At 34.3% G+C, this 69,864-nt stretch overlaps 3 protein-coding genes across 3 annotated transcripts; 1 reads left to right on the forward strand and 2 right to left on the reverse strand.

Moving 5' to 3' along the window:
* Positions 1 to 2,322: 2,322 nt before the first annotated feature.
* LOC134280374 (3-oxo-5-alpha-steroid 4-dehydrogenase 2-like) lies at positions 2,323 to 5,992 on the reverse strand. Its single transcript, XM_062762781.1, has 5 exons — positions 5,918 to 5,992; positions 5,604 to 5,799; positions 5,021 to 5,113; positions 2,594 to 2,753; positions 2,323 to 2,422 (listed from the first exon to the last, which is right to left on the reverse strand). The coding sequence occupies exons 1-5, from the start codon at positions 5,990 to 5,992 to the stop codon at positions 2,356 to 2,358; spliced, it is 591 nt and encodes a 196-aa protein (XP_062618765.1). The 3' UTR covers positions 2,323 to 2,355.
* A 22,655-nt stretch (positions 5,993 to 28,647) lies between these two features.
* On the forward strand, positions 28,648 to 33,772 carry LOC134280375 (uncharacterized). The gene is made up of 3 exons (XM_062762782.1): positions 28,648 to 28,694; positions 31,747 to 32,477; positions 32,718 to 33,772. The coding sequence occupies exons 1-3, from the start codon at positions 28,648 to 28,650 to the stop codon at positions 33,770 to 33,772; spliced, it is 1,833 nt and encodes a 610-aa protein (XP_062618766.1).
* A 27,970-nt stretch (positions 33,773 to 61,742) lies between these two features.
* On the reverse strand, positions 61,743 to 62,552 carry LOC134280366 (3-oxo-5-alpha-steroid 4-dehydrogenase 2-like; the record flags this gene model as incomplete). The annotated part of the gene is made up of 3 exons (XM_062762773.1): positions 61,743 to 61,873; positions 62,045 to 62,195; positions 62,444 to 62,552. Coding segments are annotated over 3 exons (327 nt in total), but the record flags the coding sequence as incomplete, so codon positions are not given.
* Between the last annotated feature and the right edge of the window lie 7,312 nt (positions 62,553 to 69,864).

The following is a 69,864-nucleotide window of genomic DNA, read 5'->3' on the forward strand; positions in this document are numbered from 1 at the left end:
GGGGCCGCCATAAGGCCCCCAGCGGGTAAGGGCAGGGCCCTGGTGGGGGTCCTGGGGGCTCATGCATTTTAAGGATTTTATACATTAGAAAACTACCTTAAAATAGTTCAATTTTTACAAACGCAGTTCTACCATACTACATGTAAATATTTTCAGAAAGCCGAGTTTTGACAATACTTATTACTCCCCAAATTTCCTTTTTCTTTTACATGAAACTATTGGTAAAAGCGATAGTTTAGCTATATGGATATGCAAGCATCACTAGATTGTGTACATTCACATCTGTTCTAATCAGGATTCCAGAGATAGGGAGGGTCACAATGGGTATGATTTTTTTTTCACAAAGGAATGTTTAGGGAAAAATCTTTTTAATAACATCGAAGCCATTGTTATTGATATGGAAGAACGATAAGGAGATAACAAACAGTATTCAATCTCAAAGTCCATAAAACAATACAAAATAAGAGCAGAGCAAACACGGACCCCCATGGAGGAGTGAGCATCCCCTGCCGACCGGTCACATCTCTGTGTGCTCCTTGTTATGATCAGGAAAAACCGGAAAAATATCCGTCGTCAATTCAGTGTATAAATAATGGACTAACAATTGGTATGAAGAACGTCAGTCAGCATTTGACTCAGTGATAAATTGTATTTGCTGACAAGGTCATTGTATCGAATATAGAACTTACGAAATGATGACTTTAAACGAGACTGCTCAGATATTCTTGTTTCATCAGCTTGCTTGTCAATAATTTACCTTGTTTTAGAAACGATTCATATGTAGAGCATACTCTTGGGTATCAAATCAACTGAGATATATATACTCAGTATGCAGGTAATGACGGTAAACTGCTGCATAAGTAAGGGAAGTTGACGATATAAAAGTTAAAGTCATCACGTTTATCATATAGCTTGGTTGTTAGATTACCATTAGTTTTTTTTTCAAGTAAAATATCCAAGTTTGAAGCAGAAGTGTCGGACTCTGTGTTAACTTTACTCTCAAGCTCACCAGGATATATCGTATCGACGTAGGAATGGAAATTACCATTATTAATTGACAATACATCGTCGATATATCTAAATGTCGAGTTGAGTTGAAGGCCACAGAAAGCAATGTTTACTTCTTTTCACGCTTAATATTATGCATAATGTCTGCTTCATATGAATATAAAAATAAGTCTGCTAATAACGGAGCGCAATTTGTACCCATGGGAATTCCAATAGATTGCTGGAATACCTGGTAATTAAAAACCACATAGATATTGTCAATCAGAAACTCAAGCATCTTCTTGATGTCAACTTCAGAGTACTCATGTGTGCAATCAGAATCCATTTTAACAAAATAATTTGGCAAATGACAATGACGAGGTAAGTAAATTTACGGGTTCCATTTTTATTGAAGAAGCAGCTGTCAATGATATCAAAAATTCTGGATTTTAATTTGTTGTGGGGAATTGTTGGGTATAAAGTTGAAAAGTCGTAAGTTTTTATGCTGTTAATTTTTGTAAAGTCTTGTGATTTCAAATTGTCCAAAAGTCCTCTAGAATTTTTTAGTATCCACATCTGATTCACACCACTTCTTGAATAAATAGTTGTACAGTACTCTTGAAGTTGTTTTTTTTCATTACTGTCAATATCTAAGTGAAGAGTAAAGAAAGAGGCTTGGCTGAACATATACTGGAACCTACAATGTGTCTTTGTTTTTAAGGATTCTTATGAAGTTTCGGAATCCAATATATATAAGGTAGTTCAAATTCTTTTTGGCTCTGTGGAATATTAAAAGTATTCAAAACTGAGGGTGATTTTGAAGAATTTCTTCCTTAGAAAGGGAAGTATTAGTATAAGTAGGATTACCATTTGTAGAATTAAGTCCCAGTTCTTCTAAAATGCAATTTATATAATATGAGCCTTACAAACGAAGACAATGTTGTTACCTGCTTTGTCGGCAGGAACCAGCACGTACTGATCGTGTAATCTATCTAATTCTTTATTCACTTCTGGTTTATTGAACACAGAAGAATAGATGGTTTTCAAATTGCCACTCAATCTTTTAATACGTGATTTTAACATGGATCTTGAAATTGCAGTAAATGAAAGTTAATACCAAATTGGTAACTTGTAAATGCACTGCCAACTTGGCGTAAAACACCATGCATACAATTAATCAACCGTGAAAAGTGTTCAGGAAAATAGTTTACCTAATAAATGAAAACACTCTTCAATGAGACAGATCAAATTCGCAGGTATAGTTTTTTTCTCCTTATTTTTTCATAACTTAAGAAATTCATGAAAATATATACAAATGTAAGTATAATTATTGCATGATCCCTGTGATTCTGTAGCTGAAACCCCGTCCTAAAGAAGAAACGGAATCAGGGCCTTTCTTTCTTTTGGATAATCCTCAAATTTCTCCTGATAAAATCTACAAAATAAATGCAATTGAATAAAACAAGCGATCATTGATGTGATAATGATGAAATTGGTACATTGCTTTTATTGCTGAATTAAAAAGTTATAAGTGAGCTCAATGCCATAAAAAATTAAACTTCTATAGTCTTTTTCAAATAGAGTGCATATATACTCGGTAAATTACCTGTGATGATGGACAGCCCTAGGGCCGATATAACACAGAGTGAATACAGCAAATGCCAAAGAGGGGAGATTAAAACACGCCACAGAAAAACCGATCCACTCCACTATTTCTCCCAGGAAGTTAGCACAAGAGACGTTCTCGAATAGAAATCCAAGGGATAAAAATAAAAGTAAAAACCAGAGACGTACTAGAGTACAAATCCTAGGGATAAAAATAAAAGATAGCAACATAGGCGCGTGTTCGATTGGAAATTCTAGGGATGAAAAAATGACATAGAAGCGTGCTCGAATAGAAATGCTAGGGATAAAAATAAAAGTTAACAACCTAGAAGTGTGCTCAATTAGAAATCCTACCGAGAAAATCAAATAAAGTTAGCAACCCTAATTCAAAGAGAAGAAAACTCACATACAATTCTCTTTGCATTTTCCCCTGATTTCTGAATACTATATACATGTATATGTATATGTACCACAGAACGGGAAAAATATGTCTGAATACCTCTTGGAGTTTGATACAGTACCGACCAGACCCAACCTGACACCAAAGCAGTCCCAGAAAGCAGTCCCCGGGACTGCTTTGGGACTGCTGCGGGACTGCTCTGGGACCGCTGTGGGACTGCTCTGGGACCGCTATGGGACTGCTCTGGGACTGCTATGAAAAGCAGTCCCAGCAGTCCCAGCTGCCCATGGGACTGCTTTCTGGGACTGCTTTGTTCACTCATGTGTGAAAAAGGTTCTGAGTGACATGGTAGCTCCGCCCCTTGTGTATTCTGAATTTGCAGGCTCCCTGTTGTTTTGTTTACTTGCAGCAGTGAGGAATTTAAACTGTTAAATAAGCAAGGATTTCTTACATTCTTTTAATAAGTAGAGATTATTATAGTTAATTAATATTTTCAGGGACTGTATACTTACACAAATTAATGGTAGTTTAGATTAGTTAAAAAAAAGTTGATAAATAAGGAATAATTATAATTCATGAGAAAATTTTTATCCCTAAAAATAAACTACAAGTTTGTGAGAAAAAAAAATAGCTACATCTGGGCTTTTTAAAAATTATTTAATGTTAAATTATGTCCTCAAAATTTGCATTGGTACTATTAAAATATCATTTCAGTTATAGATATAAGATTTTTTTAATCAAAAATGCTACACATTTTATAGGGACCACGCGTAAAAAAGAGTATTTCATGTAACCCTCAAATAAAACCCAACAATTTATTAAATGACCATGAAATAAAATTATGCTACCATTCTTCCGTAACATAAACTATGTGAATAATCATTGGGGAATTAATGAATTACCGGTAGCTTTTAATTTATAAATAAGTTATTTAAAGAATATAATTTTTTTTTAATTGAAAATACCGGGAATTGAGATTTATTTCTTTTTTGTGCTAGTGTTTACTTGGCCGATTAATGTTTATAAGATGGTATCAACACCCACTGTTTCAATCGCCTTGGGGCAGAAAAATCGATACATGTTATTTGGATATTTGTATCAGTGTTACACATCATTGAACCTGCTGGTAAACAATTACCCTAATTTTCAGTTTATTTAATGCTAAAAAAAATATGATAAATGAAATGTGTATAAATTTCTTTCGGGATTAATTAATTTTGAACATAATCTGAAGCTTCCATTCTGGTGATTCACAGATCTGATGTACCCTAGCTCTAACATTTACAAAAAATAAACTTAAACCTGAGTTTTATAGAACTAGGCATTAGCGATAATTAAATTGACATGTCAGTAAAAAAATCATGGCTGAAAAATAAAACTTGGCAAAATTAACAAAGAACTTTTTTTAAAAGCCCCGATACTTAAGAAAACTCTAATGTTTAGAGTATCCCGAAAGTCTAAATTGGCCATTAATGATAAGATCTATTTAAAGCTTCTTCTGGTGGAAAATAATTAATTCACAATTAATTTTCTGAATAAAAAATAAATATGGGAACCAGTATCAATCACAGAAGAATTATTAATATAACATTATTAATATAAGAATTGTGATTGAATATTCATATTCAGTGTAATTTATATATGTACATGTAAGTGTGAAAGCCTTCTTCCTCCAATAAATATAATTATTTCAATTTTTATGCGCGTACATGTTCTGTTCATAAATGACCTTCGCCTACATACATGTAGGATTCCTGGTATACTACCCAGAATCAATTTCTACTGCCTTTTATAGTTCCATTGTTTATTGGAAATCTCATTTCTGAGTTAGCTCCGCCCATTAAATTAATAAATCCTGCCCACTAGGACTGCTTTCTGGGACTGCTGGGACTGCTCTCTGGGACCGCTGGGACTGCTGGGACCGCTCTGGGACTGCTCTGGGACCCTTGTGGGACTGCTTTAGCAGTCCCAGAAAGCAGTCCCCGGGACTGCTCTGGGACTGCTTTGTGTCAGGTTGGGTCTGGTCGGTACTGTACGCGCCTTCTTTCTCGTTCCGTAATGACGTCAGCAAACTGTCAGATCGGATGTTCATGTACATTCCCGTACAAAATAACATAATACCTAAAAAAAGAAAATAAAAAGGAACAAAATAATTCAAAACTTTTTCTGTGTACAGATTTTTTCGCATGAAAACTTTTGAAATTGGAAACTACTTCGCTTCCCTCTAGTGTGTCATATGACTTTATAAGCTCAAACAAACACTAAGTTGCGGATAATTCTTTCCATTTTGGTTTTACATTTCGAGACAGTCGCCCACGTGGAACAGCTTGTGATTAGAGCGTCTTTTCTAGAGTCAAGAGTTGATCCGAACGTCGCCGGTTCAGATCTAACTGTGGGAGAGCAGTCTTTCAGAAGAGATCGTATAAACCGAGATTCCATGCCGCAGTAGGTGTTGCCACAAAAAGATTCCCCAATAACCAAAGTACCAAGTTTAGGATAAAATTTGCAGCTCTCTAACGACAAGTTCATGAAGCGGTGACGTCTCCGGGCATTTGAGTGAGAATTTCTCGAGAGGGACGTTTTAAACATACAGAGAAACAAACAAACAGACCAAGACAGAATCTTGCCTTCTGAAACCAGTGGTGGATCTGAGTATTCGATAGGAGTATCCCGTACGTCTGTAGATCACCGTTTACTGAACAGAAGAAAACGGCGGCCATAAAAGGAAATAAAGAAATGGGTTTACCTCCCCTTATCCTCAGCGGAAAAATGAAAGTCCTGAAATCAGGATAAGTTATTTTATCAAACTATTCAACGATTATGCACGAAGCTCAGGTTTTCCGAGATATGAAAATAACCTTAGACACTATAAAAATATATTTAAGCCCCCAGGACATGTACACGTTTTAAAAAATATGAAAATACGACAACCCCATCCCCCACCCCCTGGGAAAAAAACCTTATCCCAGGGGGTGGGGGATGGGGTTGTCGTTTTTTCATATTTTCATATTTTCTGGTAAAGAATAGTTATTTGTACATGTGTTAAAAAATTCCCCAACTTTGATAAGGTTTTCTGGTATTGAAAAGTTGTTTGCGAGTTTTTTTTTTATTCTTGAGTCGGATTTTTAATTTGTTTTATTGTCCCGCTCTCTTTTTTGTTTTTTGGAAAAATAAAGAAATAAAATAATGAAAAAAATAAAACCCTGAAAACTCTTTGGTGTTTGCTTGATCTATGTATATATGTATGTTGTAGTGACGTGCATTGCAATTGCATTACAAATTGTAAATTTTAAATTGCCTCCTGCTGTGACGATGCAGAAATTATTTTAACAATTGACTTTAATGTAGACTTATTCAAAGAACCCCCACAAAGTTGGACATATGCTTTAGAGGAGTTTGGTTTTTCACAATTAATTACAGTACCAAACAGAGTAATTAAAACCTCAAGTACCCTAATAGATCACTTTAGATAACATGTGTGAAGTAAATATACCTTTTATAGCCATCTCTGATCACTACCTAATATGTGCCACTAGAAAAACAAAATGCATGCCGCACAAAAGGAAAACACATAGAAATTCAGTATAGAGACTTCAAAAAGTTTGATGAAAATAAATTCCTCCAAGACTTAAAACATGTAGAATTTAACAATCTCCTCCATATGCATGACCCTTATGAAATACTAACTGAATTCTATGAATTATTTAATAGCATACTTGACCAGCATGCACAGGTTAAAACAAAAAGAGTAAAGAGTGAAATTCGTCCTAAATGGATGACACAAGAAATAAACAATGCTAGACATTTACGGGACTTTTACCACAAAGAAGGAGACATGGAGAACTATAGAATTTATCGAAACAAAGTTAGCATTCTTATAAACAAATCAAAATCTTTTTACTATAAAACAGCGATTGAACAGAGTTGAAATTCCAAAGAAATGTGGAACTATCTTAATCAATTAACATGTAATCATAAGAAAACAACTCCATCTCATGTGTCTTCTAATGGGGAAATTGTTGACAATTAACTAATATATTATGTAATTTTCTTAGGTCTAAGCTTGATGAGGAAACCGTGTTTAGTATTCATCAAATTGAGGAAAGTGATGTTTTTAACATGTTAATTCTCAAATGTCAATAAATCAGCCGGCATTGACTTTATTGGGCCGCGTCTTCTGAAAGTCACATCTAAATATATATGTAAACCTATAACTCATCTTATTAAGGCTAGCATAGTAAGTGGTATTTTCCCGACAAATTTAAAACAAGCCAAAGTAACACCTACTTTTAAGAAAGGCGACAAAGCTGACCCGAATAATTATCGTCCTATTTCTATTCTACCAACTATATCTAAATTGATAGAAAAACATGTAGCTAAGCTAATACAAAATTTCACTAATGAATTTGATCTACTTACACAATCCCAGTCGGGGTTAGGGGAACTCCATTTCTGTCAAACTTTACTAACAAAACTAACAGAAAGTTGGCCTACTGCAAGGGATCGTGGTGAACTGATCGGTATTACATTTATAGATTTTAGTAACGCATTTGATTTATTGAATCATGATATTCTTTTAGAGAAATTAACCCATTACAAATTTGACCAAACAGCTATAAAGTGGTTTAAATCATATCTTTACGATAGGACCCAGTGTGTTAAATTTGGATCATGTGTCTCCAATATTCTACCCGTCACAGCAGGAGTGCCACGAAAGTCAATTTTGGGCCCACTTTCATTTTTATTGTACATAAATGACCTTCCATTACATGTAAACAATTCAAATATTGATATGTTTGCTGATGATGTAACTCTGTATTCTAATAATAAAAATGCAAGATGTTTAGAAAATACACTAAATTCAGATCTTTGTGAGATTGAGAAATGGTTTGCTCAAAATCAAATGGTTTTAAATGTAGATAAAACAAAATGTATGTTAATGGGAACACAGCAAAATTAGATAATCCAAATTTACAACTTTATGCCTCAGACAAAACAATTGAAATGGTTGAAACTGAAAAAAAATGTTCGTGTACATATTGATGATAAGTTACAGTATGCAAATCATATTGATTCGGTTTGTAAAACGATAAATTATAAGTTATTTACTCTTCGAAGGATTAAGAAATATCTCCCTTTACATACCAGAAAACGATATTACAATGCTTATATTTTACCATCTATTAACTATTTTTTGACTATCTGAGGTAATGCCCCCAAGCAGGACATGGACAGACTATTTAAATTACAGAAAAGGGGAGCAAGGATTATATTCTTGACGCAAGTGCAGATTCTTCTTCTAAGCCACTGTTTGAGAAACTTGGATGGTTAACAGTTTATGAGCTAGTTGATCTATACAAATACATATTATTATACAAAATTTTCAGTGGAACGAGGGGTGATAAAAAAGTTCGGAAACTAATTGCATAACTTTAATACAAGAAACAACATTTGGTTTTAATGTTGATTATGTTTTAAATATATCCTCCCCGATTTTAATGCACATCAACCACCGTTCTGTGCATGTGCAAATCACGTGATATTGGCGGTCACCTGACCACCTCCGTAGCATTTTGTCACAAAAGTTAAAAGATTTTTTCCGAGTTTTATATTTCTTTCCATGTGAGTTAATTTTTATGATAAGTTTATTTAGAAATGGTCATATCTCGGCAACAGAATGGGTGGATAATAACATCCTTTCGAAAAATAAGCATGGCGACCATTAAAACACAAATCTTCTGTCTCAGGAGAGATCTTTATTAAAGGTGGATAGAGAATGGGTGCATCCTTTTTATCATATCTAATATGTTTAAAATCTAAAATAAACAATATCTTAGGTTTTTAATACTTATATCATTGTTCAAATATTCAATTATTTTTCAAAGTGCTAATTGGAGGTCTTTGATAGCAAATTGCTTAATTAAAGATACATATCTTTTCAATAAAGTAATTGACGCGGTTAATATAAGTAATACTCTCAATCACAAAAGGGTCCAGTCTTGTATTCCAGCATATTTCAAGTTAAAGACTACACCTTGTATTTCCTACAAATATACATCGACTATTGCTTCCAAACTTGTCAATTACAAAAACACTTTACATGACCTGGATATCAACTATCAGAAAAATAATCCCCCTTCGTGTTCATTTTCTTCTTTGCCCTATAACTATAGTCCTGCTGGACACGTTATTACAGGTGACGTAAATATAGTTCGTAATGAGGACCTTAGATCACTTATTTTAAAAGGTCCTAAATATAGGGAACCCCGATCCTTTAACAGGCGTCGGAATTTGATAAATATTATGGATTCTGTTGAAAATTACGCCAGACGATGGGCCAGATATGAAAAAGAAGACATTGACACCTTGTCAGAATGGATTAAATATATCAGATCCATGTTAAAGTCACGTATTAATAGATTGAGGGGCAAAATGAAAACCATCTATCCTTCTGTGTTCAATAAACCAGAAGTGAAAGAAGAATTAGATATATTACACGATCAATACCTACTGGTTCCTGCCGACAAAGCAGGTAACAACATTGTCTTCGTTTGTTAGGCTCATTATATAAATTGCATTCTAGAATAACTAGGATATAATTCTACAAGTGGTAATCCTACTTATACTCATACTTCTCTGTCTAAGGAAGAAATTCATCAAAGTCACATGTCAGTTTTGAATACTTTTAATATTCCACAGAGCCAAAATGAATTGGAACTATCATATATGTAGTTGATTCCGAAACTTCATAAGAATCCTTACAAACAAAGATTCATTGCAGATTCCAGTAAATGTTCAACCAAGCCTCCTTCGTTACTTCTCACTAAAATATTGACAGTAGAGAAGGAAAAACTTCAAGAGTACTGTACAACTATATATTCAAGGTGTGGTGTTAATCAGATGTGGATACTTAAAAATTCTAGAGAACTTTTGAACAATTTGAAATCACAAGACTTTACAAAAATCAACAGCTTAAAAACTTACGACTTTTCAACTTTATACACAACAATTCCCCACAACAAATTAAAATCCAGGCTTTTTGATATCATTGACAGCTGCTTCTTCAACAAAAATGGAACTCGTAAATTTACTTACCTCGTCATTGGTCATTTGAAAAATTGTTTTGTTAAAACAGATTCTGATTGCACACATACATGTAAGTACTTTGAAGTTTACATCAAGAAGATGCTTGAGTTTCTGATTGACAATATCTATGTGGTTTTTGGAGACCAGGTATTCCAACAATCTATTGGAATTCCCATGGGTACAAATTGCGCTCCGTTATTAGCAGACTTATTTTTATATTCATATGAAGCAGAGTTTATCCAAAATCTTATGCGTGAAAAGAAGAAAACACTTGCTGTGGCCTTCAACTCGACATTTAGATATATCGTGGACGTATTGTCAATTAATAATGATAATTTCCATTCCTACGTTGACACGATATATCCTGCTGAGCTTGAGATAAAAGATACAACAGAGTCCGACACTTCTGCTTCATACTTGGATATTTTACTTGAAAAAGACACTAATGGTAATCTAACAACTAAGCTATATGATAAACGTGATGACTTTAACTTTTCTATCGTCAACTTCCCTTACTTATGCAGCAATATACCTTCATCACCTGCATACGGAGTATATATATTTCAGTTGATTCGATACGCAAGAGTATGCTCTACGTATGAACAATTTCTTCAACGAGGTAGATTATTGACAAGCAATTTGATAAAACAAGAATATCAGCAGTCTCGTTTAAAGTCATCATTTCGTAAATTCTATGGTTGATACAATGACCTTGTCAGCAAATACAATTTATTATTGAGTCCAATGCTGACTGACGTTTTTCATGCCAATTGTTAGTCCATTATTTATACACTGAATTGAAGACGGGTTTTTTTCCGTTATTTCCTGATCATGACAACGAGCACACGGCGAGTGTGACCGGTCGGCAGGGGATGCTCACTCCTCCATGGCACCTGATCCCACCTCTGATGTTTCGGAGTTCCGTTTTGCTCTGCTCTTGTTTTGTATATTTTTTAATGGACGTTGCGATTGAATACTGTTCGTTATATCCATATCCTTCTTTCACTGGGCAAGATGACAAGTATCATTTTTAACCTTCAGCCTTCCTTCACTAAAACGAATCATCCAATCATTAATTGAATTTATAGGAACTCATTTATCTCAATAAACTGTGTACAAATTATTATATGATACTGTAGAGGGATTTCTAAGATATTACAATAAATTATACAGTCGTTTGTTGAACGAGTTCGACTGAGACAATCATTTTTCGTCACAAATGACCTAAATAGTGACGTCATTTTCACATTGTGACGTCACAAACAAGGAGAGAAACCGTATTCAGCCTATGCTTTTTATAGACCTTGTGTATGGCTATGTGTGTACCGAATTTCATTTTAATCTGAATTGTGGTTTTGTACATATAGAGATATAGGAAAAAATCAGGAACACGAAACAATGAGATATTTTACTAAATAAGCAATTTTCAGACAAATCATTGATTACATTATTACTTTTGGACTACATTGATATTGTTTTCAATAAAGTATCAAATATTCCTTACATTCGATGTACCGCCTATTAGAACAATTCGGCCTGGTTTTTTGGCGGACTGCCTCTTAAAAAGAAAACCTTAATAGAGAGGTGACCTTTGGATAGAGGTTCATATTTGTAAAGGAATTTATATACAAAAATGCCAGTTTATTTGTGTTTTTATTTTATGTATTTAACTAGAAATATACAAGGAAATAAGGTATTGGACATTAGTGATCTCACTTTTATTTTTTTTTTTATTCCGCATGAATTTTATGGATGAATTCAAACAAAAAATTCAATGAATCCAAGAAAATTAACTAGATGCTGTCATGAGACAGTAATACCCGCACTATGGTGTTTGCCTCTAAATATACACTCATTCATATTGGATTTTCCAAGGAAGAAGTCAAAATAATTCTATAATTATCACCGTACATGTATTCGTCAAATTGAACATAAAATTTTCAGATGACCATATCAACTCTGAGCCTCACATATGTATTTTAAAATACTTAATTCATAATCAGTCTGAAATAACAGAATTTAATTAATGATTGAAGTAAATTACTTAATTAGATTCAAATAAATAATTTTCCCATAATTTGGAACTTTTTAAATTTACTTTCTCAACGACATAAAATATTATTTTAGTACAAAGCGTTTTTGATGAATTTATCAAAATGTGCAAACTGATTTTAGTATTTGGTCGGGAAAAAAACCCATTGAAAATACAACCCGATTAATTTGTCAATGCCCCCCCCCCACACACTTTCTCTCTCTCACTCACTTTTTTTTTAAAAAACATAGTTTAGTTTATTATGATAGTTTGAAATTTGTTCTTGTACTAAACAGTTTTATTTTTTACATTCACATTGGGTTTGCGTCACCCATTATCATATTTATAGATATCACCTCTCGGCACACCTTGGCCAATTCATACTGGCAACGGAATCAGCAAAGGTTTGTCGAATGAGATTATTTAGCACATGTATGCTGACGATGCAGTGTGGTCAGTTAAAATCATTTGTGTTTTAATTGGATTATATGGATTATATTTCATCAATTCGTTGTCACGACCTATGACATTCGGTAAGTACAAGATTTAGTATAGATTGCATAAAAATAAATAAATGCAAATGGTTAGGTTGAAGTTCAAAAAGGGTCAACATGGTCAAAGATCATCGCATGCCACAGTCGACAAATTTCACATTGTCAAGTTATCTCCCGTTGCGGACATTCAGTATATAACAGACGCAGATCCAGAATTTTTTTTTCAGAAAGGGAGGGGGGGGGTGTCACACCTCAGTCAAAAAAATCAGCCCAAGATTTCCTGAGATGGAAATAAAAAATAATAATAAAAACAATGATGGTGGAGTCCCTGTTTTCTAAGGGGGAGGATGTCCAAAGTCATTTTTATTCTCTACAGTACATATATAGTCTTATTTAAATAACTGCTTATTCCAGGGGGGGGAGGTCTGATCTCCCTAGCCACTGACTCCCTGTACCTGAAATGACAATTGATCTTCTGACTCCATAATAGTAGAAAATTTTTTCATTTGACTATTTATACATATTTTGTTTCCTATGTTGTTATGGGTCAGAATAACCCTAAATGCCAGCAAAGATCAATCACACAGTTTAAACTTAACAATAATTTATTTACAGTAATATACAAATCATTAAGTACAAACTTAGCAAAAATCTAAAAATACATACATCAGAGTGTCCGTTGCTGCACACAATGTCCCAGTGAAATTATATCCCAGTTGTATCTCAATGGTGCTTATGCGACAAAAGTATCTTATATGCATCGAATTGACAGGGTATTTATACAGTAATATAAATCGAGAATATTCTAGAAATTGTTAAAACATGATATTACTGGAACAATCTGGACATACACAAAATTCAGGAATGTTCTAGAAACAATGACCGAACATATTGACCACTCTGGAATGTTCAAGAAACATAATGTTACTAATTATATACATAATGAAACAGTACACATCTCACAACACCTCCCCCCTTAAAAAGTTTGAATGTCAATGAAAACTTATATTATTAAAATAAAAGTTATGTACATTAATACAAAATTTAATATGTTTACGATACTCTTGACAAGGCGTCTGCAATAACATTGTCTTTGCCTTTGATATGCTTAATTGTTATGTTGTATTCTTGTAACAACAAACTCCATCTAGTCAGTCTTTGATTCTTATTTGACAATTTATGCAAAAATGTCAGGGGGTTGTGATCCGTATATACAAGAATTGGATGCAAAGTAACATTCAGATAAACATCAAAATGTTGTAAGGCTAACAACAAAGCAAGGCATTCCTTTTCAATGGTGGAATACTTTTGTTGACATTTTGTAAGTTTCTTTGAAAAATAAGAAACAACTCTATCTACCTTATCACTATGTTCTTGAAACAAAGCTGCCCCGATTCCAACATCACTAGCGTCAACAGTAAGCTTAAATTGCTTAGAAAAATCTGGAGTTGACAGAACTGGGTTGCTCATAAGGACAGATTTGATTTTTTGAAATGATTTTTCACAGTCCTTTGTCCATTCAAAGTTAACCCTCTTCTGCAAAAGATTTGTAAGTGGACTTACAACTGAGGAAAAATTTGGACAAAATTTTCTGTAAAACCCAGCCATGCCCAAAAACCTCATTAACTCTTTCTTGTTTGTAGGAATCGGGAACTTTGCAATAGCTTCCACTTTAGCCATAATTGGTGTAACATAACCTTGACCTACTTTATGACCTAAATACTCTACATAAGCATGACAAAATTCGCTCTTCTCAAGATTCACAGTTAAGTTTCCTTTAGCTAAAATGTCAAATAAAGCACGCATGATTCGAAGATGTTCGTCCCATGTGTCACTGTATATGATGACATCATCAATGTACGCCTCGCATCCCTCAAGGTCTTGAAGAAGGGAGTGAATCATCCTTTGGAATGTAGCTGGTGCGTTTTTCATGCCAAAAGGCATTACTTTATACTGGTAAAGTCCATCTGGTGTAGCAAAAGCAGATATTTCTTTTGCTCTTTCTGTTAACGGTACTTGCCAGTAGCCTTTCAACAGGTCAAATTTACTGACAAATTTGGGGTTTCCAATGCTGTCAATACAGTCATCAATTCTAGGTATTGGATATGAATCAGTTTTGGTAACAGAATTCACCTTTCTAAAGTCTGTACATAATCGGTACGAACCGTCCTGTTTTGGTACAAGAATACACGGTGAGCTCCAATCACTTTTACTAGGTTCAACAATGTCATTGTCCAACATGTACTGCACTTCCCTTCTTAGGTACTGCAATTTTATTGGATTAAGACGGTACGGATGTTGTTTGATAGGCAGAGCGTCACCCACTATGACATCATGATAAGTTGCATTAGTTTTCTTTGGAACATCCGAAAAGATTTGATGATACTCACTCGTCAAGTTTTTAACTTGTTCTTTTTGGTGAATGTTCAAATGTCCAAGTTTAGCATCCAAATTAGCCAAAACTTCTGAGTTTTTCAAACGAACACTCTGATTACAATCTTTCTCATTCATTTCTACACTCATATCACTTTCAATACAATTTTGAACAGTCTTAGCATTGGCTAAAGTGGAAACTGGTTTTACAGAATTTCGGTCACACCTTTCAAAATACTCTTTTAACATGTTAATGTGACAAACCCGTTTCTCTTTACGTCGACCTGGTGTCTTAACCACATAGTTTACATCACTGATCTTGCTTTCAATTTCATAAGGGCCATAAAATCTGGCCTGTAAAGGATGACCAGGAATAGGTAAAAATACAAGAACCTTATCACCTGGCTTAAACACCCTATTTCTGGCATCTTTGTCATACCACATTTTCATTTTCATCTGAGAACTCTTCAAATTTTCTTGTGCTAATTTACAAGCATTGTAAAGTTTTTCTTTGAAATCAGACACATAATCTAAAAGATTAAGATCACTAGTCTCAGTCAGCCACTTTTCCTTCAACAATTTCAAAGGACCTCTAACTGTATGACCGAACACCAATTCAAAAGGACTGAACCCAAGAGACTCCTGGACTGCTTCTCGTGCAGCAAATAGTACAAGATGAACCCCTTCATCCCAGTCTTTCTCATACTGGTAACAATAGGTCTTCAGCATTGTTTTTAGGGTTTGATGAAAACGTTCTAGCGCTCCCTGGGACTCAGGATGATAAGCAGTTGATCGATATTGCCTTATACCCAACTCATGCATGACTTGCTGGAACAACCTCGACATAAAATTTGAGCCTTGATCCGACTGAATTGCCTTGGGTGCTCCTACAAAACTGAAAAACTTGGTTAGGGCCTTAACTATGCTCTTTGCCTTTATATTCCTAAGAGGTATGGCTTCAGGAAATCGAGTGGATGTACACATAATGGTAAGTAAATACTGGTTTCCAGATCTGGTCCTAGGCAAAGGTCCTACACAATCCACCAACACTCGACTAAACGGTTCTTCAAAAGCTGGAATTGGTTGGAGAGGGGCGGATGGTATCTTCTGATTCGGTTTACCTACCATCTGACAGACATGACACGACTTACAAAACTCAGAAACATCCTTCCTTAGCTTAGGCCAATAAAAATGACTCAAAATCCTATTATAAGTCTTATTGATACCTAAATGACCAGCCATAGGTGTATCGTGAGCTAAACTCATGACATCTCGACGATAAGCAGCTGGGACCACTATCTGGTGAACAACACGCCACACTTCATCTGGGGAAGCGTCAGGTGGTCGCCATTTTCGCATAAGGATGCCATCTTTCATATAGAAGCATTCTCCAACTTTAGTAGCCTCTTCTGGTGGAAGTGCCCTCTTACTAAGTTGAATGATATCTGGGTCTTTATGTTGTTCAGAGAGTAAACGTTCTCGGCTGAGGATGTCCTTGCCTTGGCTAACTATTGGATGCAACTCATCATCCTCACCACCAAATTTTGGTATAAGTTCTTTCTTCTCTTGCTTCTTCATATTGTGTGGTTCCATGCTTGTTTGAGTGCCATCAAGGTCAGATAAGAAAGTGTCATGCAAATCAATATCAACAGAGGAATTCGTCTCGTCAAAGGCTTGAGTATGGTCTGCCTCCATTTCTCGTCTTCTGGCCATCGCTCTAGTAACAGCACAGGCTGGATAAATGTCATCATCTTCATCATCGCACATGACATCTGGAGTGATTTTCTCACAAACTATAGGATCTGGTACAGCTTTTCCACCAGCTAAATCGTTGCCTAGCAACAAAGAAATGCCTGGAACGGGAAGAGTAGGTCGAACACCTACGATAACAGGTCCAGTAACTAAATCTGACTTCAAACTAATTCTATGCAGGGGAACATCAATGACGCCTAGCTCCACACCCTGTAATAAAACTGACCCACCAGTAGAAGTCTGCTCAGACAAAGGAAGCACGCCCTCTAACAATAACGTCTGTGCAGCACCAGTATCTCTCAAAATCTGGACAGGTTTTATTTCGCTAGAGTCACCGAGTGAAACAAATCCCTGAGACATAAAGGGCTTATAATCCTCCATAGAATCAATAGAACTGGACTGTGAACCCTGGACATCAGGAGTGTCAGAACAAATTGAACCTAAGGTTTCTCTATCACCTCTAACTGCAGCACAAGCATGTGGCTGAGTTTTATCAAAGTCATTTTTTCTCTTAAGTTTAAAGCATTCACTGATCAGATGACCTTTTTTCTTACAATAACTACAAGTAGGAAGCGACCCTATTCCAGAAGATCCTTCAAAACGTCCTGGACCGGACTTAGAACCACCTTGGGATGGAGACTGGGAACTTGTGAAAGACTGAGACCCTGAACCACTCTTTTTATATGTGTCTGAATTGGTAGAATTACTGCTAGTCTGAGATCTTGATACAAAATTCTTTTTATGAGACAGAGCATAAGTATCAGATATGACTGCTGCCTCTTCAAGAGTTTTCACATTCTTATCTTCTAAATGTGTTTTCAAATCTTGAGGAACACATTCCTTAAACTCTTCTACCAGGATGACTTGGCGCAATTTAGCAAAAGTTTTATCAAGTTTTTTAGATCTAAACCAGTGATCGAATAAATCTTCTTTCTCTCGTGAAAATTCAACAAATGTTTGATTATCAAACTTTCTATACTTTCTGAACTTTTGTCTATACGCTTCAGGTACTAATTCATATGCTTTTAATATTGCTGCTTTGACCTTCTCATAGTCTGAACTCTCAACTACCCCTAGTGCAGAGTATACCTCAGCTGCTTTGCCAACCAGTACACTTTGTAACATTGTTGACCAAACATGTTGTGGCCATTTAAGATTCTCTGCGACTTTTTCAAATTGGGGAAAATATTTGTCTACAGATTTTTCTTGAAATTTTGGAACTAGTCTGATATTTTTTGCTGCATCAAATTCATTCTTGACAAATGATGGTTCTGGTTTCTGCTGTAATCTTAATTTCTCTAACTCAAAGTGCTCTTGTCTTTCTAATTTGTCTAATTCAAATTTCCGTTCACGCTCTCGTTCTTCTCTTTCTCTTTCTCGCTCTTCTCTTTCAAATCGCATTTTCTCTAACTCTAATTGAAACTGATATTCTGTCATTTTATAAGAGCCTATCTCTGATTTAACTGTATATTCTGGAAGATCGTATTTTTCAAAGATGTTTTCTTCTACTAGTTTGTTTGCAACCTTAATTCTAATGTCTTGCTTTCTCTGAGAGGATTTAACATCTAACCCAAAATGCAAACCTAATGCAATCAAGTCATCCTTTTTTAACGTATCAAAAACCTGAACACTTGGTGAACTAAGAAAGTCTGTGACCGAAAACACCATGTTGATTTCTGCTGGCTTATAATTTAATTTAACAGTAATATACAAATCATTAAGTACAAACTTAGCAAAAATCTAAAAATACATACATCAGAGTGTCCGTTGCTGCACACAATGTCCCAGTGAAATTATATCCCAGTTGTATCTCAATGGTGCTTATGCGACAAAAGTATCTTATATGCATCGAATTGACAGGGTATTTATACAGTAATATAAATCGAGAATATTCTAGAAATTGTTAAAACATGATATTACTGGAACAATCTGGACATACACAAAATTCAGGAATGTTCTAGAAACAATGACCGAACATATTGACCACTCTGGAATGTTCAAGAAACATAATGTTACTAATTATATACATAATGAAACAGTACACATCTCACAACAATGTTTATGTATTTTTGTTTGTCCACGGAAACTTTAACCTTGCCCATATTTTTTAAGTGGATTGGGCTATACACATGGCTTCAATATTTCAAAGGTAAATTTCTTTTGGCAAAACCTTTTAATGGGTACCACCAATTTTGACCTCTTGATCTCTTGACCTTGGAGTTTGACCCAATTGTACAAGAAAAATACCTTGAACTTGGCATAAGTTTTGAACAGGTGGTGCTAGGACTTTCATGCTCTAACATGTGTAATCATTGTGAACTTTCAACAGGTATAATTATTTTTGACCTAGACCTTAGAGTTGAATCCAATTTAACTTTAACCTTGGCAATAACTTTTGAACAGGTGAGGAAGTTCTAGGGATTTCTCCCTTTTTTCACATTTGTATTCCTTGTGACAAGACTTTCCCTTTGATACCAACAATTTAGACCCTTTGACCTTGACCTTGGAGTTTGACTTACATTTGAGAAACTTCAACCTTTGCCAAAAGCTGCCATAACAGTTGCTGTCACAACAAACAAACAAATTACTAAAAAAACACAGAATACATGTACATATTTTATATTCAACAGATATACATCTGGTCATATCTCTAGTTCTCCCTTGAATGAGACATGTGATATAAATTTTAAAAAATAATTATAAGAGTTGAAAAGGTTGTGCATATTCATTGAAATATACTAAGCTCTGCGGATGAATTAGATATACCAGTTTAGCTTTATTTTGCTACCCAGAGCACCTTGATTAACTACAGTAAAATTTGTCTAATCCGGACTCTGAGTACTCCGGATTTTTGTCCATTCCGTCTATAAATTTTAGTCCCATGCACTTCTTTAACAAATTCATTAGAAAAAATTCTGTGTAGTCCGGATACTGTCTATTCTGTATTCCGAACGGCCATACTGGTCCCAACTGCTCATAATTAACGGTAATCATTCCCTCTAATCCGGCCACACATAATTACCTGAGTTACTTCAAAGCAATTAACACCTTTCGTGGTGGAGATGTGATAATCCGTGTTTACACTAGCATTAGTGCCATGAGACGAAATCAGTGAAATGCGGCGGTGACACAGCCCGCTTGACAAAATATTATATGATTAAATTACAATTTTAAAAAATATTAACTTTGTTTTAACTCCCTTTACCACGTTATAACATAAACACAAAAATATATATGTACGCGATTTACAAATCAAAATAATAATCGGGATCGAAAATCAAACGCATTTCAAAATGGCGCCATAACACTGTGGGGGAAGACGTAATTTATTTTTTACATAAAAATTAAAAGTATAATCCAATAATTAGCACATCGTAAATAATTGTGCATTACTGTCTATACATTGAATGAACTTTCTGACAAGCGAAATCCGGTCCGCTTGATATATAGTAGGCCTATATTATGCGTGCCTGAATATTTTGATTTGAGTAACATTTCACCCGACTTTCAAACTTCGTGAACAAACAAGAAAATACAGTAAGTCATGTGAGACTATTTAATAATTTCTAGACGCCAAAATGTTGATTGATTTCATCATTTAATCATATTTTATATGTGTATAAAGTACTTGTAAATAAACAACTTAATTTTCAAAAGTAATATTTTCCTGCATTTTTTCTGCACTCCGGATTCTGTCTAAACCGGCCAAATTTTATGGAACCGGCGGTAGCCGGATTGGACAAATTATACTGTATTTATAAGCATACTGTTTTCTGAAATGTACTGATTTCTGTTGTTCATCTGTTTATCTGCAAACTTTTCACATTAACTTCTTAAGAACCACTGGGCTAATTTCAACCAATTTACATTTAAATATGCAGGGTACTTTTTAAGCGCCCGGATCGATAGATCCCGGGCGTAAATTGTTTTTGTCCTGTCTGTTTGTCTGTTTGTCTGTTTATCTGTTTGTCTGTTTGTCAACTTTAACCTTGGCCATAACTTTTGAACAATAAGGGATAAAGACTTCATATTTGGTAAGCATACTCCACTAATAAAGTCCTTTCAAATGACTTCAAGGTCAATGACCTTGTGACCTTGACTAAGACTTATATGCTAAAAATAGCTTTTTCCACTGTTTGTCATAACTTTTGAACCATAAGAGATAGGGACTTCATATTTGGTATGCATACTCCACTAATAGAGTCGTTTTAAATGACATCAAGGTCAATGATCTTGTGACTTTGACTGTGACCTATATGCTAAAAATAGCTTTTTACACTTTTGCCATAACTTTTGAACCATCAGAGATAAGGACTTCATATTTGGTATGCATACTCCACCGATTAAGTTCTTTCAAATGACACCATGGTCAATGACTTTGTGACCTTGACTGTGACCTATATTCTAAAAATAGCTTTTTCCACTGTTTGTCATAACTTTTGAACCATAGGAGATAGGGACTTCATATTTGATATGCATACTCCACCGATAAAGTCCTTTGAAACGACGGCAAGGTCAATGATCTTGTGACCTTGACTGTGACGGATATGCTAAAAATAGCTCTTTACACTTTTTGCCACAACTTTTGAACCATAGGAGATAGGGACTTCATATTTAGTACGCATACTCCACTGATTAAGTTCTTTCGAATGACACCATGGTCAATGACCTTGTGACCTTGACTGTGATCAATATGCTAAAAGAAGATTTTTTTAACTTTGTTGCCGCCGGGCGCGTAGTGTTTCACAAACACATCTTGTTCCCACATAAATCTTCTTCTCAAGAACAGCAAAGACATTTATTGTCCCCATTTTTGCTAAAGGTAGGGTACATTAAATCTCATTTGTTTGTCAATCTGCCCATCTGTCACAATAAATTTAACCTTGGTCATCATGGTCGTATATTTTGAATGAGAAGAGATAGGACTTTTATATTAAACATGTGTATTAGTATTAAATGAGACAATACCATTCTACATACACTATGATTTTCATTACCCATGATCTTGAAGTATGACCTAATTTCCTTAAAAAATTAATTGCTTTGAATTGATCATTTTGAAAGATAAATGAAAGGGCATTCATATTACCTGTGATAAGACCTTCCAAAATGTATCATGACTTTTTGACTCTGTGACCTTGACCTTGAAGTTTAACTTAGTTTTCATTAATATTGTATTTCCTTTTCATTGAGAAGAGATTTGACTTTCACATTTCAAGTGAACATTACCCATAACAAGAGGCTCCCAACATGCTATGATTTTTTACCCCTTGACCTTGATGTTTTAACAAAATTTCAAAAGAGTGAACTCTCCCAAAAGATGATAATACCACTGTTTAAAACAAAAAAAGGAGTTTAGGGAAGACTGTGCTTTTTCCATAAAAAACGTCATTTTTCAACCCTCATTTGACCTCCCGGGCAAAATCAAAATTCCGAAACCTAACTGCACATCTACATGACCCAACCAACCATCTCCCAAAGATAATTAGGATGCTAATTAAAATATAAGAGGAGTTCAGGGAAGATGGGCTTTTTTCCATAAAAACATCATTTTTCGACCCTTATTTGACTCCCCGGGGCAAAATCAAAACTCCGAAACCTACCTGCACATCTGCATGACCCTACCAACCATCTCCTAAAATATGATTAGGCTGCTGAATAAAATGAAAGAGGAGTTCAGGGAAGATGGAGATTTTTGCTTAAAAACGTCATTTTTCGACCCCCATTTGATCCCCCAGGGCAAAATCAAAATTCCGAAAGCTTACTGCACATCTACATGACCCCACCAACCATTTCCCAAAAGCTGGTTAGGCTACTGAGTAAAATGTAGGAGTTCAGGGAAGACGGGGCTTTTTGGACAAAAAACGTCATTTTTCGACCCCCATTTGACCCCCCGGGGCAAAATCGAAAATCCAAAACCTTACTGCACATCTACATGACCCAACCAACCATCTCCCAAAAGATGATTAGGCTACTGAGTAAAATGTAAGAGGAGTTCAGGGAAGACGGAGCTTTTTGCTTAAAAAACGTCATTTTTCGACACCCATTTGACCCCCTGGGGCAAAATCAAAATTCCGAAAGCTTACTGCACATCTACATGACCCCACCAACCATCTCCCAAAAGCTGGTTAGACTACTGAGTAAAATGTAGAAGGAGTTCAGGGAAGACGGAGCTTTTTGGACAAAAAAAGTCATTTTTCGACCCCCATTTGACCCCCCGGGGCAAAATCGAAATTCCAAAACCTTACTGCACATCTACATGACCCCACCAACCATCTCCCAAAAGATGATTAGGCTACTGAGTAAAATGTAAGAGGAGTTCAGAGAAGACGGAGCTTTTTGCTTAAAAAACGTCATTTTTCGACCCCCATTTGACCCCCTGGGGCAAAATCAAAATTCCGAAAGCTTACTGCACATCTACATGACCCCACCAACCATCTCCCAAAAGCTGGTTAGGCTACTGAGTAAAATGTAAAAGGAGTTCAGGGAAGACGGGGCTTTTTGGACAAAAAACGTCATTTTTCGACCCCCATTTGACCCCCCAGGGCAAAATCGAAATTCCAAAACCTTACTGCACATCTACATGACGCCACCAACCATCTCCCAAAAGATGATTAGGCTACTGAGTAAAATGTAAGAGGAGTTCAGGGAAGACGGAGCTTTTTGCTTAAAAAACGTCATTTTTCGACCCCCATTTGACCCCCTGGGGCAAAATCAAAATTCCGAAAGCTTACTGCACATCTACATGAGCCCACCAACCATCTCCCAAAAGCTGGTTAGGCTACTGAGTAAAATGAAAAAGGAATTCAGTGAAGACGGGGCTTTTTGGACAAAAAGCGTCATTTTTCGACCCCCATTTGACCCCCCGGGGCAAAATCGAAATTCCAAAACCTTACTGCACATCTACATGACCCCACCAACCATCTCCCAAAAGCTGGTTAGGCTACTGAGTAAAATGTAAGAGGAGTTCAGGGAAGACGGGGCTTTTTGGACAAAAAACGTCATTTTTCGACCCCCATTTGACCCCCCGGGGCAAAATCAAAACTCCGAAACCTTACTGCACATCTACATGACCCCACCAACCATCTTCCAAAAGATGATTAGGCTACTGAGTAAAATGTAGAAGGAGTTCAGGGAAGACGGAGCTTTTTGCTTAAAAAACGTCATTTTTCGACCCCCATTTGACCCCCCGGGGCAAAATCGAAAATCCAAAACCTTACTGCACATCTACATGACCCCACCAACCATCTCCCAAAAGCTGGTTAGGCTACTGAGTAAAATGTAAGAGGAGTTCAGGGAAGACGGAGCTTTTTGGTTAAAAAACGTCATTTTTCGACCCCCATTTGACCCCCTGGGGCAAAATCAAAATTCCAAAACCTTACTGCACATCTACATGACCCCACCAACCATCTCCCAAAAGCTGGTTAGGCTACTGAGTAAAATGTAGAAGGAGTTCAGGGAAGACGGGGCTTTTTGGACAAAAAACGTCATTTTTCGACCCCCATTTGACCCCCCGGGGCAAAATCGAAATTCCAAAACCTTACTGCACATCTACATGACCCCACAAACCATCTCCCAAAAGATGATTAAGCTACTGTGTAAAATGTAGGAGGAGTTCAGGGAAGAAAAGTGTGACAGACGGACGGACGGACGGACATGAGTAACAACAATATACCCGAACTTTCTTTAGAAAGTGCGTGTATAATTAAATATTTGTATAATTGTATCCTACAAGGAAAAAGCATTATCCCCCATCAAAGCAATCATTTTTTTTTTGTGTAAGGAATGAATATTTTATGCAATGAAGAAAATCAATCACTGAAAAATATTATTTTATCTAAACTTGATTTGTAAAATTAACTTCTGTACATATATTTTTCTTGTTAAATTCATGTACATGCTTTGTTATTAATAAACAGACATGTCACTGTCAGACGCACTCAGTTGTTGTTGGTATACAAAAGAGACTTTTTTTTCAAGATCCCGCACTCCTTGACCAATTATTTACATTAGTAACAAATATTGGATATGTACTTATTAATTTTTGTTCACGATCCCGCACCACTTGACATATTAATTGCATTAGTAAAAAATATTGGGAATCAGCCGACTCTAAATCAGGTCATATAATTATCTGCTGTCAATTCAACATATCAGGAGCAGAACAAGGACTTTCTTCTTAAAAACATCAGAGATGGGATCAGCTGTCATAAATCACTATGTCTTTTTTAAACGAAACATTCTACTGTAAGCTTCTTGCATTAAAGCAGAAATTCATAGCTTTAAGTTTCTTCAACAGCAGGGGTTTGTTAAAATCGTAATTATGACAATGAAACTTTTTCTCAAAATGTGTCCGTGGCTAAAAATTTCACAATTGTAGACTTGTTTATCTTTAAACATTTAGAAACTGCTGATGCCCTGTGCCCACTTTCTAATAATTGTACGATCACGTTTTTAGTTTGGTCTGACATTTCATTGCCATGGTTTCTCACTTGGTAATCAAGGAAGTAGAGTAATAACAAAATCAAACTCACTCAAGAAAATCCGGAAGCGTTACTTCCCTTTGTTCATAAAAAATCAGTACATTACTCATGGAAACTTACACACCTGACAACAAACTAAGTTATAGAGCTGACACTGAAATTAACAGCCAAGTTTGGTTGGATTACAGATATGCTGTACATAGCCATGTATTATTACAAAACACTTAGATACCCGGAAGCTTTATCTATAATAGAGATGATCAAGGTCAAGTTAGCACAGCCATATGTGATGTATACATGTAGGTCAAATTTAAATACAGAGATATACAATGAGGCTCTAGGGGGACAGTCCTGGTCTACAAAAATGAGACAGTCAGACAGATTATCACACTAAACAATAGAATGCATTACATCAGTGAACTGATACCAGAACAACAGTCTGCTGTACAGAGACACAAGTCTTTATTATTTATACCACCCTTGGTACTGTTATACATGCAAGAGATTTTGTGATACAGACATGTCGACACAAGGCGAGCACAACCAGCTCTAGATGATCTACAGGCCCTAGTTCACTATGATCAGGGACAGGTTATACCTTTACTTCTCAGAGACATATCATGACAGATTCTGGGGATCTGTCAACAGGTGACAGGGAACCTCAAGGCTGCTCTGTACTCATACCAACAAACTCTCAGACAAGAATCAACCCACAACATACAAACAGCTACAGAAATGAGAATACAGAGAGTTTACCAATGGATTTCCTTAATGAATTAAATGCCAGATGATATTTATAGGAGTTCACCTGAAAGAGATTCATCATTTACATATCCTCTTTTGATTTCATATTTTCTTTTCTGTCTGTTTGATTTCATATGTTATGAAGCTGAATTACAGTCAAACCTGTATTCTGTTTTTTTTACATGTATTATAAAGCTAATAACTAGTCTATAATAAATGAAAGAGGCACCACATACATACCCTACATTACTTGCATTAAAGAAAACTGCAATATTTTAACAATTTTCAGCCAACCTCTTGAAACACAATCTTATTACATGAACTAATCATCAAAGGAATTTGATTCACAATAAAAACTCAAAATTCAATTTTGATCATATTAATGGAAGATATCCTGTAATTACAGTGTAGCGAATCATTGAGAGACAAGAAACCATGTGGCAAAATTATTTCTTCAACAATTCTCTGCTTTCAAGCAATCAAACACTAAAGCTCTGTTTAAAGGGAGAAAACTCCTACAACCTAAAGCAACAAAAGGTCCATGGACCTTATAGGTAATCTGAGCATCATGCAATAACTTTCAAGTGATTGAATTTGGTTCATGTTTTAAGCTAGATGCTATTGCATTCATAATTTTGAAAGAGGCGCCGTTGCTGATCATAACTATACACTTAGCAATTGCTTACTTTGGTTACTTTATACTGATACACAGGGTAGGGGAACAACAACTGTATTTCAACGTATCAGTTATATTCAGCAATATTCAGTAATGCCCCTACATGTACCACACATGAACCCCCGACCCAGTAGGTCCAAGCATTCCACAATTTTTGAAAAGGCATTCGTGTTTATCAAAAATGTTTGATTAATAACGAGGAGTAGATTTTAAAAAAATAATTCATTTTCAGTATAGAAGTAGGGCTTACCCCCACCCCCTCTATGTTACCCCTGACCCAGAGGCCTTAAAATTCACAATTCTAGAAGAAAGGCGCTTATTCATCATAATTATATAGAAAATTCATCTGCAAAATACCCAGGTGCAGAGATTTTGTGTATTTTCACTAGTATTTAATTAATGAATAGAACCCCTATCCTCAGATTTCCTAATCCTGAAGCCATCAATTCACAATTTTGTGGTACTCTTGCTCATGATTATATACTTAGTAAGTTTATTAAATACCCAGGAGCAGAGAAGAAATTTTTTAAAGATTCAATCTATGTATTTTCACTGTACATGTATATTAATCATAATAGAGCCCTAACACTGGAACCCCTGACCCTGGGGCCATGACATTCACAATTTTGCTAATCATAACTATGTACTAAGTTAGTTTATTAAATACCTAAGAGCAGAGATTTTCAAAGATTTTGTGTATTTTCCCTAGTATATAATTAATCAATAGAACCCCTATCCTCAGATTTCCTAATCCTGGAGCCATCAATTCACAATTTTGAAAGAGGCGCTCTTGCTCATAATTATATACTTAGTTAGTTTATTAAATACCCAGGAGCAGAGAAGAAAATTTTCAAAGATTTAATCAATGTATTTTCACTATACATGTATAATCATAATAGATCCCTGCATGCCCTAACACTAGAACCCCTGACCCTGGGCCCATGATATTCACAATTTTGCTAATCATAACTATGTACTACTAAGTTACTTTATCTAATACCTAGGGGCAGAAAAGATTTTCAAAGAATCAAGGCATTTTCAATATGTAATCAATAGAGCCAAACCCTAACACCAGAATCCCTGAACCTCAGGCCATAAAATTCACAATTTGGGAAGAGACACTATTGCTCATCATAACTATGTACATAGTCAATACCCAGGAGCAGAAAATACTTCCAAAGATTCAATGTATTTTCACTATATGATCAAAAGAGCCCCATTATTTATTATTTTATTTAATACCTAAGAGCAAAGAAGAAAGTTTTCAAAGAATTTATGCATTTGACAATATAATCAATAGAACCCCACCCTAAAACAAAAACCCCTGATCCCGGGGTCAATACATCAAATTGTGATGCACGTCGACGGACAAAAACGGATAGCAATAGGTCACCTGAGTGACTCTCATCAACATCTAACAGTATATGAAGTCTGATGAAAATATATTAGTTTCTTGGAAATTGAGCTGTGAACTGCAAAGTGTGACGGAAGGACAGAAGACGGACATAACAAACACTATATGCCCCCGCCATATTCATTGGGGGGGGGGGGGGGCATAAACACCATTTTAGCAATTAACTATGTTATACCTATCCTGTTATGGTACACTTTTGCTTTATGTTTAAAGACAAAACTAATCACATAGCTGGAAAAATTTTAAGCTAAAGTTCAATTGTTATTAATTTCAGGTATGAATCAGAAAATTTCATCGAAAGCAACAGGATTCCAAAATACATACAGGAAACGATATTGATAACTAGAGTTATATTGGGTAGGTAGGAAATTTAACATTTTGATGGAATTGGATTCAGTAAGGAAATTTCCATATTTCCATCGCAGAGTTACACATCATGATATAAATGAGAAAGGTCTACAATATTATATTCACTTGTCAAATTAAAATGGTCGATGTCTAAGCTCGATCTCAATTTTAATCGTGAGGAAGCTCCTTGTCTGCCCACACTTTGCACCTCAGGTTAAATCTGTTGCTTCACACTAACCTACACATTAGCAGAATGAAATATACGCCACTGAAAATGGACTCTATTAGAAGCTCACAAATGTAAGTTTTAATGCCAAGAATTTATAACTCTTAAAACAATTCCTAAATCATCTGAATCAGTGTAATTAGGGTTATTTGTTAACATCTTTTTTTTTATTTTCGTCTTATTACAAACATATTACAACAAAGTATTTTTTTCCATTCCATTTACTCACACTTTCTCACTCACACTCATTCTTTTTGGTAAGTGGCGTTTATATTCGTTCTTATGTGTAGACAGAAAAAAAGAGATGTAATAATTATATATACATATCAATATATCTGAAAAAAGTGTCATATATTGTAACAGTCTATATCTTAATGAGATTTTCAAATAAACATTTCCAGTTTTGCCAGGTATTATCAAACTTTGGCATTTCCAAGTTTTGGCTTGCAATATATTTTTCAACTCTATATTTATTGTATAAATGAAAGAGAAGTTCCAAGAGGTTTGGCATTTTGTCTTTTTTAAGACAAGAAAAAAAATATTGGTTTGTATACATGATCAAGAATTTTACAATTTTGTTGCCTTTATAGACAATTGAAGTTTACCTAATAAAATGTTAATTACATTAAAACCAATTCTTTTTTAAGTTTTTTGATATATATGCATACTAAGATCACTCCATAGTGAGGAAACCTTTTCACAATTTATAAAAACATGTTGTACATGTATTGTCTCAACATGATGTTCACAAAAAGAACAGCTATCAGATGACATAACATTGATTTTTTTTTTCAAATAATACTTAACAGGTAAAATTCTGTGAAGAATTCTATATTGTAGCCATTGAATTGAAGAGTCTTTGGTAGTCTTAAAACAAGCATTAAAAACATCCTTAACACATAACTCTATACCATTTAGGCCGAGCTCTAAATTCCATTTCTCTACAGAAGTAGGAATAATTATATCTACATTTAACTGTTCATATATAGTTTAAGTACATCTGTTTTGCAAAAGAAAATGTTTATAATACATTGGGATATATGGAGTAGATCTTTTAAGTAAACTTTTGCTTCCAATAGATTTTATGTAGTATGATATTGCACTCATTACACTGTATATTGCATGATGAATACTTGATTATCAAATTTCTGTTGAAAAATAGCATGAGATAAAATATTTCCTTCCTCATCTAAATAATCATCAATAAGTTTCACACCATTTTCATACCAGCTTTTTATAAACAGCGTTTTTGAACCAACTCTTATATTTGAATTGTACCACACAGGAATATTAGGACAATTTTCTATGTAGAATTTTCTATCAAACGATCTAATAACATAAAGCATAGACTTTAAAACTTCTTGCCAAAAACAATTGTTTTGGGGTATAACACATTCAGAAATAAATGCATCACCAAAATCAAGTCTTTAAATTGCTTATGTCGACCTTTTTTTAATCCTCCATGCTGATAATCTTGTGTTAAAACTGCACGTTTAACCCTATCACATTTTGCATTCCAAATAAATTCAAAAATATCTCTGCATAATGATGAAATTATCTACCCTTAAGGGGTTGGGAGTGATAAGAACAAATGATTTAATTTTGGAAAAATAACAGATTTTACAACAGTGACTCGATTTATTGGTGTTAGAATTCTTCTTTTTCAATGTTCTTCTTTTCCAATGTTGTAGATCCGGGTTAGAATAGGTCCTCAGTACCCCCTTGCTTGTCGTAAAAGGCGACTAAATGGGGCAGTCTTTCGGATGAGACCGTATAAACCGAGGCCCCGTGTCACAGCAGATGTGGCACGATAAAGATCCCTCCCTGCTCAAAGGCCAAGTGCCGAGCATAGGCCTAAATTTGCAGCCCTTCACCGGCAATGGTGACGTCTCCATATCAGTGAAATATTCTGGAGAGGGACGTTAAACAGAATACAATCAATCAATCAATCCAGTGTTGTGGCATGTTTTTTATTTTTGGAATCTGTATTCCATAATTTAAATGTGAAATTTGTTCTAAGTCGACTGAAAAGTTAATACTTAAAAAATTAAATGTTGTGGAGCCCCAGCCAAGTTTCCATCTAGGATGATGAAAGACCTGACTTGAAAACTTTTTTGAACCTATCCTTTTATTTTTGTTTTAGAGCTGTTAACTTTTAAACCAGATATTTTTGAGAAAAAATCTAAGGTATCCAAGGTAGCGAATTAAGATTTAGGTGAATCATCAAGAGCAAGAGATGTATCATCAGCGTACTGACTTATTTTATGTTCTTTATCATGTATCATAATGCCCTTTATATCTTTATTTTGTTTGATGAAGGTATCAAGATAGCTAGAATTTCGGCACACAGGAGAAACAAATATGGTGCGATTGGGTCACCCTGTCTACATACTCTCTTTATATTGATTTGTTCAGATAAAAACCCACTTTGTTACACAGAAGCCTTTAATTTGTATTTAGAATCTTGATCCATTCAATTATATATACTCAAAAAAGCAAAAATATTTTAGTACTTTATAAATAAAAGTCCACGAAATGAAGTCGAAAGCTTTTTCAAAATCAATCAACACTAGTAATCCAGGTATATTTTTATGGTCAGTATATTCCATTAAATCATAAATAAATCTTGTATTCTCTCCAATGTATCTTCCTTTTAAAAAATCCGAATGAGTGTCTCAAATAAGATAATCTAAAGTGGATTTAATTCTAAAACTTAGACACCCTGAAATTAATTTGTAAACCACATTTAGTAGAGTAATGGGTGGCCAGTTTCCTTAAAAATTGTCTAGGTTTGTCTCCCTTTGGCAAACATGAAATAAATCCTATTACTTGAGAAACAGGGAGCATCTTATTGACGAAGATACAATTTATTGACTGACATATAATTTGTTTCAGATCCCTCCAGAAACAAATTAAAAATTTGTTAAAATTTTTTTTAATAACTTTTTACACCCCTGAATTTAAAACATAATATATATCCTCCAAACTTTTAGTTATAAATTTCACTATTAAAAAAATGAATGATTTAGTTGAGCTGAAAAATAACTGATTCAGATGAGGAAATATTTTTTTTATTTTATGATTTATGAATGTAAAAATTATCAATTCCACTTTTATCATTTTCAGTACTAGAGCCATACAACGCATATCAGAGTCTGTGTTTGTGGGACTGTGTCGTAAATTGGGTACCTCACGACTGGTGGCCATGAGAAGAGATGTGATGGACATCAGGGATATGGTGGTAAATCATCAAGTGAGAACTAGTGATGAGTACGATAGGATGCTAAGTGGAAGTTACAGAGAAGGACTCAGACTGAAAGGATCAGATATAGACGAAATGTTCTGGCCAAATAATATCCGTGTGATATGGGACTTATCTCAGTCTCAGTATTACAACACACACAGACGCAAACTGATCCTCTCTGACTATTCTGATAGTCCACCAGGATTTACTTTGTTATGTTTTCTCTCGTCAAGTACTGACATATGCAACGGAATAATGTGTGTTAGAATGAATAACAGATGTTATGTATCTAGTTCAAAATTCAGACAGATCTGTTTATCTGAGTCATCACTACCTTGTGTCTCCACTCCACATGGACCTTGTGTCAGTGGAACATTTGGAACACATGATTATGATCATGCCCCCTGTTTTGTCAGTGACTTTTGGCCTCCCTCTGCCTTCCCATGGATAGACAGATGTCACTCATGGCCCCAGCCTCATGTTGTTGATAATATAGTGAAAAATGGATGTCACTTTGTAGCAATTGGACATAGGCTAGGAAATCATGAAGATCATGAATGGAGAATTTCTTTCTCCCGAGCAGAACAAAAACTTGTGTATGTAATGAATCACTGTCAGTTCTTAACTTACGGCTTCCTAAAATTGATCTTAACAGAAATAATTAACTATGGAGTAGGTGATGATGATAAATTACTGTGTTCATATCACATGAAGACAACAGTTTTCTGGGTGATTCAAAAAAATACAATACCTCACTGGTGTCCACAAAATCTCCTTTGGGCATTCTGGGTCTGTTTTAAACTCATCCTCAAATGGGTGTATGAGGGGGTCTGTCCAAACTTTTTCATTCCAGGCAACAACATGTTTCTGAGTAAAATTCATGGTGTCAAACAGCAGCAATTATTTAAAAGACTGTCTGAGTTGTATGAAAAGGGTTTAGCATTCCTGCTACATAGTCCCTCCATTAGGTCTTGTATTATAGATGTCCTCTATAACCCAAGAAACCCCATTTCTATAGATGATCATACTCTTATTTCTGAAGTTGAGTTTGATAGAAATCTATTTGTTGAAATACTACGGCTTTACATAGTAGAAGGCAAATTGGACATACAAATCTGCACTAGATATCTACATACAATAGAACAGATGATAGGTTCACCCCTCCTGACACAGTATCAAGTCGTCAAGCTACAGATCATCACCGCTAGGATCCTTAAGAACACTGCTTTTATATTACACATGGAAACTTACACACCTGACAACAAACTGAGATATAGAGCTGACAAAATCTCCTGTCACATGCTGAAATTAACAGCCAGGTTTGGTTGTATCGCAGACATGCTGTACATTGCCATGTATTATAACAAGACACTCAGATACATGGAAGCTTTATCTATTATACAGATGGTCAAGGTCAATTTAGCACAGCCTAATGTGATGCATGTGGATAATGCAGAGATGTATACTGAGGCTGTAGGGGGACAGTCCTGGTCTACAAAAATGAGACAAACTAAAGCAGGGGTTATCACACTTTACAGTAAAATCCATTACATCAGTGAACTGATACCAGAACAACAGTCTGCTCTTCATAGACACAAATCTTTATTATTTGTACCACCCTTGGTACTGTTATATATGCTAGAGATTTTGTGCTACAGACATGTCGACACAATGAGAGTTCAAACAGCTCTAGATGATCTACAGACCCTAGTTCACTATGATCAGGGACAGATTATATCTTTTCTTCCCAGAGACATATCATGGCAGATTCTGGGGATCTGTCAACAGGTGACAGGGAACCTTCAGGCTGCTCTATACTCATACCAACAATCTCTCAGACAAGAACCATTCAACAACATACAAGCAGCTACAGAAATGAGAATACAGAGAATTTCGCAGCACAGTTAAGGTTACAAAAAGGAGGCGGAGCCTAATTTGTACGGAAAACTTGACTATGACATCACGTACAATATACGTCATACAAAATTTCTTTAAAATACCACAAAATGAGTTAATCGGCTAATTTAACTAGTAAGAAATCATCAAACTACATAAAACTTACGAAAGCGTGTTGGTTTCTCGTTAGTTAAATCCCACATAACAAGTTATAAACAAGTCACTCATCGAAATACACTTGTCAACATGACGTTATTTCTTAAAAGGTGATGTAGTTTGTATGCAGTGAGAGACAGATCAAGTAATATTTTCTCAACAATATACATATTGTATAATTAAATAAAATATTATTTACAGATATTCTATGAGCCAAAACTTGAATTTGATGTCTTGTTTACTATTTTATTAATATACTCGTATTCTCTGTACATTACGTATTTAATTAACACAACCGTATATTTGTATTCAAGTACATTGGAGGGTAATGTGGGGGTCATAATAAATCGATCTAGTGCAAGGGCATACACTCTATGGATCAAAGTAAGCTTTTACATTTTATCTATAGTACTATTAAGGTATCTGAAAAGTGCTGCGATCCTGATGAAATCTTAAAAACAATTAAACTATATCAATATTTCATGCCGGTGACCAGGAAAATAATATAGCATTCGGTCATATAAGTATAATTTTAACAATGAAATTGCAGAATTTAGACAGGATTGCAGCACTTTTTAGAGCCTACAATGCGTGCTGAAAATATTTATATACTAAACTTGGAAATCTAACTTAGTTATGCCCTTGCACTAGTGATATTTATATGTAACATCAATACATCAAGTCAATGTGCTAAAATCGCCTGACTGTCGCAACACGTGGCTGGTTTAAATATAAAATATAATTGTTCTCAATATATAGTTATTAATTATAATTACAAAAATCCGGTATAAATAATGTACTAAAAATAATCGCCATCCCGATTACGAATACATTTTTAAATACAAAATTTAGTCGATATTTCCATTGCGCACCTTAACTGTACTGCGTTGCCAATGGATTCCCTTAATTAATTAAATGTCAAACGATATTTGTAGGAGTTCACCTGATAGCGATTACAATTTACATAACCTGTTCTGATTGCATTTTTTTCTGTCTCTTTTATTACATGTATTTTAAAGCTATTAACTAGTCTATAATAAAATGAAAGAGGCACCATTACTTCTCATAACTACAGTCAAACCTGTATTAAGCAGTCACCTACGAGATTCATTTTAGTTACGGTTATAGAGAGGTGACGTTTAGATAGAGGTTCATCTTTTTAAAGGAATTCATATACAAATATGTCATATTATTTGTGTTTATATTATCTATTTCACAACAAATTATACAAGAACGTTAGGTGTTCGACATAAGCGATCTTACTTTTGATTTTTTTTTTATTCCGCATGACTTTTGTGCGATGAATTCAAACAAAATGCAATGAATCCAAGAAAATTAATATAATATTTGTATATAACTCATTCTTACAATGTAAATGCATCATCCCTCATCAAAGCAACATTTTTTTTTCTTGTGTAAGGAATGAATATTTTATGCAATGAAAAAAATCAACCAAATCTTATTTTATCTAAACTTGATTTGTAAAATTAATTTCTGTACATATATATTTTTTTTTCAAATGCATGTACATGGATTGTTGCATAATAAACAGACAAGTCACTGTTAGACGTTCTCTTTTGGTATTGGTGTTAAATAAAGACTATTTATTAATTTTTGTTCACATCGAGCACCACTTGACCAGTGATTTACATTAGTAACAAATACAGTAAAACACGTTTAGTACGAACACGGATATAGCGAATTCACGGATATAACGAAGTTTTTCTGGGTCCCCGGCAAAATTCTTAACAAATCTTTGTAAAATTTTACGGTTATAACGAACTCTGATATAACGAATTTACGGATATAGCGAACTGATTTTGAGTCCCGTTGAGGTTAAATATAATGAATTTTACATCTTTTATAACGAACTTTCAAAGATTTCAAAATTTGAATAATTGAACTGACTTTATTTTCTCTCAGCATTTGTATATAAAATTCAATTCATAATAAAACCTTAGTTATCGAAGGTATGTTTTGTAATATTTGCTTCCCTAACATATTTGATAGTAACACTTGAAGGAAAACATGCATATTACGAATTCGTTATATATGGTTATACGAATTCGTTATACGGATATAACGAAATACGGATATAGCGAATTAAATTCACAGGTCCCCAGGACTTCGCTATGACCGTGTTTTACTGTATTGGAAATCAGCTGACTCCAGATCAGGTCATATGATTGGACAAAATGGCTGCTAAAGACATGGAAAAGTGGCGATTTCGCTTTAGACTGGGCCTTGAATCGCTCTTATTATAAATGGTGCAATTTATCACTTCTATTTGAAGCCTTGAACTCTAAATATCCTAAGACCAAAGATGCATCAAATGACAAAGTTTGATGATTCCTAGCCAGTTAGGACTGAAGATATTTCAATATGGTATAAATTACCATAAATAGGCCACGGTGGCCTGCTTTTTGATTGAAAATTTTCTGAGGACTCAAGATGCACTAATTGACAAAGATTAATGATTCAAAGCCAATAAGTACTTGATATATTCAAAAGTAGGTCACCATGGCCTACTTTTTGTCGACATTCTCCGAAAATGCAAAGTGCATCAACTGACAAAATTTGACGATTTTAAGCCAATAAGTACACGAGATACTTAAATATAGGCATAAATCACCAGAAGTACTTCTGACCTACTTTTTAGTCATCATTCTCCAATAAATCTAAGATCACCATCTGACAAAGATTGATGATTCCTAGTAAAAAAAAAAATGCCTGAGATACTCAGAAAAAGAGATCATTGTGACTTACTAAAAATTCTACATTATCCAAAACCCATGTTGCATCAGCTGACAATGTTTATCAATTCTAGGCTAATAAGTACCCGAGATACATAAATATTGCCATGAAATGTCAAAATAGGTCAGGGTGACCTACATTTTTGTCACTGTGACCAATTTTATGGTTGTTACTCTCTGAAAACCCAAGATGCATCGACTGATAAAGTTTGATCATTCAAAGCCAATAAGTCTCAAAAATACTTAAATATAGCAATAAAACGACAAAGGAAGGTCACTGTGACGTCCTTCTTGGTCGTTACTCTCAGAAAATTCAAGATGCATCAACTGACAAAGTTTGATTATTGTAAGCCAATAAGTACTTATAATACTTAAATATAGCCATAAAATGTCAAATGTAGGTCACGAAGACCTACTTCTTGGTCGTTTCTCTCCGAAACCCAAGATGAATCAACTGACAAAATTTGAGGATTCAAAGCTAATAAGTAACTTAGAGAGACACATAATAATAACCAAAAAAAAAAAAAACGTTAAAAGTAGGTCACCGTGACCTACTTTTTAGTCGTTACTCTCCAAAGACCCAAGTTGCACCAACTGACAAAGTTTGATGATCATAAGTCAGAAAGTATTCAAAATATGCCTTTTAAACAATTTGAAAACAAATGCCTACAAAATTCAAAAAGTAGTTCACTGTGACCTACTTTTTCATAAGTATTTTTTAAAGCCCCAAGATGCATCGATTTACAAAATTTGATGATTCTTTACCTCTCAGTATCTTTAGAAAAGATTAGCCATAAAATTCAAAATGTAGGTCAAGGTGACCTATTTTCAAGTTGAAATTGTTCGAAGGATTCAAGAAGCAGTAACTGACAAAGTTTGATGATCATAAGCATTAAAGTGTCCAAAATATTCCTCCAAATCAATCTGAAAACAAATGCCCACAAAATTAACAAAGTAGGTCACCGTGACCTATTTTTGAGTTAACATGATGTGAAGTCCTAAGATGCATCAACTAACAAGATTTGATGATCCTAGTTCTTAATAATAAGCAAATTATAAATGTTTTTGTTACTTGTAAATTAAGGTCAACTTTGAAGTGACCTTCAGACCATGCCCTTTGCCCAAGGGTTTGCCTATGTAAGTTTGGTGAAAATCTGTCTGGTGGTTCTGGAGAAGATTTTTTAGCAACCAGTGCTTTTGGTTTTATTTTCCTGATTATCTCCCCTTGTATAAAGGGGTAACTGTAAAATGCGAAACGAAATAGAAACGAAACAAAAGGAACTCAAACGAAATCTGCCGAAACGAAACCTACCAAAACGAAACGAAATGAAGACAAAACGAAACTAAATCAAAAACGTAACCTGCCGCAACGAAACGAAACAAAACTTTCAGAATGATTATATTGTCTATTTCTACTTCATATGAAATTTATATAGTTCAAGCACCACAGGCTTCGCTTCAAGCTCATACATAGGCGTACGCGTCGGAAGGATATTAAAAGGGGGCAGGGGGTTAACCAACAAAATGGTTAATGCCTATATGATATATATCTTTGCAAAAAAAGAAAACTTTGTTTCCAATGCCTATGTCATTTTTTATTAATATCCTACTGAATAATTAACCCACTTAAAATTGACATCGTTTGCTTTGAGAAACCGTTTTTCTGTCAGCTAAATTGTTTTCGACGTCTCTATGGAGCCTCTTTATTGCAAACCACTCATTTCTTCCTCGAAAATTACCTCGATAAAAATAGGACTGTATGTACGTATACGAATACACCAGATTGCGGTTGTAGTTACAGACCCTGAGACGTGCTACTACCCCACACACTCGCTGCACGAATGGTACACGAACGCTACACGGTTTGCACGAAACGCTGCACGGTTTACACTAAACGCTACACGGTTTGCACGAAACGCTACACGCATTACACGAAACGCTTTGCACGAAAGGCTGCACGGTTTACACGAAAGGCTGCACGAAACGCTTTGTACACGTTTCTCACACGCTTTGTACACGATTCTCGCACGTTTTGGCCTCGGTTTGGATTTTCTATTCGGAATATCTCGGGCATTATCACGGTTCTATCATTAATTTAATGGATTTTTTCACATACTAGCCACATTTAGCAGCTGTTTAAATCAAATATCAGAGCACCAGTATTATATAAACTGACAGAAATATTTAATACTCTGACATTTGTAATTAGTTAATAAATAATTGTCATTTCGTATTAATTCATTTATTTATTTATCAAACTGTTTAAAAACAAAATGCCGATATCATGGAAGACTGTTTAATAAAATGCAATTTTTATATATTAGTCATGCATTTCAATGAAATTTTTTTATGAGTATATTTAATGAATTAAACACAAATTCGATTTCTTACTGCATGAATATAAACTCATTGATTTTAAATAAATAATATTGATTATATTGTTTTTGATGTGCGGAGGCAGATTATTTTTCTTGATTTTGATCTAGTAATAAAATTTACCTATTTAGTCTACTAACGATTATTGATACATTTTATTAAAGATTTTTTTTATCTTACGTAAGCAATATCCATAGGAGGTAAACCGGTAAAGGGGGGGGTGGGGTGGGGTTAAATGTGATGTCCTAATCTGTTTTTATTCTCTCTCTCTCTTTTTACATGAAGCTTATCAAATAACATCAGTATACCCATCATGCTGTAAAATCCTTCATTTCAAAACCCAACTAAACGTATGTATATATGTGTACATTAATTAATAGTCGCGGCATTTGACTATACATTGTACATACAAATGAATGTAGATCGATCTTTACACGGCATTCAAATATATTACAAGAAAACTGAAATATCTTATATTGAGAAATAAAAAGTACGTGATTTATAAAACTGCACAATTATTCATGATTTACTCCTAAGCTTTCTTACATGATATTCATGAAAAGACTACCAAATCAGTTCAGTTTACGGCTAGAAATTCGGATTTACAAATAAAAGATGAAATCCGCTTATTTATAAGTTGTACCCATTAAATATTTATAGAATCATTTTATTTCAAAAACAATGAAATCCAGTCGTAATTTTCAGGTGTCATTAAGCCGTGAACTCCACATGTATATATAGCAAAACAGGTTTTCAGTTTCCGTGCACTCGGAGTCCGTGATCGCTGTTGTAAATGACCTTGATCACAGTTGAAAGGCATAAAGAAAATTCTAATACATTTTAAGGGGTTGTATCTGCGCACATATTTAACAAAGGATTTAAAAAAGAATAGAAAATTAAGTATTTATTTAAACTAACATTAGATTGAAAGTTACAACAAAAATGAACTAGACTGTACTAGTAATTTTATTTAACACCCCCCCCCCCTCCGTTTCTAAACATGTGGTCGTCTGTGCATGTAAATTAAAATTGTAAAATCCATTTATTTGACAATAATGAGCAACAAGTTTTATGTATTTTATGTATTAAAAAAAGTATTAAATGACACATCGTTTCAAAACTTTCTTTCACGTACTTTAAATGTAAGGACAAGAGCGGAGTCCTGATATATTTTTTCATTAAATTAAAAAAAATTATAATACCGGCATTTCTTTCTTTATTTGAGAAAAAAAATATTTAAGAAGTCATGATCGCGTTGATAGTATATTGAATTCAATATTAAAAATGTTGTACATAGTTGATTAATTTGAACACATTTTCTATAGAAGGAAAAGAAAACAAACAAATAATTATATATTATATACATTACCGTGTAATTTCATTTTGTTGTTCCTTTTTTTGTTTTTCCTAAAATATCACAATAATAATAAATTCAATAAGAAAATACTAATACAATTTGATATCCTGACCCATCGATAGCAATTTTTAAAATGAAATGACTTCCGAATGAATCTTACACGATTCTTGCACGAAAGTCGCAAGTTTCTCACACGCTTTTCGCACGCTCGCTACACGGTTTGCACGAAACGCTTTGGAGCTTACACGAAACGCTGCACGGTTTACACGAAACGCTACACGGTTTGCACGAAACGCTGCACGATTTACACGAAACGCTACACGATTTGCACGAAACGGAAAGCGCACGAAAGTCACACGCTTTTTTGGGGTAGTAGCACGTCTCAGGGTCTGTACCTGTATAACTGAACAATAAAATCAGACACCTCGGAATGTATTACTAAATACTCTAACTGGTTTATCCTATGTTTTAAGACATTCGCAATACAACAGTACAGTGACTTTATTTCGACCCGTACATAAACGAGCCTTTACATGTAACAACATCATTTTTGATAGATATATTGTATCTAGATAAATAAGGACTGAAAATAAGAGTAAGAATATAAACATTAGAAAATACTGCACATATTGAAATTATACATGGATAGTACGCTCGTGCATATTGGCAGCTGGTAAACATGTAAATACATCATTAGACTGAGAAGGGATCAGAATTAATCAATAATTTAAAATTTTATATTATTAAGTGCTTGAACTATATAAATAAATTTTAAATGAAGTAAAAAAAAATCCACATGCAGTCACAGATATATATTTATATACATGTACCTTGATTAAAAAAAAACTCAATATATTTTGATAGTTTTGTTTTGATTCGTTTCGGAAGGTTTCGTTTCGTTTCGTCGTGATTTCGCTTCGTTTCGGTAGGTTTCATTTCGTTTCGGTAGATTTCGTTTTTTTTCGGCAGAATTCGTTTCGTTTAAGTTCGTTTCGTTTCTATTTCGTTTCGCACTTTACAGGTACTCTGTATAAAGGTCCCAACCATTATTTTAGTATAAATAGTAGCCCTTATATGTAATATTCACATACTCAAAATCAATTTCTTCCTCACAGTCAGAGAAGACGTGTAAAACTAGCTATTAAGTGTGCTAAAATCAAAATACTGAAAGTACTCTTGGGAGTTAAACATGGGGTTTAACAACCCATTCAGTGTACTTAAATCAAAGTACTGAAAGAACTCATGGGAGTTGATTGATTGATTGATTGATTGTATATTGTTTTACGTCCGATTCAAGAATATTTCACTCATATAGATACGTCACCATATACCAGTGAAGGGCTTCAAATTTTGACCTTTACTCGGCACTAAGGGCCATTGAACAGTGAGAGATCTTTACTGCATGGTGAAGGTACAGTTGCTACCCATTTTATATTGACTTAGGTCAGTCACGGCCGAGATTCGAACTTACGACCTCCCGAGCACGAAGCGAGCGCTCTACCGACCGAGCTACCGTGAACGGTCATGGGAGTCTATCATGGTGTAAAACAACCGATTCACTGACTAATAAAATGCAGGATGGAGTAAGTTCCAAACAAGTGAGTTCTCACACATCAATTGAAGTGATATACTAGCTGAAGATCTGTAGAGTTATGATTTGAGAGCAGCAAGAGGCCATCATGGGCCTTATAGCTCACCTGAGCATCATGCAACAACTTTCAAATGATTGAATTTGCTTCATATTTTAACCTCATGCCATAAAATTCAAAGTTTGGGAAGAGGAACTCTTGGTCTTCATAACTATGCGCATTGTTAATACCCAGGAGCAGAAAAAAGACTTTCAAATAATCAATGTATTTTCACTATATAATCAAAAGAGCCTCAACCTAACACCAAAACCCTTGACCCTGGGGCCATTAAATTCACAATTTTGGTAGAGCCACTATCTTGCTCATCATAACTACATGTATGTACTTAGTTATTTTATTTAATATCCAGAAGCAGAGAAGACGTTTTCAAAGAAATTAATGCATTTTCATTATATAATCAATAGAGCCCCACCCTAAAACCAAAACTCCTGATCCCTGGGCTAATAAATAAAGTTGTGACGCATGTCGACGGACAAAAACAGATAGCAATAGGTCACGTGAGTGACGCTGATCAATAACTAACAGCATATGAAGTTTGATGGAATAATCTTAGTTTCTTTGAAACTGAGTTTTGAACTGAGCTTAATGCAAAAGTGTGACGGAAGGACAGAAGACGGACATAACAAACACTAAATGCTCCCACCCTATTCATGGTGGGAAATAAAAACCATTCTAAGCAATCAACAAATTTTATATCTATCCTGTTATGCTATCCCTTTATATTTAAGGACAAATCTAATTCCATAGCTGGAAATATTTTAAGCTAAACTTAAAGTGTTATTAATTTCAAGTCTGTATCAGAAAATTTCATCGAAAGCAACAGGGCACCATAATACATGCAGGAAACGATAATAATAACTTGAGTTATATTAATTAAGTAGGAAATTCAACATTTTGATCGAATTTGATTCAGTAAGGAAGTTTCCATATTTTCAAATCAGAGTTACACATCATGAAAATAACTGAGATACGTCTACAATATTATATTCACTTGTCAAATTAGAATTGTAAATGTCTACGCTTGACCCCCCAATACCTATCGAGAGGAACTTCCTTGTCTACCCACATTTTGAACCTCCGGTTAAATCTTTGACTTAACACTAGCCTTCACATCAAAAGAAACGAATATACACCACTGAAAAAAAAAATCCATAAGAAGCTCACAGACGTAAAAAATTATAACACTAAAAACAATTCCTAAATCATCTGAATCAGCGTAATCAGTGCAATTTTTTGACAGTAAAATTTGATTTAACTTTTTACACCTCTGAATTTAAAACATAATAAATATCCCAGACACTTTTGGTTATAAATTTCACTATTTAAAAAAATGAATGATCTAATTGAGTTGAAAAATAACTAATTCAGTTGAGGAAGTATTTTTTATTCTATGATTTATGAATGTAAAATTAATCAATTACAATAATTATATTATAGTTTTACAAATGTGAAACATTCATTATACAAGAATATAAATTCTACTTTAATCATTCACAGTACTAAAGCCATACAACGCATATCATAGTAAGTGTTTGTGGGACTCTGTGTTGAACTTTGGACATCACGACTAGTGGCCATGAGGAGAGATGTGGTGGAAATCAGGGAGATGGTGATAAATCAAGTGAAAACAAGTGATGATTTCAGACAGACAGTGAGTGGAAGTTACAGAGAAGGATTCAAACTAAAAGGATCAGATGTAGACATTATGTACTGGCCAAATAATCACCGTGTGATCTTGGAATTATCTCAGTCTCAGTATTATAACACATACAGACAAACACTGATATTTTGTGACTGTTCTGATAGTCCACCAGGATTTACTTTGTTATATTTATGGTCACCTAGCGTGTATAGACAAATCCAGAAAGCATGTGTTAGAATGATTAACAGATATTATATATCTAGTTCTAAATGCAGACAGATCGCTTTATCCGAGTCATCACTACCTAACCTTAACCCCACTTCATATGGACCCTGTGTCAGTTGAACAATAGGAACACTGGAATATGATAATGCCAAACTGTTTTGTCAGTGACCTTTGGCCTCCGTCTGCATCCTCATGGATACACATATTTCACTTATGACCCCAGCCTCATGTTGTTGATGATTGGATTTCATTTTGTAGCAATATCACATACCCTAACAAATCATGAAGATCATGAATGGAGGATTTCTTTCTCCCAAGCAGAACAAAAACTTGTGTATGTGATGATTCACTGTCAATTCTAAACTTACGGCTTACTTAAATTGATCTTAACAGAAATAATTAACAATGGAGTAGGTGATGGTGATAAATTACTGTGTTCCTATCACATGAAGACCGCAGTTTTCTGCGCAGTTATGATAAGGCTGTCCGAAGGCTTTAAATGCCTAAAAATATACATTTTATTTTGAGCTTAATTTCAATATGTTATCATTGTTTAAAATTACAGTCAACTTTAGATAACAGTTTAATCAAGTTTATAATAATGCATTTCTGTGATGTCAGATGACTGTGTTGATCACGTGATGGACATTTTTGATATTCTTAAATGTTTTACAAAAATTGCATCGGCACAAGTGCATAACACAATTATTGTGCAAAGATTGTTACATAGATCAATTCATCGTGATCCATGGTACCTAAAATGTGCTGGGGGCAGGCTTAATTTTTTCTTCTTAAGAAAATATTTTACGATAAATTGAAATTATCAACGTAAGAAGGGGTATTTTCCACTCTTTATCGCCATTTATACAAAAACGGATAAACTACATATGATCCCACAGCAAATTTCAGTTAGAAGACATACTTCTCTTTTAGGTTCACGCAGAATATCTTCAATTTAACCTATGATACTTCCATTGCCCCTATGTTATAGGCATTTGTGTATGAATCCCCATACACCATGGTATAATTTCACATTGTTACAGTTATACCATGGCTTCCATGGTATAATTTCTTTTTAATAATCCATGCTATAAAAAATAAAGCAAAACAGGGTTTCTTTATTAATTAAAATTAACAAAATAAAGCAATTGTATCAGGACAAACGACAAACAAATTTATCTGAATTTGTTTACAGTCCAAACAAATCTAAGAATGCCTGAGCATGGTTATTAATTTCCAAAATTAAAAGTGAAACTACACTGATTAAATCCACTTTTCAACTGGTTTAGAATTTCTGTTGCCGACGTATCTGGACCCACATTACATTTCAAATCAACCGTTATGATTTTCTTTACCGGAACTGCATGTAGCATTTTGAACACACAAAGCCGAATTTTCACTTTTTTGGAGTTCATCTGGGCGTCAAGGCTCCGTCAAAATCGGATAAAACGGTCATCCTTTTCGTTCATAAAGTTCAGAGTTTTTCCGTTTTCTCGTATGTAGCGCAGATTACCCGTTGTTAAAAGGTAGAGTGATTTAGGAGGGTAAAATTCCCAATCGCGTTTACTTACTTCAACTATGAACCTCGAGAGCCATCTGTTTATGTCATCCACGGAAAAATGGTTCAAATTTGGAATATTTACGACTGCAGTATTCGTGAAATGCGCCAATCATTAAACACACGAACTGCCCATGCTGTACTTTTCTTAGTGTTGGCAGGGGTTGTCCCGGAGATTAGTTCATCCAAATCTTTGTCTTTGACTGGATTTCCGAATCTTAACGAATTCTCTAAAAGAGTAAACGTATCCTGAATGGTAGTTACTTCCATGTTAGAATGGCTGGGTCCCGTTTCTCCACTCTCAGACTGATATCCAAGGTCAAAAGTCATATCCGCAAAATTAGATATCATGCACTCTAACTTAATGTAGTCCAGTTCTATACGATCGGCGATTTGACTTAATGTCTTAAGTTTTCATCGTCATCCCCAAGTTTATTGCCCAAAACTGGCAAAAGTTCCATGAAATCAAGATCGTCAACCTCCATCGTTTTTCTTAACTCAACTGCGTGCTTGACATCAAATTTGAATCACGTGATCATTTGAAAGAGCTGATGCAATTTTCCGAGAATCGTCTCTTAATTTAAGATGATGCAATACCTTGAATGAGGTTCCATAGGGATAATGCTTGAATAAAATTATATTACACTTAAAGTAATACTGATAAACATGTTGTACACATTTAAAATAAATTTAATATTTATATATCATAGGTTAAAACAGATAAACCATACATATTTTGACTGTTTTGTGGTGTATTGTAAATCATACCATGGTTTGGGTTTCACGACCCTTGGTAACCTCACTCGACTTCGTCTCGTGAGGTTAAACCCAGGGTCGTGAAACCCAAACCATGGTATAATTTACAATACACCACAAAACAGTCAAAATTGTATGGTTTATCTATTACTTATCCTTGTCTTTCACTTGTGCTAGTCCAGTATAAACACGATTTATAAATTCTAACTCTGTCTACGGAAGTGTAAGGGGAGGGTTTCAAACATAATATTTTTGCATTTGCATGAATGTATGCATATCGGACAAGCAAAAGGAATAGAGAATATTTAAATATCAATTGTTAAACATTATAACAACACACACAAGCTTAAAAAACAAATCCTACTCTTGAATTAAACACAAATCCCCATAATAAATCTACATGCCGTGTATTAATTATGACACTTTCCCCGTCATGTCAGCTCAAGAATGCAGTGACTTGACGTCATATTCTATTATGACGTCATATCTAGGTAGTTCAGAGAAGTTACTACAGTTTGATATTTTACGGGCAGCCTTATCCTAGCTGCGTGGGTGATTCAACAAAATGCAATAGCTCACTGGTGTCCACAAAATCTTCTAGGGGGGTTTCTTGGTCTGTTTTAAACTCATCCTCAAATGGGTGTATGAGTGGGTCTGTACTAACTTTTTCATTCTAGGCAACAACATGTTTCTGAGTAAAATTCATCGTGTCAAACAACATCAATTATTATTAAGACTGTCAGAGTTGTATGGAAAAGTTAAGCATTTCTGCTACATAGTCCCTCAATTAGATCTTATATTATAGATGTCCTCCATAACCCCAGAAACTCCATCTGTACAGATGATCAAACTCTGATTTCTGAGGATGAGTTTGATATGAATTTATTTTGTGAAATACTACATAATTACATACTACCAGACAATTTGGACATACAAATCTGTATTAGATATCTACATACAATAGAAAAGATGATAGGTTCACCCCTCCTGACACAGTATCAAGTCATTATGCTACAGAACATGACCGCTAGCGTCCTTCAGTACACTGCTTTTATATTACCCATGCAAACTTACACATCTGACACAAACTGAGTTATAGAACTGACAAAATATCCTGTCACATGCTGAAATTAGCAGCCAGGTTCGGTTTTATAACAGACATGCTGTACATAGCCATGTATTATTACAGGACACTTAGATACACGGAAGCTTTATCTATTATAGAGATGATCAAGGTCATGTTAGCTCAGCATTATGTGATGTATATCTTTATTGTAGATACAGAGATGTACACTGAGGCTGTAGGGGACAGTCCTGATCAACAAAGATGAGACGGGCGGTAGCATGGGATACCATACTCTAAAATTGTATCCATTACATCAGTGAACTGATACCTGAACAACAGTCTGCTCTACAGAACCACTGGTCTTTATTATTCGTACCACACTTGGTACTGTTATACATGCTAGATATCTTGTGCTACAGGCATGTAGACACAATGAGAGTACAAACAGCTTTAGGTGATCTACAAACCTTAGTTCACCATGATCAGGGACAGACTATACCTTCACTATTCCGAGACATACTGTGGCAGATTCTGGGGATCTGTCAACATGTGACAGGGAATCTCCAGGCTGCTCTATACTCATACCAACAGTCTCTCAGACAAGAACCATATATCAACATACAAAAAGCTACAGAAATGAGAATACAGAGAGTTTACCAATGGATTACCTTAATAATTTATTACATGTATTATAAAGTTAATAACTAGTCTACAATAAAATGTAATACTCTCATATTGTCTTATGTTTGTTATGTAATTTGTCTGTGATATTTATTTAACTGCTTTTTTGTATAAAGAAATGAAAATGAAATATATATTTAAAAAAAAAATAATAAAAGAGGCATCATTTGACGATATTTGTAGGAGTTCACCTGATAGAGATTTATCATTTGCTTATCCTCTTTTGATTTCATATCTTCTTTTCTGTCTGTTTTATAACATGTATACAAAGCTAATAACCAGTGTATTATAAAATGAAAAAAGGCACCATTGCTTCTCATAATTACAATCAAACCTGTATTACGGGATGCAATTAAAGTGACCTTTATAGAGAGGTGACCTTTAGATAAAGGTTCATCTTTTTGAAGGAATTCATATACACATATTCCAATTTATTCGTTTTTATATTATGTATTTCACGACAAAATTAGATATTGGACATTTGTGATCTCACTTTTTTTTCAAATCTGCGTGACTTTTGTGGATGAATTCAAAGAAAATTCAATGAATCCCAGAAATTATATAAAATATTTGTATATTGTGTATTGTATTTTACAAGGTAAAAGCATTATCCCCTATCAAAGCAACCCTTTTTTCTTGTGTAAAGAATGAATTTTAATGCAATGAAGAAAATCAATCAAATATTATTTTATCTAAACTTAATTTGTAAAATTAACTCCTGTACATATATTTTTTTTAAATGCATGTACATGTCATTGGATTGTTGTATAATAAACAGACAAATCACTGTCAGACGTATTCTCAGTTGATCAGAAGTGCACAGGTGTCCAGAGCAATGAAGCGTTACTAATCCCTAATGGACTTTTTCCGTTGTGAAATTCACAACTATGACAACATACTCAAGCCACAATGTATATATAAACCGTATTTATGGCTTCTACAATGATGTGAGTTTCTTAAGTGTTAAAATTAAAATGCCTATCATGCATAAAACATTTACAGCTTGATCTCAGAGTCGGGTCAGCGATATAGTAACTCATTTATTAAGAAATAAGGTATCATTTTTTGAGCTTTATTGGGATGTAAAACGGGTTTGTCACTTGATCAAATCCCATAAAGTCTGAAGGGCTTTATGGAAGGTTTGATCATGTGCCAACCTGTTTTACATCCCAATAAAACTTTTAAAAATGATACCTTATTACTTATATTTACATTTGTGATTTATTCATACTTTAAATTTGCCTGATTGTGACTATTAACGTGTGAAATGCATTACTTTTTAAACCCGACGGCATGTTTGTAATCCACTGAACGCACGTCGACCCTTTATGACATCAATGAGAAATTACGTCAAACGTTTATCCATACGCACATATTTGACCTCTTGACCTGTATTTATACAGTTATAAAAACGCTTGCTTTCAGTACTGTTATATAAAGGAAACATTTGCAAATGTAAATATTACACTTTTAATGGTAAACAATAAATATCACATCCATTAATAGATGAATAATAGTTACGTTGTACTTTTTTAAACTTGATTCAAATCCAGAAATAAATACCCTGATGATCAGTTATCAACAATATTCGTTTTTTCGTCATAAGCGTCGCTGTTTGAGTTTTGTAAAAAAAAAATAGATTGATCAGTTATTTTTTTTTTTAAATAATTCATAAGCTTATCAAGTTGAAATTTTTTGGTATTGGTATTTCATAAATTTATTTATATATTTTTGATCACGATACCGCAAACTTGACCGAATATTTACATTAGTAACAAATATCGGGAATCAGCTGACTCCAGATCAGGTCACGTGATCAGATAAAATGGCCGCTAAAGAGAGGGATTTCGCTTTAGATGCCTGTCTGATCCTCAAAAGACAGGTGACCAGTAATATAAAGGGCTGCGCTCATTAGCTGATAAAAACTCACGCAGATGTAGGAATTTAAATGTCTTGGGGAATTTATTTATTGAATGAAAATGAAACATTTTAAAAATCCATCAGTTTAGGATGAATCACTAACTCTGCAGATAGTCACAACCCTTCATAACTACTCGGTCATTTTCCGAAAGAGAAATAATAGTTATTTATCGTTCACTGAAATGGCCGAGTAGTTACGATTGCGATCAAGACAGGAATTCCTGGCTTAAGATTGCGGTAATCACCTGTCGTTTCGTACAATAAGACAAGAACTGCCAGTATAATTTTGATTGAAATCCGATGCCCGTTGACCATGTTACACAGGTGACTGCTTAATAGACTTACTTTATGTAGGAAATTTCATTGGGAGGAAATAAAATGACCGCATAGGACAAGTGACCGCTGGATAGAGGTGACCGCTTTTTGACAAGTTTGACAGTATACTCTTAGCATGCGTACTCAAGTTACTTATTACCAAAAGTTAAATCAGACTAAACAAGAGGCCCAAGGGCCTTGAATTGCTCTTCTGATAAATGGTACAATCTATCAATTCTATTTGAAGCACACTTTCTTGTAGGAGTTCTTATATGTTTTAATATATCGGTATCATAAAAAGTCAAACACCAGTGAATTTTATTCTTATGTCAGAAGATATTTGTTCATAATTTGCTTTCAAATATATTTCAAAATGATGTTCACTTCTCGATTCTTATTCAAACAAAAAATTGAAGCATTTATATTAAGGCTTAATCTAACACGGTCGTCCTGTTGAGAAAAAAAGTTACCCCGATTTCATCACCAACATGCTTAGATACTTGAATGATAGTCAATAATTGATATGCACCTTTTGTTTACCAGCTTTCAATTTCTGTATTCTTTCGTCGTCTGCCGTTTCTAACGACGTGTGTCTGTTTTCCAAGTTGTAGACGAATTTTTAGCGGCTATTAATATTTTTTCCGATAGGTGTCGCGCTTAACGATTGTAATAGTTGAACAATGTTGGTTATTATCCGAATGGTATAATAATGCGCTACAACCCACTCGATCAATCTATATAATAATCTAGTGGAGAGAGTGCAACAGAATCACAATATTATCCCGCAAATATCTTTGTTTTACAATATTTTTATTTATAGCCCAATGTCTCTACGATAAATGAAAGAAATATACTGCTGAAATTGTAGATGCAGATCTGTAGCTCGCTGGTCAGAAAAAAAAAATGCTTATCATTTACATTTTATCCTAATTTCTTTTAGACCAGCAATGTACATGTATGACATACAATATATAGCTACCGTTCTTTAGCTCTCCGAAAAAAAATATATTAAAAGACCGGAGAGCTATGTACAGTGCCACCCCGGCATTGAAAAAAAATTGTGCTCCGTTTCTCGCATTATTTCTCCATATTTTTAAGGATTTCCATCCCTAATGGGATCTAATTCCTTACCCTTAAATGTCCATCAAGTACACATAATACACTGATGCTATATTTAAGCATTTTATAGTGGAAAAGGATTGCCCGCGAGAAAGTTTAAAAGATGTCATTAATTAAGCAGTAGTTAATTAAAAAAGATTGCATTGAAGTCCATGGGAAAAATAGGGGTTTTTTTCAAAAAAAAAAAATTCAAATAATTTGAATATCAATAAATCCTGCGGTGGAAAGATGCATTTAAACATTAAAAATAGAATAACAATTGAAAACAAATTTTTTACCGACTATTTTTTTTATTAATTAAAAAAGGGGAGATAACTCTTACCAGAATTCAAGGTCATAAATTAGGACACATCCCACTATACATACTTATAGTAATAAGTGCGAAATATGTCTAAATAAACTTAGTATTCAATGCCTACGTATCAGTTATGTATTCGATTTCACTGAATTTGTTCCCGTTAGGGCTGGAAGACCTGAACCTGTCAAGTAGTCAAGGCCATACGTATATGTAAACATTTCCCGCCAAAGAACTTTATTCGGTAATAACTAACATTTGCCCCCAAATCAAACTTTGATGCATGTATATTTAATTAAGTTCTTAAACAGGGGAGTATATATGCTTTGATGCATGTATATTTAATTAAGTTCTTAAACAGGGGAGTATATATGCTGACTTCAAAGCAGGGGGAAGCCCCCGAAAGCTCATGCATTTTAAGGATTTTAAACATTAGAAAACTACCTTAAAATAGCTCAATTTTTACAAAGGCAGTTTTTCTATACTACATGTAAATATTATCAAAAGCCGAGTTTTGATAATACTTATAACTCCCCAGATTTCCTTTTTCTAAAAGCATTTCTTGTTTTCATGAAATAAATCAATAAATTTTCCACAGTGAAGATTAAGATTGCAGTAATCACCTGTCGTTTCGTACAATAAGACAAGAAGTGCCAGTAAAATTTTGATTGAAATCCGATGCCCGTTGACCATGTTACACAGGTGACTGCTTATTAGAGTTACTTTATGTAGGAAATTTCATTGGGAGGAAATAAAATGACCGCATAGGACAAGTGACCGCTGGATAGAGGTGACCGCTTTTTAACAAGTTTGGCAGTATACTCTTAGCATGCGTACTCAAGTTACTTAATACCAAGAGTTAAATCAGACTAAACAAGAGGCCCAAGGGCCTTGAATCGCTCTTCTGATAAATGGTACAATCTATCAATTCTATTTGAAGCACACTTTCTTGTAGGAGTTCTTATATGTTTTAATATATCGGTATCATAAAAAGTCAAACACCAGTGAATTTTATTCTTATGTCAGAATATATTTGTTCATAATTAGCTTTCAAATATATTTCAAAATGATGTTCATTTCTCGAATCTTATTCAAACAAGAAATTGAAGCATTTAGATTAAGGCTTAATCAAACACGGTCGTCCTGTTGAGAAAAAAGTTCCCCCGATTTCATCACCAACTTCAGGATGTAGCCAAGAAGCGCCACGCTGGACCAAACTGATAACAAGTAAACAATGGGAAATTCTTGTGTTTCATGAAAGAAACATGCTTAGATACTTGAATGATAGTCAATAATTGATATGCACCTTCTGTTTACCAGCTTTCGATTTCTGTATTCTTTCGTCGTCTGCCATTTCTAACGACGTGTGTCTGTTTTCCAACTTGTAGACGAATTTTTGGAAAGAGAGCACCAAATCCCCGGATGAACACATGCCTTTGTTTGTGATGGAATGTTAAACAAAATACTGAATGGGTAGGCGTTACGCCATTGGCTGAAATCAGGTATTTAATTGTTTTCATTTTAAAGTAAAATTAATGACCTTTGAAATAAATGATGGGATGAGGGAATATTACAGAAACTATAGAAATACCAGGGAAGATTTTAGGAGTGGGGGTTGATTTTTTATGTCGCGTGTTATTTACTGCGAATCTCTATAAGTTGAAAATAACTGCAATTTTGACCTATAAACGCAATGGGACCATATATTTTTTTCAGTATTTTATGTTAGGGCTTAGAACAAAGTTTGAAATGATGCTAAAGATTTTTCTGAAATTGTCATAGTAAAGTACTGAGAGGGCCTAAGGTTTGTATGGAGTTCTATGGGAAAATAATTAGTGGTCTTTTCCCTATAGAGACCCCAATTTTTACACTGTAAAGTGATTTGAAAGTCATGAAATGTTATTTTTAGCTAATTATTTGAAGATTGATGACATTTCGAGAGAAAATTTAGCAAAAATTTGAATTAGTTTACTGCGGTAATGGGGTTAGTGGTGATTTGGGTCTATTGAAGAGAGAAGGGGGGGGGGGTAAGAGAAGATAGAATTTAGTAAAGCCCTGTACAGTTGGCATGGTCAAAGGAGGAAGGTAAGTTAAGAAAATGTATTAGATTGTCCTTAAGATGAATGATTGTATGTATGAATAGATTTATGTATGTATTTTGCATGTACATGTGACTGTGTATTTATTATGTTTTGCTCTATCTGTGTATATTATGGAAGTGTAGGACAGTGACCTGGTGTTCATTTTTTCTTAGTTTCTTGGACTTTTGCACTTTTGGCATTTTTTCAAATAATTAAGGTGGCACATAAAAGGAATTTTTGTGATGGACAAGTGAAAGGAGGACATTTTCTGTCTTGTCATCTCATGTTTGGTAGTGTATGTGTTCCTCTTGATTGCCCCCCCCCCTTTCTTGGCTGCAGGGTGATCAATTTGTAGTTTTGTTGTTTATATGTTGTAGCTACACAAAGGTCTATGTTTTCTCTTTTTTCGCTCTTTGTAGTTTCATCAGAATTACTCGCTGCGACTCACTTTCTAATGGTTTCTAGTTTTTGTACTTAGAGTTACTTCCCTTAGACCTGCTGACCAGACAGGTAGAATTTCAACTTGATGATATCTTAACTGTTGTGACCTTTGGCTTCTGATTTTTTTCATAAATTATTGTAATGACCTTGAACTGCATGTATGACATTTGACCTTTATTATATTTACATGTAATAATATGTAATATTGAAAAACATGTATTCCACCCTTGGCGGATCCATTTTTCATACATTTAGCTTTGTAGAAGACATGTAATTAAGGAAATTTTTAGAAAACTTGAAAAATATTGTTGTTTCTTTCATGATTTATGCTTAATTTGACTAATTTTATTGATTTATTTTCATTTAAGCACTTTAGAGGAATTTCATCTTTCAGCTTTCTTGGCCCCGGGAGTGCTCGGTCTCTGATAAGCAGGGGCATTTTCTCTATATAAGAAGAAAATGGAGACTCCCTACCCACCCGATGTATTTTGTCGGACAGTTTTCTGTACATTGCAGGTAAATTTTTTATTTATTAACCTTCCAGCCTCTTACTGTATAGTACATTTTGGGGGTTGAAGTCAGTTTTTGCTTTTCTTTAATTTAAAAAAAAAATTATTTAAATTCTCCTTTTCTTAGCATGAAATTCAAAAAGTAGCTTCTGATTGTAATGTATAAGACTATAGATATTGAACTTTGATTTGTTATCAAAAGGATTGATTTACTCTTGTCTAAATTAATTGTAAACAAAAATAAAAGGGGGCACCTGCTATTTCTTTAAGTGTTTTTCACTGGGGGTTGGGGAAACTTTTTTGTACATACTTAAGCAATAGGAGGGATTAGATAAGAATCAATTAGTATATCAGAGTCTTAAATAATTTACTTTGCATAAGCATAAAAAAATTCTATATCAGTCTTTTTAAAACCTTTGAATTTTGCTTAATTAACTATGATTTATCCAATTTTGCAGCTTTTTACCTAATTCTGGGTAGAATCCACCCTTATGAAATTATTGACTCAATTTTGACTTAATATCACTTTATTAACATTAAAACACAAAAACAATTCATTGTACAAATATTTTATTTATTACAGTCACCAATATATCCAAATATCATCACCGGCCCAGACGTCATTCACTCCGTTGAACTGTGCTGGTAGCAGTAAGGTGTCATCATTTGAGATGGTCACAGTATCCAATACACTGAAGTCACAGGACTCAAATTTCATACATGTTCACAGGTAGGTGTATAGTATTTGAAATTACCCCAATTGACTAATTCTGGGACAGGTAAGTATGTAAGTATAGGAAAGAGAGCACCAAATCCCCGGATGTACACATGGCTTTGTTTGTTATGGAACATTAAACAGAATACTGAATGGGTAGGCGTTACGCCATTGGCTGAAATCAGGTATTTAATTGTTTTCATTTTAAAGTAAAATTAATGACCTTTGAAATAAATGATGGGATGAGGGAATATTACAGAAACTATAGAAATACCAGGGAAGATTTTAGGAGTGGGGGTTGATTTTTTATGTCGCGTGTTATTTACTGCGAATCTCTATAAGTTGAAAATAACTGCAATTTTGACCTATAAACGCAATGGGACCATATATTTTTTTCAGTATTTTATGTTAGGGCTTAGAACAAAGTTTGAAATGATGCTAAAGATTTTTCTGAAATTGTCATGGTAAAGTACTGAGAGGGCCTAAGGTTTGTATGGAGTTCTATGGGAAAATAATTAGTGGTCTTTTCCCTATTTTAGTGGCTATTAATATTTTTTCCGATAGGTGTCGCGCTTAACGATTGTAATAGTTGAACAATGTCGGTTATTATCCGAATGGTATAATAATGCACTACAGCCCACTCGATCAATCTATATAATAATCTAGGGGAGAGAGTGCAACAGAATCACAATATTATCCCGCAAATATTTTTGTTTTACAATATTTTTATTTATAGCCCAACGTCTCTACGATAAATGAAAGAAATATACTGCTGAAATTGTAGATGCAGATCTGTAGCTCGCTGGTCGAAAAAAAATTGCTTATCATTTACATTGTATCCTAATTTCTTTTAGACCAGCAAGGTACATGTATGACATACAATATATAGCTACCGTTCTTTAGCTCGCCTAAAAAAATATATTAAAAGACCGGAGAGCTATGTGCAGTGCCACTGCGGCATTGAAAAAAAAATGTGCTCCGTTTCTCGCCTTATTTCTCCATATTTTTAGGATTTCGATCCCTAATGGGACCTAATTCCTTACCCTTAAATGTCCATCAAGTACACATAATACACTGACGCTATATTTAAGCATTTTATAGTGGAAAAGGATTGCCCGCGAGAAAGTTTGAAAAATTTTAATAATTAAGCAGTATTTAATTTAAAAAGATTGCATTGAAGTCTATGGGGAAAAGTGGTTTTTTTCCAAATAAAATTCAAATAATTCGAATATCAATCAATCCTGCGGTGGAAAGATGCATTTAAACATTAAAAATAGAATAACAATTGAAAACAATTCTTTTACCGACTAATTTTTTTTTTCATTAATTAAAAAAGGGGAGATAACTCTTACCAGAATTCAAGTTCATAAATTAAGACACATCCCACTATACATACTAATAGTAATAAGTGCGAAATATGTCTAAATAAACTTAGTATTCAATGCCTACGTATCAGTTATGTATTCAATTTCACTGAAGTTTTTCCCATTAGGGAATGAATACCTTAACCTGTCAAGTAGTCAAGGCCATACGTATATGTAAAAATTTCCCACCAAATAACTTTATTCGGTAATAACTAACATTTGCCCCACAAATCAAACTTTGATGCAGGTATATTTAATTAAGTTCTTAAACAGGCGAGCATATATGCTGATTTCAAAGCAGGGCGAAGCCCCCGAAAGCTCATGCATTTTAAGGATTTTAAACATTAGAAATCTACCTTAAAATAGCTCAATTTTTACAAAGGCAGTTCTTCTATACTACATGTAAATATTATCAAAAGGCCGAGTTTTGATAATACTTATACCTCCCCAAATTTTCTTTTTCTAAAAGCATTTCTTGTTTTCATGAAATAAGTCAATAAATGTTCCACAGTGAAAATCTTGTAATATGTAAAAGACACCGAACTCACAAAACCTTGACTTTTTGAGGATGCATTAACTGATATTTTCACAAAAACATTTCACAAGAACAATAATATTTCGTAAAGTTGGCTAATTTTTCGAACTTTTTTCTCATTATTTGTAGCAACTTTCGTATTATATTACAAAAGAACTACATGTATTTTAAAATTTACTGACGAAAGAGAATTTATTTTGGACTGCAGGGGAACCTTGGAAAAAAATTTTACCAAAAAAATCAATGTTGTATAGTAGTTGCAATAAAAAATATTTCTCAAGGGGAAGTTTCTAGTATGCCGGTCCCCAGAATCACGCGATTGCGCATGAGCAGTTATTTCCCTTGCCGTTGCTATGCAGAATGTAAACAAACCGCAATTTCCCACTCACCTCAACATAACGCATCCGATCGAGTGATTAGGGTTAGGTTTTATAGTTTTTGAAATTGGGGTTATTTCATAAACCCACTCTTTAATCTTTCTGACTTTGGGCTAATTTATGTAATTTTTGCTTACAAAAGGCACTATGAGTGCCTTTTGTGACCCAAAACTTGCATTAATCAGCCTGTCGAATCGTGCCGATATCTTGCACTTTGTTTAGTTCCTGAAATATTTGTTTTACAAAGGAAAGTTTAAGAAATGAAAGTTCTGGTAAATCAACTCTGACGATTTTCAGCGCTGAGTTTAGGCAAGTTATTGTAAAAGCGACGTACCGTTCACTGCAGCTCGATATTCAGAATATTTTTCCTTTCAAATCGATAATGATGCACAATTCAATCCATCGATGACTAGTAGTTAGCTAACGTTTGTTAAATCCCTGTATTTCTCACTAAAATCATCACACAATTTTAATAGCATTGCACTATGAGTCTTCATTACGTCAAAACACAAGTAACGCATCTCATGAATATTTATGAAATTACGTCAAAAATTGATCATGTGACTACATTCCTAAACAACGCAAGATGGAGATTTACTTCCTAAACAAGTAGGTAATTTTACGAAATCTTTTAATTCTCATTTAAAAAACTGTGTTTAAAAACCAGTTTTTTAAACCCAATTTTTCACAAGGAACACGAATTTGGGGTCAAATTTGCAATTTTTTGCTTCTTTTTAGTTTTGTCGATCGCTCACGCGATCGCTTATATATTGTACACCGCCTTCGGCGGCACATATTTTAGCGCCATATTTTTGGGGACCGGTATACTAGAAGTGTTCCTTCTCAAGATATTGAAACATCCTAATAAGGTAAAATTTAAGTTTATCCCTCTTTTGTATAAACCATTCATTGTTGAATTGTACTTTCAAGTGAGTTTTTCTGATCCAAATTTGGCCATTGTCTGTCGTCGTTGTTGTTGTAAACTTTTCACATTATCATCTTCCCAGAAACCACTTGGCCAATTCCAATCAAACTTTCCACAAAGTATCCTTAGGTTAATTGAGGTAGTGTTTTTTTTTTTCAAATGAAGGGCCGCACTCTCCTCTTAGGGGAGATAATAATTAATTAGTGAAAAGTAATAACATCTTTTAAAAATCTTCTTCTCAAGAGCCATTGAGCCAGAAAAGATGAAACTCTTGTGGAAGCATCGTCAGGTAGTGAATATTCAAGGTCAAATCATGACCCCGGGGTTAAGGTGTATCTACAGTGGGGGATCAAATTTGAACATTAACATACATAGGAAAAGTCTTTTTAAAATCTTCCCACTGTGCCAGGAAAAATAAAATGTAGATGCATCCTGGTAGTGTAGAACGAAAATCAAAGTTTAGCAAGGAATACATGTACATGTATATAGGAAAAAACTTTAAAATCTTTTCCACAAGAACCTCCGGCCTAGGAAAAATTATACTTATGTAGAACCATTCTCAGATAGTGCAGAATCACGTTTTTTTTTCAAATTATGACCCCTTTGTGTGGAGCGGAACAACAAGGTAAATTTTACATAGAATATCTAAGAAAAATATTTTTAAAAGATTATCTTTTGGAGAATAGCAAAGCCATGATTTGTCATATTTAAATGGAAGTTTCCCCCGGGTAGTTTAGAATCAAGTTTGTTCAAATTATAAAGAGGGCTAGGTCATTATATGCGATCAAAGTTTTTTTTTAATGAAACAGATGGAAAAATCTTCTTCTATAGAACGGAAAAGCCATAGATTAGTTATATTGATATGGAAGCATCACTAGATTGTGAAGATTCACATCTGTTCAAATCAGGATTCCAGTGATAGGGAGGGCCACAATGTGAATGATTTTTTTTTTAACAAAGGAATATATAAGAAAAAAAATTGTTTAAGAAAATTGAAGCCATTGTTTTTTATATGGACAAAGGATATGGAGATAAGGAACAACATTCAATATCAAAGTCCATAAAAGAATACAAAATAAGAGCAGAGGAAACACGGACACCCAAAACATCAGAGGTGGGATCAGGTGCCATTGAGGAGCGAGCATCCCCTGCCGACCGGTCACTCCCGCCATGTGCTCCTTGTCATGATCAGGAAATAACCGGAAAAAAATCTGTCGTCAATTCAGTGTGTACATAATGGACTAACAATTTGTATGAAAAACGACAGTCAGCATTTGACTCAATGATAAATTGTATTTGCTGACAACGAAGACCTTACGAAAAGATGACTTTAGACGAGACTGCTGATATTCTTGTTTCATAAACTTGCTTGTCAATAATTTACCTCGTTTTAGAAATTGTTCATATGTAGAACATGCTCTTGCGTATCGAATCAACTGAGATATGAATACTCCGTATGCAGGTGATGAAGGTATATTGCTGCATAATTACGGGAAGTTGACGATAGAATAGTTAAAGTCATCACGTTTATCATATAGCTTGGTTGTTAGATTACCATTGCTGTCTTTTTAAAGTAAAATATCCAAGTATGAAGCAGAAGTCTCGGACTCGGTATCTTTAATCTCAAGCTCACCAGGATATATCGTATCAACGTAGGAATGGAAATTACCATTATTAATTAACAATACGTCGTCGATATATCCAAATGTCGATTTGAAGGCCACAGCAAGTGTTTTCTTCTTTTCAAGCATAAGATTTTGCATAAATTCTGATTCATATGAATATAAAAATAAGTCTGCTAATAACGAAGCGCAATTTGTACCCATGGGAATTCCAATAGATTGTTGGAATACCTGGAAAAACCACATATATATCGTCAGTCAGAAACTCAAGCATCTTCTTGATGTCAACTTCAGAGTACTTATGTGTGCAATCAGAATCTGTTTTAACAAACTAATTTTGCAAATGACAAATGACGAGGTAAGTAAATTTATGAGTTCTATTTTTATTGAAGAAGCAACTGTCAATGATATCAGAAAGCCTGGATTTTAATTTGCCGTGGGGAATTGTTGTGTATAAAGTTGAAAAGTCGTAATTTTTTAAGCTGTTGATTTTTGTAAAGTCTTATAATTTCAAGTTGTCCAAAAGTTCTTTAGAATTTTTTAGTTCCCACATCTGATTCACACCTTTTCTTGAATATATAGTTGCACAGTACTCTTGAAGGTTTTCCTTCACCACTGTCAATATATTAGTGAGGAGTAAAGAAAGAGGCTTGGTTGAACATATACTGGAACCAGCAAAATGTGCCTTTGTAAGGATTCTTATAAAGATTCGGAATCAAATATATATATATATAAGGTAGTTCAAATTCATTTTGACTCTGTGGAATATTAAAAGTATTCAAAACTAAGGGGAGATTTTGAAAAAATATCTTCCTTAGAAAGGGAAGTATGAGTATAAGTAGGGTTACCACTTGTAAAATTAAGTCCAAGTTCTTCTAGAATGCAATTTATATAACATTAGCCTTACAAACGAAGGCAATGTACATGCAGTTATCTGCTTTGTCGGCAGGGACCAATACGTGCATGTAATCTATCTTATTCTTTTTTCACTTCTGGTTTATTGAAAAAAGAAGGATAGATGGTTTTCATATTGCCCCTCAATCATTTAATACGCGATTTTAACATGGATCTGTTACATTTAATCCATTCTGAGAAGGTGTCAACGTCTTCTTTTTCATATCTGGCCCATCGTCTGGCGTAATGGAAGTATTCTCAAATAATTTAAATTTAAAGTCCTACTTTCAATACTTAGCTGATGAGTGCCGTTTTCTAGGCCGTTTTCTAGCCAATATGCTTAGGGGAGTGGTGTGACCCATGGGCCTCTTGTTGCCAGATAATGTGGTTAGGTGAAGGATGTGGTCTATAGGTTTCTTGTTTAATGGAATTGCATTAAATGAAAAATAACACCAAATTTGTTACATGTAAATGCACTGCCAACTTGGCGTTAAACACCATGAATACCATTAATCCACCGTGAAAAGTGTTTCGGAATATAGTTTACCTAATTAAAAAGTAAGAATTTTCAATGAGACACATCTAGTTCACCAGTATAGTTTTTTTCTCCTTATTTTTTCATAACTTTAGAAATTCAGGGAAATATATACAAATATAATCAAATGTAAGTGTATTTATTGCACGATCCCCGCCATTTTGTGGTTGAAACCCCGTCTTACAGAAGAAATGGAATCAGAGCCTTTCTGTCTTTTGGATAATCCTCAAATTTCTCTCGATAAAATCTGCAAAATAAATAAAATTGAATAAACCAAGTGATCAATGATATGAGTAAGGTGAAATTGGTACATTGCTTTTATTGCTGAATTAAAAAGTTATAAGTGAGCTCAATGCCATAAAAAATTAAACTTCTATAGTCTTTTTCAAATAGAGTGCATATATACTCGGTAAATTACCTGTGATGATGGACAGCCCTAGGGCCGATATAACACAGAGTGAATACAGCAAATGCCAAAGAGGGGAGATTAAAACACGCCACAGAAAAACCGATCCACTCCACTATTTCTCCCAGGAAGTTAGCACCAGACACGTACTCGAATAGGAATCCTAGGAATAAAAATAATAGTAGGCACGAGAGACGTACTCGAAAAAAAATTCTAGGGATGAAAATAAAAGTTAGCAACAGAGACGTACTCGAATAGAAATCCTAAGGATAAAAATAAAAGTTAGCAACATAGACGCGTGCTCGAATAGAAATCCCACCGAGGAAAAAAAATTAAGTTAGCAACCCTAACAATAATAATTCAAAGATAAGTTTTATTTTAAAAATCACATACAATTTTCTTTGCATTTGCCCCAGATTTTTGTTTGATACGTGTCATCTTTTTCTTTCCGTAATGACGTCAGCAAACTGTCAGATCGGATATTGATGTACATTGCCGTAAAAAATAACATAATACCTAAAAAATAAAATGAAATGAAACAAAATAATACAAATCTGTTTCGGTGTACAGATATTTGCGTATGAAAACTTAAAAAATTAGAAACTACTTTGCTTCCCTCTAGTGTGTAATTTGACTTTATAAGCTCAAACAAACACTAAGTTGCGGATAATTCTTTCCCTTTTGGTTTTACATTTCAAGACAGTCACCCGCATGGCGCAGCTTGTTGTTAGAGCGTCTTCTCTAGAGTCGCAAAGTAAGGAGTTGATCCGTGCGTCGCGGGTTCGAATCTCACTGTGGGAGACCGGTTTTTCGGAAGAGACGGTATTAACCGAGATCCCGTGTCGCAGTAGGTGTTGCCACAAAAAGATCCCTCACTGCTCAATAACCTAAGTGCCAAGTATGGGATAACATTTGCAGCTCTCCACCGACAAATTCATGAAGCAGTGACGTCTCCGTGCATTTGAGTGAGAATTTCTCGAAAGGGACATTTTAAACATACAGATAAACAAACAAACAGACCAAAACAGAATCTTGCCTTCTGAAACCAGTGGTGGATCTGAGTATTCGATAGGAGTATCCCGTACGTCTGTAGAGCGAAATCCCATGTCGCAGTAGGTGTTGTCACAAAAAAGATCCCTCACTGCTCAATAACCTAAGTGCCGAGTATGTGATAATATTTGCAGCTTTCCAACGACAAATTCATGAAGCGGTGATGTCTCCGTGCATATGAGTGAGAATTCCTCGAGAGGGACGTTTTTAACATACAGAAAAATAAACAAACATACCAAGACAGAATCTAGCCTTCTGGAACCAGTGGCGGATCTCATTATTCGGTAGGAGTACATGTATCCCGTACGTCTGTAGAGCGCCGTTCACTGAACAGAAGAACATGAATATGAGTTCCTTTGTTTCCTTTCATAGCCGCCATTTTCTTCAGAGAAACAAACAAACATATCAAGACAGAATCTTGCCTTCTGGAACCAGTGGTGGATCTCAGTATTCGGTAGGAGTATCCCGAACGTCTGTAGAGCGCCGTTTACTGAACAGAAGAAAACGGCGGCCAAGAAAGGAAACAAAGGAATGGATTTACCTCCTCTTATCCTCAGCGGGAAAATGAAAGTCCTGAAATAAGGTTAAATTATTCTATCAAATAATTTGACGATTATGCACGAACCTCAGGTTTTCCGAGTTATGAAAATAACCTTGGACACTATAAAACATAAGCCCCTGGGACATGTACACGTGTTAAAAAATATGAAAAAACGACACACACACCCCTCCGTGGGATAAAGTTTTCTTGTACGGAAAATTTGTTTGCGAGTTTTTTTTTTTATTCTTGCGTCGGATTTCTATTTTGTTTTATCGTCCCGCTCTCTTTTTTGGAAAAATATAGAAATAAAATGATATAAAAAAACTTAAACTCTGAAAACTCTTTGGTGTTTGTTTGATCTATCTCTGTTGTAGTGATGTGCATTGCTATGAAATTATTACAAAAGTTTTCAATATAACATGTATAAGAAACTCGGGAAAACAGTACTATTAAATAAGCTTCAATTTCCTTTTATTTTGCACTTTTTTTAAAACCATAAACAACAGACTGACCCAAAAAAGTATTAAAAAATCCAAAGAAAAAAAAAATAAATCTCACCTGTGAAAGTAGTGTTACAGAAAGCATCCAATCAAAATCATATCATTGCCATGAATATTCACTAACTCATCATAGCGCCACCTTCAGAGTAATGTAGGCGGCACAACAAAGGACGGTAACTCTTGTAGGAACCAGGCGAGCTTCGCAGGCACGAGGCATCCCCATCCGGGACGGGTGTACCGGCCGTACGGGGCCGTGGTGAACTGCAGCGTGACTAAATTAGAAATCCCCCACAAAACCATCAGACCGGAAACAAATCTAAGCGAATCGGAGGCTGAAAACACGCGGTTAACTTGTTCCAATATTAAGTTCATATTTTACTTCTTTTAATATTTTTTTCCCTTTAAAAATAGAGAAAAAATAATTACTCTATATTTGGAAATTAAAGATTCGTTTAACTAAAGACTACTGCATTTAATGATTTACATGTTGTGCGAGTCGCATTTTATTAATATTTGTAAAATAAATGACGTCATCCTCCCTCCTGCTCTCCGAATGTTTATTCTTAGATAAGGACTCTGATTTGGCTAGCCAGTGATTCAAGGTGTTATTTCTTAACCACAATGATAAATATATATACTCTATAGAATTCTGTGATGTTTGTTTTGGTTCTTATTTTCTATTTATGAATGCAGACCAAGAGTCTAAATTTACCTCCTGTAAGATACAGGATATACTGTTTTTGTTCATTAATGAACTTTGGAGCGTAGAATAATCTCTCTTTCCCTCTCTTTCTATCTCTCTTTTTGTGTTTGAATTTATGAACTGTGGGGCGATGAATAATCTTTAACTTCCTCTTTCCTCCTCTCTCAATGTATTTAACTGTGACATAATTCCATGATATAGGCCTATGGATAATTTTGCAGAATTTCTTGTTTCATTTCCAGGCCTGTGTTTGTCAAGTAATACAGTACAATCGTTAGACACCAAGATATGGACGTGATGTTTTCTTTACTTGCATCAATAAATCAATATAAAAGTCGGGACTTTGAGATCAGAATCAACATTGTTACTTGTGGTAAGATCCACGTCATTTTACATGGATGCATGAATACTCATAGCAATATTTGTGCTCCTTGCAGGCTTGCGTATACCCCCCTCCTTTTAAAAAGGATTTTATATAACATAATGATGCATATCAGAATGCACAAATAAGGAAAAGAAAATAAACTTGTGTAAATATCTATTTAATCAGTAATAAACTTCTGCATTGGATATGTGACTTTTGGGGGGGGGGTAGAAAATAAATATTTAATGGAAAGTCCGTCTTCTATTTCAATCCACTTTTCATTAAAGAACTACTATGCATGCTCTTTTGTCTCACCAATAAAACATATATATGCATCGAGATACTTTTATTTTGAGAGACCTTTATTGGTGCATCACCTTGTTGTTAAATTGACCCATTTTACAACACTTCTTTTGGACTTTTATTTTGAACTCCAATATGTTTCATCTATTATTTTCATTGAACTTATTTCTAAATCTTTATTTACTGTTGGACTACAAAAACACCCAATTTCTACTTAATTACACAGTGACACTATATGGACAATTGTTGAGAACTATAAAGAGGCAGAGAGTTAACCGTCACTAATCTCTAAAACCTTATAAAAACAAACATGTTATTATTCGATTAATCTTTTTCTCATGTTTTATTGTTGCTGGAAAGTTTGACACTTATTTCCCCGGCGATAGACCTAACAAAATGAGGACTGTAAATTTATTAAGAAGATTCCTGAAAATTTTGCTTAAATTGAGCCACATGTGGATAAATGAATAACCTAGATCCTATTGTATTACTGTAACGACAAAATTGATTGTTTTTTGGATCCGAAATGGGGAACCTTTTAAGAATGATAAATAACTCTATGGTGTTGAATAATTCAGAAAAAAAACTTTCATTTCTCAGACCTGTCACCTACAATAGGAATGTTTTCTATAAACTATTCAACACCATCTCGTTATTAATCTATCTGATTTTTAAACCCAGTTTCATACAACTGCGGATATTTAACATATTGGCATTAAAATGTTGAATTGTGCATTTCCTATTTCTGCTTCCATTTCAGAAATGATTGATATTTCAGACTATTACGATATTAAATAGTCATCACACTGAAATGATTGTAATTGACTCCCGCTGTGGACTCTGTATTTTATTTAGTGATATTTCAGACTATTACGATATTTAATAGTCATCACACTGAAATGATTGTAATTGACTCCCGCTGTGGACTCTGTATTTTATTTAGTGATATTTCAGACTATTACGATATTTAATAGTCATCACACTGAAATGATTGTAATTGACTCCCGCTGTGGACTCCTGTATTTTATTCAGTGAAGAAACATAAACACATAATATGAAACTGCATAAACTTTAATCTTAAAAATATATTTACACGCACTATATGAAACGCGTACAAAATTCTCATGTTTCACAATAACTTAAATTATGCCACATTTATTGCATAATTTCAAAATTTCAATTTCAATCATAACTCAGGCAATAAATGTTATACCCTGTCGATGCAGTATTATCCCTGCTGTTTTTTGGAGTTTTTTTTTTTAAACAAAATTATTACAAGTATTTTATGAATTAAACAGGTGTTCACAAAATAAAAAAAGTAAAAAATTAAACTTATTAATCAATTCAAAGAATAATTAAAAAATTAATTTAGAAAATAGATAGATAAATATTTTTGAAGCAAAGATTTAATTTTTTCAGTTATTTCAAAGTTATGACAGAACTAAAAAAATCTCTTAACAAATAAAAAAAAATGTATAACTATGTGTTTGTAGTTTGTTAATTTTTTTTTAAAGGTAAATAACTAAATGTACTTAATTGATAATTCAACATCTTAGGTAACAGGACAGTGTTCTAGGAGTGTGTAAACTTCTTCTCTTTACTGTAGATATATCGTAGCTTACTGTGAAAATGTTGTATAATGCAGAGAAAGACAGAGGATTTTCATACGGACAGGGGTTTTAAAAGCCAGTAGTGTGAGAATAGGTGAAGTTACATCAAAATCGGTGACCATACATGACAACGAAGGTTAAGTGGCTCCATGAAATATCAACAGTCTTGTTTAAAGCCATCAGTATGCAGTGTATAGAACGTCCTTAATCCGAATATATAAGATAGTTTCCAGTTTTTTTTTGCATTTATAAAGCACAGCATATTGATTTTCTTTACCTAACATGTACTTCAAAGATTTGTATAACTGACAAAACTGAAATAATTGAAATGTATAACTCTGTAAATGCAAACAAATCCAGATTTTCTATTTCTCCTTGCATTTAGAATAAAGCTAAATGGGCCACCATTTGGTTAGAGAGTAGGCCTCATTTGTATTTCAGACACGAAAAGAATGCAGTTCTTCAGATAATTTTTTTTCATGTTATTTTGTTTTCATGATTTCAGCAGTCGCGTTTAAAGTCAAAATTGATGACGGTTTTTTCCCGTTATTTCCTGATCATGACAAGGAGAACACGGCAGGTGTGACCGGTCAGCAGGGAATGCTTACTACTCCTTGGCACCTGATCCCATCTCTGATGTTTCTGGGGTCCGTGTTTGCAATGATCTTATTTTGTTTGTTTTATGGACATTGAGATTGAATACTGTTCGCTATCCCCATTTCCCTTTATTAGCTAGAAGCAGTCGTTGAATGAAGTTTTCAATTCAAGTTGTTAAGTATATTACTAATATACAATATAATCGAAGAGAATGATTAAAAAAAACAGATACAATTTTTTAAACAAAACACTGACCTCTGGAAATATCAGAGGTGGGATAAAGGATTAGGTACCAATGAGTATTAGGAATCCCTAAAGACCAGCAAAACCCAACATGAATCTTCAAGTAAAAGGAAAAACCAAGGTTCAAATATCTACATCATTAATGATCCCCTTGCTATTTTAATTTAACATTTCGATATATCTGATATGGGTGCCAACAGCCTAATATATCTGTCTCATATTTGGAAAAATTAATCAGAAAAAATAATCATTGAAAAGCAAGCCCCCCCCCAAAAAATGATAAACGTGATGATTTTGACTTTTCCATCGTCAAATTCCTTTGTTTATTTAGCAAAATATAATCAGGTTTTGTTTATATCCCCAGATGATAAAATACAAAAGTACTTGCTTCACTTACGAAAAAAAATAATCTCTAAGGAAGATTTTTACTCCAGTATTGCAAAGATCTCTCATTTGATATTTTGTTTTTGTTTCCGCTTTTACTCTGTGCCCGATTTGAATTTCAGTAGTTTTCTGAAGTTGCTTTCTGAGGTTTGTTTTCTGCATACTTTGTTTAAAAATATGAACTTATTATATTTCTTGGAACTTAGAAATGAAATTAGTTTGTTTAAATATGCTTTATTTTTTTTAGATGGTAAGGGTTAATCACACAGAATTAAGAACAAGAGTAAATTGATACGAACATCTGTCCGATTAATTTGTACGCATTTTGTTAAACGGATAAATTTCTTTCGTCAGCAAAGCTCCCTTTTTACAAACTTACTATGTAGTTTATACGACATTGACTGCCGTTTTCAAACACTTTGAAATACGTAAACTGAACAATGTATCAAAAACATATATCCCTGATTTACAAGTAACCCTTCAATTATTACTTCTAATTCAAGAAATTTAAATGGTATTTCAGCCTCTTTTAAAAGTGAATCAAGAATTATCATATATATTAGGATATTACATTTCCCCAACTTTGTTTTTTTTTTCAAGAAAATACTGTCTTACGATCGGTTGAAGTCTGTCACATGAAGAAGGTGAATAACTTTTACCCAGTGAGTAGTAAATCAATAATTAAATCATGCTCAATTAATTTAGCATGACGTCATAATAGGTACAGTATAAGCTTGATGAAGGATGTAGCAGAGAAATCATTTATAAACAACAGATTATACGTAAACGTTTCACCGATGGGGGTAATTTCTTTACATATTTCCTATTTACAGGGTAGTAGGGAATGATAGCTAGTTAGTAAATTTCATACCTGACTCGGCACCGCCTCGCCAGGTTTGAAATTTACTAACCAGGTATCATCCCGTACATGACGTCAACGTAAAGCATTGAATTGCGTCAAGTTTTGACCTTTACTCGGCAATCAGGTCCATTGAGCAGTGTGTGATCTTTATCGTACCAACCCCAGCTGTGATGCATGGTTTCCGTTTTGAAGGTCTTGTGCAAAAGACGTGCAACTTTCATTTCAAAGGGCAGCGCATATGACAGAGAAACATTTGTTACCCATTTTTCATCCACTTAAGTTAGTTGCAGCGGGGATTCAGAAAACATAACCTCCCGATCCACTGACTAAGCTACCACGAACGATACTTAGAGTAAGAAAAAAGTATTCCGGGTGGAAATTGAAATCTTTCTGTCGGAGTGAATTGAAGGGTTTAATTAAAAAGACATCTACACAATATTTAAATTTTATATGTAAACTTTAATAGCATTAAAAATAAAAAAAGGAACTTTCGAAACTCTCCACCGAATGGACCCCTCACTGGATTTTTTTTTAATATTAAGGGACAGATAGAGAGAAAAAAGAGAGAAAGAGAGATAGAGAGAGTAGTGATTAAAAAAAGTTGAACACAACGCACAGTGAAAGATAAAAAATATATGAACATAACAAGTATGTGAAAAAAATATAAAACAGAGA

This window comes from Saccostrea cucullata, unplaced genomic scaffold (assembly GCF_032062105.1).
Source record: "Saccostrea cucullata isolate Sc308-1 unplaced genomic scaffold, CSIRO_AGI_Scuc_v1 ctg794, whole genome shotgun sequence".
NCBI lineage: Eukaryota > Metazoa > Mollusca > Bivalvia > Ostreida > Ostreidae > Saccostrea > Saccostrea cuccullata.

Bases quoted from the DNA above. Each gene is read 5' to 3' on its own strand.
- LOC134280374 (XM_062762781.1), bottom strand. From the start codon at position 5,992: ATGAAAAAACGACAACCCCATCCCCCACCCCCTGGGATAAGGTTTTTT. The intron at 5,800-5,917 runs GTATTTTCATAT...ATCGTTGAATAG, and splicing joins GGGTGGGGGATGGGGTTGTC to TTTGATAAAATAACTTATCC. The intron at 5,114-5,603 runs GTCTGTTTGTTT...TTCTTTTTTTAG, and splicing joins GAAGGCAAGATTCTGTCTTG to GTATTATGTTATTTTGTACG.
- LOC134280375 (XM_062762782.1), top strand. From the start codon at position 28,648: ATGAAATATACGCCACTGAAAATGGACTCTATTAGAAGCTCACAAAT. The intron at 28,695-31,746 runs GTAAGTTTTAAT...TATCATTTTCAG, and splicing joins TCTATTAGAAGCTCACAAAT to TACTAGAGCCATACAACGCA. The intron at 32,478-32,717 runs GTCAGTTCTTAA...TTTTCATTCCAG, and splicing joins TGTGTATGTAATGAATCACT to GCAACAACATGTTTCTGAGT.